Source organism: Orbicella franksi, chromosome 4, assembly GCF_964199315.1.
Source record: "Orbicella franksi chromosome 4, jaOrbFran1.1, whole genome shotgun sequence".
NCBI lineage: Eukaryota > Metazoa > Cnidaria > Anthozoa > Scleractinia > Merulinidae > Orbicella > Orbicella franksi.
The window spans coordinates 16,567,054-16,638,993 of record NC_138148.1 but is presented as its reverse complement, the minus strand read 5'-3'; the positions used below and the strand labels follow the sequence as shown (position 1 = coordinate 16,638,993).

The following is a 71,940-nucleotide window of genomic DNA, read 5'->3' as shown; positions in this document are numbered from 1 at the left end:
CCTAAGAGGCAAAAGCATTTGACGCATAATTTTTCCATTTCTGTGCCGGGCAGTCCTTGATTCGAATGGATGCGGCACTCTGCGTTTCGTTGTCAGTGACGCTGTATATTTTTCTTTTCAAAAAGGACGCCTCATGTGTGACGAGAGTTGTGCAATTAATCCTCCACTTTCGCTTGAATATTATGAAGCTAAAATACAAATGCTATCGGTGTTATCATGAAAACCAGCTCTTGAAATGCCGCGGTATGTCGAAATACAAATTTTCTTATTTTTAAAAGTGCGCTTAAAAAAGTAAAGCACCTGGAATTGTGGCGGAAAATTCGAGAAATTCAACTAAATCTGGAAAATGTCGACACCTACGATATGAAGAAAACCTCATAAAAAAGCCATATTGTGCCTATTTTGCAATATACCAACGTTAATTTTAAAAATTACGATATGATGACTTAGTTACCTTCCACAATATATCGTATCTGTAGTATCGTCCAAACGCACCAAGTGCGTGTTCTTTTCCCGTAAACAGCCACAGAAAAGAGGCGGGATAGTTTGACCAAAATGATGTCGCCGTAGTTGTGATCTTAATGACATTTAAATCAAGCACGGAAACAGATATCTTCGTTTCTCTAGAACACATCGTTTCAGTAAGACTTAGGAACATTCAAGTCGCCAATTATTTCTACCTGCATGACATTTTAATTTCCTTTTCTTTCCGTGTCACGAAATAAAATTTAGTTTCGAGAAGTTATTTTTGCTGAGCATGTTTACCTTGTGAATTACAAGCGTTTGCCCTGATAACATTCATACTAACTATGTCAATAAATCACTCTGAAACGGAAAACAGTACCATTTCTTTGTTGAACTAAACAAAACTAACTGCTTCCATCGGCTTAAAATATCGCATTGGAGGACAAATCGCGTGGTGTGGCGGTGTCTCTACTTCGAAAATATATTTCTTTTACACTATCGTTGTCAAGTTCAGTTCGCAGTTTTCTTGTGTAAGATAATACCGAGAAACGAGAGTTTCACTGAAATGTTGCAAATGACACATTTTGTTGCGACGCACCGAGCTTTTGCTGAAATTTTGTCGCCGTATTTACATTTACAATTACGAACTTTACTCTGATTGGATATTACAAATCACTATGTAAATAGTTCACCCCTGAACTGAAAACAGTACCGTTTCGTTTCTGAGGAAACGAAACAAACCAAACCGTTCTCAATTCCACCAGAAATATAATTTCGATTTCCAGACATCGTGCACAAAAATCTAATTTGATGAACTGTAATTCACTGCCATCCCATTGCCATCAAAGGTAATCTTTTGAAATATACAATGACATCATCACACTTGCGCATGCAGCAGTTTTAAAGTTTATTTAGGAGCATTAACTTTGGATTTATTCTTTAACATAATGATGATTTTTAACCGTGTATAAAGAAATGTTAAATAAATAAATTAAATAAATAAGGCAAATTAGGGAAATCACCACACAGTTAACCATCACATGGAAGTTTTATTTGTAAACCTCACGTCTTACAATTTACTTTCTAAGCATTCATGAGAAAACTTGACTACTTTCTCTCTAGTACAAAAAAAAAAAAAATTATCACGAGCCTTGAGTTCACTAGTTTGATGCTAAAAAGCTTAATAAGTGTAAGGTGATGCACGTAATGCTCCTGAATTATTAATATCCACCGAACCACCACTGAGTGGTAGAGTCCTCATTCATGCTACAGGCAAACTTCAGATTTACACGGCCGTAGAACCCAAAGTTATCTTCATATCCCACAGAACCGACAGTTGGATCAAACTGACAACCATTATGGTAACTGTCGATATGCAGAAAGTACGTGTTGGGAACCTGCCAAAACCTGGCTGTCTTGTGTATTACAATGTAACCACGGATGTTCACAAGCTCGGTCTTGAGACAAACACCATTACCTAGGAAATCGAGGATATCAGCCTCCGAAAACCGTCCACGGACGTAATCTTTGTAATGGTTGATCCCGTGTTTGTCAAAACTGCAAGTCGCCCGCCAGTGGGTCGATACGTCTTTCAAGGACTTCATTTGGTCAGAGGTCTGTTGATAAAGGAGCCAGTTAGGCGAGTTTTCGTTGACCGGATCGTTCACTGAGAGGGGGGAGGTCCTGCAGTCGCGAAACAAATATTAATACAAACTGTTTGTGCAGCAAAATAAAACCGACAGAAATAACTCAAAGTTGGAGTTATTCACCAGTCAGCTGTAACAATTGTTGTTTTCTCATGCAGAGTTCACTTTCGTACCTATCTCGCGTGTAATTAATGTAGCACATTGGTGTCTTTATTGATTATCCTAATTTAATCCAGCGATAAAGTTGTCTTACAAGAGGCATCTCTCACTGCCATCTTGTACAGTTAATTCAAATTTTATCAATAATGTTTTTCCCTCAATTTTTTTAGATTCAGTGGATTTTTTTTCAACGTATGACGCAATTTGGGAGGTATGACATCATGATTTACACGTGGCAGGCGCCTTTTGCTGGTCATGCATACAATTTTCATTACAACAGCTCTTATATTTTCTGAGAATCAAAGCGGGTCACCTTCTCTCGGATGCAGGAAGAATAATCTTGGGCTAAGCTTCCTGCCCATTGCTCATTTCGAAACTTCTGTAACGGAACGAGGGCGATAACTGTACCTAAAGTTCGAGAAACCCTTATTTTCAAGGCTCCAAGATACTACAAGAGTCCATGCTGCACCAGGCTCAGTCTCCATATCACAGTACACAGTGAATCCATTTCCAACAGCATCGTAAATCCTTAGTAGCCACTGCGTTTGGCGCCATTCCTAAGATGATCGACGCAAGATCGTGGTTTGTTCTTTAGGATGTGTCTTCTGCACACAAATTACCCTGCAATCAGCGCAAACACATTACTAGGCTTGCAGACATTTCACGCTAACACGTTCATACCGAACGTTAGACTCCCCCCCCCCCCCCACCTCCCTTCACCCGCATTATAGTACACACGTATATCTACCAATTGAGACGAAGCGGTAACATAAGTCCGCCATTTACCCAATAGCAGGAAGTTAAAGTTATTCTCGATTTCAAGGTATCAGGTGTGTTCGTGTGACAGTAGCCCACCCTTAGAACTTCTATATGCCTTGAAATAATAAAAATAAACGTCTTACTTTACAGGGAGGATCCTCGTTTAATGCCACATCCATTTGTTCCCAATCATTCTCGGGGATGTTGTTAGTCTTTCGAGACAAAAAAATCGCGAACATAAATTAGTAGAATTTGAGATGCAAAGTGAATGTCAAGGACATAGGTCAAAAAATAGTTAAGAGCAACATTACCGATTTTCCATGGCAAATAGCGGCCACAATCAGCAAAATAGCAAGGCAAAGTTGCATGATGAAGCTGTTACGGTCTATTGACAACAGTCAAATAAGATTGGTCTCTTGGTAGCACTGAAAAATAGAGACACCCCGTCAGCAGAAGAGTAGCAGACACTCAAGGATAGATAAAGCTATTCACTATTTAAATCGCTATCCAATGTAAAAAAAAAAAAAAAAAAAAAGATCGTAGGCTTTTCACTAGGTAATGATGTGTCTGGTAAAAAGCTATCGTTTTCATTCATCAGACAACCAGAGTCTGGATTGATACGCAATACACTGTTACACAGAATTTCATGATAATTTTTAATTATTATTTTTTGGGTATTTTAATAATTTTTATTGATTGTACAGTCACAACAAAGAAAACAAACTTGAGAATTATATAGTATCTCGGCATTTGTAGGTACACAAATACATACTAACTCAAGAAAAAAAAATGATGCCAATATAAGGAATACTGACAGTAGAATCATTCACGCTGCTCGTGGGATTTGGGACTATGGCTCATGCTTAATTTGTTTTCAGACTGTCTTCTTTTCTTTAGATCAGTAAGAGCCTCACTCTCCGAAACGCTAGTTATTTGTATTAAAAAAACTCAAGTCAAGCCAATCAAAAAACACTGACAAGCTATAACCTATCCGTCCTTGCGCGGTTCTAAAAATGCAACTTGGGTTTACAATGCTAAACTTAAAATTCCACTGTAAGATGGAATAATATTACACAAAGTTGTTGGAGACGAGGGCCTTGAAGAACAATATATTAAACTGAAAAAAAACAAAAAAACATTATCGTTATGGCACTTCAGAATATTTAAACGTCACGTACACAAACTACACCCCACGTCACACCCTATTGTAAGTTTTAAATCAACGCAACTCTCTTAACTAAGAAATTAAATACTCTGAACTGGACTCTGCAATAATGCCAACAAAATTTAGCACGTAGTCGAAATGTTAAAAGAACAGTGATATCCCTCTAAACGTTGTTTAGTGTATAACATGTTTTGATTCCCAAGAATTAAACTAGGTGTTAGGTTGTGGTTCAAACCTTCCTTGGCGAAGTGAATTCCGTTTTTGAGAGGTACTACCTTGCCGTACGTTATATTATGTTTTGAGTGTTATTATCAACCACTCGTTAGAAGAACAGCACAATAAATAGAATGTTTCACTCGCCCGAATGAAAGGTACAAGGGACACGCCCTCAAAGACACAACTATTTAAACACTCGGTAGGGCTAATTGCTATTCCAAGGCAGCAAAACGGAATAAAAAATATTACAAGTGTACTGAACAGGTACAAGAATAAGATTGTTTAAGTTTGACAGGTGAAACAACAAACCTGGGTGGACTATTTTGTAGATGATCTCCTCGTTTTCAGATGCACGAGATATTTTAACCACAATTCTCGATGCCTTAGATACAAGCTACTGATGTTTATTAACTAAATCGTGATATATATAAAGACAAGCAGATATTGTATACCTTGTTTTAGGAAATGAAATATTCTTTTACTGACAGATGTCAATCATTTCCATCACGACGACATCTCGTGTTCGCAAATTGTCGCCGGTCCCACTTGAACGTCGTTCAGCGTCTTAGACGAAAATTTGTCTTTCATCGAAATTGAATTGAATTCATTTTTAGTATAAATCCGATAGCTGTGTAACTTACTATTCTTTGTTCACCTTACTTTGATGACCTCATTTCCAGATATTGGTTCTTCTCAGAGGTATCAGAGAGCCTCACTAATATCAACCGTCATGTATTTTCACGTACGTGCAAATAACATTAATGTGATGGAGGAAGTCGACGATGTTGGTTACTGATACAATTTGTGTTCGGTATCATCAAAGCAAGTAAAAATAATCAAATAAAATGCGCTAAATGGTGAAGAGTTTTGGTCAATCCAAAAGACGTTCTAAATGATATGAACAACCTAGAGTAAAAACTTAAGAAACAATAATAAAAGAGGGCAATCGTCTTCTGTTGGTGTTTGTAAAGAGTTTTAGATAAAGTTGTGACAGTTTGAGAAAACTCAAGGTTCTGTCTAGATATTTCCACTCATCCTTCTGCGCATTTATTGTCTTATCAGCCGCCTAGAAACAAGAGAAATTCCTCTGAAAATTTCACGGCGTTTTTTTGATTTAAGTAAACAAAGAAAGGGAATGTCTTATAGACTGTTCGACAGTGTTTGATAAGACAGTCTTAGAACATTTCGTAAATGGCGCTTAAAAATGCTGGCTGACTCCCGTGGATTTATTAAGTTTGTTCCAAATATTACTCACTCCCATAACTGATGTGCTCAGCTCATTGAATTCATTTGAAGTTTAGCATTGTAAATCCAGTTTTGTGGTCTAGAGTCTGTCACGTCGGTTAGATCTGTGTAGATAAGCTCCCTTGTACGTGATTTCCTTAAGCATGTGCAAAATATTGTTAGGTCCCTTATATACTCAAACTTAGGTTCTCGCTGAATTCATTAAAGTATAATAGCATTGTAAACACATCCTGTGGTTTAGAGTCGGTCACGTCGGATAGGTCTGGTAACTAAGCGTGCAAGTGATTTCCTAACATTTATTCAAAACATTGCTCGGTTCCATATACTCAAACTGGGTTTCTCAGCGTTGAATTCACTTGAAGTTTTGCATTGATTTTGTGGTTTAGAGTTGGTCACGTCGGTTAGATCTTGGTAGATATATAACCGTGCACTTAATTTGTTAAAGTTTGTTCAAAATATTGCTCGATCCCATATACTCAAACTTGGGTTCTCGTTGAATTCAGTTTAGCACTCTAAAACCATCTTGTTCTTTTGGGTCAGTCACGTCGGGTAGATCTGTGCGGATGAGCTACAACTTAAAGGCAGAATGCACTCCCCCTTCAAGTAGAAGGTGGAGTGTCTTACCATGGTGTCTTACCATACATTTACTATTGCAAAGTTTATCTAAGACCTTTTGCAGGCTATAAACCTAGACATAGTGGAAATTCCATGAACGTTATTGCTTAGGCAATAAAATGATTTCGAGCGCAATTTAGATTTGATAAGTACAAGAAATTTTTCCAAAGATTAATAGTAGTTTTTGAAACATTGCGAGTGCTTAGTTATTCTAAATTGCAAGAGGAAAATCACTTGATCACTTGTTAATAATATAAAAGCCATTTAATTTCAACTTTCTGCACTCAATTTAAACTTCCTGCACTCATTTTCGACTTTCTGCATTGACCAAGATTAATTGACGAGCTCTCAGCCAATCAGCTTGCTGAGTATTTTTGCATGTATATATCTGTCTGGATTCGCAAATACATAGCCACAGAATTTGACTTGTCACTGATAATCTTTATATAATTCTGTGCAAGAGCTAGCTTTCCACAAGGCTTATCGTGACTCACATAAAAGGAAATAACTCTCCTATATGACTTTTGAGGCCAGGAAGACTAAATTTACCTTTTTTTCATTGAATCACGAATTGTACAATTTAATTAAGACAGCTTCCCACATGAAGAATTCGAGTCTAAATCAACACAAACGTACAGATATCAAAACCGCGGCGGAGAGCTTAACTATAACTTACTAAAGGCCTGCATTGTCCTAAATGGACCGAACAAGAGCTTCCTACATCGAGAATCGATTGAACTTCAAACAAACTAGGCCATAATTGTGATTAAGCGAGAACATTCAGCATGTTGTCGTTACGTCAATTATCGCCCGGAAGCCACGTACATAATTTGTTTCCGCGCTAGCGAATCACAGACAGTCTGATAGTTAGCTAGGCTGAGAACGTCTAAAATTGAAAAAAAAAAATTAACAAAATTCTACTCACGATCAGTGCTTGACCCAGTGTTCTTCACTCTATTGGTAGCCATGTTTTGCTCGCAAATAGCAATGTCCCGGAATGTACTTGAATTTCATCGGCCGGGAAATGCCATATCCAGACTTCAACAGATTTTTTTCTTTTCAGTCTTTAGCGACATCAAAGTTCAAAACAAATAACGCCAACAGCAGCTAAAAATGTCTAGTCCATTGCACGTCTAAGCCCTAAATTGATGTGGCTAAAATCCCTTTGCTGTCTAAAGCAAGCACAACATTATCGCTGCAGTGCAAACGGCCTACTATTACGGGGCTAAATGAAACCTCGTTTACATGTAACACATCTTAGGACCGCTCCATGAACGATAATGGACGACACTTGCTAGCAAATCGTTAGAGTTGCACCTTCATTGGACTTAATGATGTCCTCGGGCAGACATCCTCCAGACAGCAGTTATAGAACGCTATAGCTCCTTCTCAGAGTAACCGCGCGAACAGAAATTTAGACGAGTGTAGTCTGGGCTAAATTCAACACCAGTTGAAAAGGGGAGGGGGGGGGGGAGGGGGGGGGGAAAGCGATAAGTAATTAAAAAAAAAAAATAGATAAATAAATGAAACATGTAGCAAGAGGTTCTCTACATTTCATGCTCGGTAAGATTTACAAGCTGCTGCCGTAGCGAAAGCAAATAAATAAATAAATAAATAAATAAACGCTTGATTCAGTCTTTAACACTGTTTTCGTAAATCCAGATATATATTTCAACGGAACAAGAATGGATGACCTAGAAAGGCCAAAAAATGAGCGTGTCTAAGTACTGTCGGTCTTTCTAAAGCATCTGGCGTCTAACGAGGGCATTCCCTGATCATTTCGGACATTCTGTGCGAATATATGACTGGATTTGTGAAAACCGTGTTAAGACTTTACACCAAAATAGCGGGCACGTTTTTGGAAATCGGTCAGATATATTATTGATTGTGTAACACATTTTCCTGCCTGAAATTAAAAGAACGCTAATGAGTGTTAAATCAAAACTGTTGAGCAATTTTCTGTGAAGGAAATTAATTTTTAGCACGTGACCATTCAAATGAAAGCTATTGAGCAGTACTTTCATTTGGTAATATATATTTTGTTGTACAGTATGGTCGTATAACTCTTTCCCTTTTTTGACGTTGACGTTTTGAGGACATATAGAGCATTTTTATTCACATGGCCGCAGCCATGCAAATTTGTTGGAACAAAAGAAAGATTTTAGATAAGAAAAATGTTCAACTCCCAAGGGATTGATTTAGTACACAAACATGGCCGCCGTTTCGTTTGGAACACGAATATGCCTACAGTGAAGTCATGTGACAACGCTCTATACAGTTTGAAAGAACTTTTCACCGGGCGACGCCCACAGCAATGAACCTTTTGGCAAACAAATAAATGGCTTAACTATTTGTGACTCCACGATACGCGGTGCAGTAAGCAGAACGTTAAGTAAACCTCTATATGAAGTAGAATATATGGCACTCATGCTATTTGAAATGCAGAATTAGTGAACTTTTTGTGGTATTTTTGCCATCGTTTAGATGCTAGAAGATTTACATCTGGGCGTGATCAGAGAAAAACGTTAACAAACATGACCTGATAATTTGTTCAAATGGAATAAGATAGTTATCTACAGTATTTTACCACAGCCATAATTTGAACTTTGTCTAATGCACCGTTATAGCTGTTATTGCAATTGAGTATGCGGTCAAATATTCTTTTGTTTTAAAATGCATGTAAACGAGGTGAAAGGGTCAATACAATGCAGAATTGACTCTCTCGCCTCGTTTGTGTGTCAAGCCGCTGATAACTGCGATAACAGATATTAGAGATGTTAATCAACTACTATCTGAGAACCCTGCCTTAAGTGAAATAATAGATATCTCATAACTTTGAAAAAAGGAAACAAAACAAAACAGGATCTATCACAATATCCTCTCAAATCTTATTGCTATATTACATAAGTTGAATGTGCCTTTATTGCTGATGATTGCCATCTAACGATTTAGTTTTAAAACCGTCGTCAAAGGCCTAAAATCTAACACTGAATTAATGATGCATCCCTTTAAGAGATGATAACCCCGGCTAAAATCAAGTGGACAAACAAGACCGATCATGAATAATTATGCATCAAACGTGATGCTAATAATGCTGATTTGATTTCCTCTAGCTTCAGCAGTTAAACACTTCTTCTCTTTCGCTCTTGGTCTCATTTTATTACACGTTTTAATGTCGGAAATCATCTCGCCTTCAGGTACATCGGAGCTTCAAAAGTAAAAAAGGGGAAAACCAAAACTTGAAAAAGAAAAAAAAAACATCAATACGTCACTTAGATTTGTAGGTTAAATTTATTTAGTTAAGGTGGCTGAACACAATTTTCGCGCGCGCTCTTGCTTCTGCAATTTAGCGGGCGCAGAAAGATTGCAAAAAACAAACATGGCGACGTCGATACAGCGATCATTTTGTTTGGCCATGGTCAATGCCCGAGCTATTTATTTCATAATTCATAATTAAACACAGTGTGTTTATGGTTTTAGTCTTTTATGAGAAATGCATGTTAGAAAATGTGAAATGTAACCCCGCAAATTGAAGACTGTTCTTTGTTACCGAAAGAACCCAGCTAAATACAGCGCATACGTAGTAACTCAAAAAGTTGCGAATGAATGCGGAATAGCTTTCTCGCTACAAACGTGTTGCATGCAATGATAAAGAAAATCTAACAATCAGATTTTCTGCAAAAAAAACAAAACAGATTTTAAAGGCATGTTTCCATTTTTATTCATGTTGCCATGGCAAAGGCACATACGTTAGCTTAACTATCCAAAAGATCAAGGATTTTAAAGAAAAAGGTAAATGAAACATAGGTATCAAAGACTGAGTCAGCAGCCACCTTTAGAAACTGGAGAAACTTAATTGATCGTTCTCTGGGCTTAAAAAGAAAGTAATTACAAGAAGTTGTATTCTTGAAAGTGTGTCTTATTCATCAGAGGCCAGCTGTTCAAAGGGTGGATAGCCCCATGCACCGGATAAATCACTATCTAGTCTATCTAGTGGAAAATGTAGGGGTTTTCTAATATTCATCCACTAAATAGCCATTTACCCGGTGAATAGCGTTATCCACACTTTGAACAACTGGGGCTAGAGTACCATCATCGTCATCATCATCATCATCGTCATCATCATCATCATCATCATCATCATCAATCATCTTTTTATTTAGTAATGTAGGTTACAAAGATTGCCAGGCAGTGAGGCTGATGTGGACCTACAATTAACTAATAAAATGTGAAATAAAAAACAAAATAATAATTACTTACACTCTTCTTACTTACTCGTAATAAAAAAGCTTGAGACGAACTCCACAAGACTGATCCTAATAAATATAAAAGACATAGCCCATGATGTGGTGGAGTCTCTATTCGCAGTAGAAATATATTTAGAGCTTAATGCCCTCGTCGATGTGCAATAAGCGAGTATTGATCATCTCCATGTCAAAAAAAAAGCTGGTTGTCTTGTGTATTGCAATAAGGGGTCGTTTTATACGCCTTAACAAACCGCAATACACAAACCGTGAACTCATAAAATTTCCTGCCCCCACCACCTAACATAATCAGTCTGTCTAAGTAACCCATCGCACTCTGTCCTTGTGCTTGAACGTTTAATCGAACAGTTCCCGCTATTTATTATAGGTAGTTTAAGAAAACCACGACGGCAACGGCAACGGGAATGTCGCTAAACAAAAGATTTAATTAGGAGAACAATGGCTGTGCACGTGCGTTTTAATTCTTGGTACATTTCGCAAGAGAAGACAAAATTGTGCAAAGTCAAAAACAATTTATTTTCATCACTAAATTTTGTACATATACATATTTTCTATTTGTATCTTATTTCATCGTTTAATCACGATACTTTATATACATTATACACTAGCATCTATAATAACTCGTGGAATGCGTGATACTGATTGAATAGTAATGGAGTGGTTTCTATGCTATTCTCCTATATTACATGAACGGGCTTGTAACGTGACGTTTTAAGATACATATAGTAAATGATTAATGCAATTGCAGAAAAGCGGAGTTATACGACGTCGTAATTTGACTACAACTAACAGAACTCATCTCCTTTTTCCATTTTTTTTTTAAATTTTGCAGACAAAATCGGCATTAGATAGCATTTGTTCTAATAGACATAGGGAAAACTGAAAGATTCGTGTACTTAGTTGTAAAAAGCGTTTATTCTATCACGTAGAAAGCGTTTATTCTATCACGTCTCGGAAACAGTGAGGAACTGAATGCCAGAGTAATGGTGCAAAAGGGTATCTGGGGTAGTTTGTTAAGATAACAATGTGGGTCTGATTGTAAGCTGAATTGTTCCTCTAAAACTAGCAAAATGGTTTGTGTTCATGTCCGAGGAAGTTAGGTCGCCTGAAGAGTCAGGTTCAGAAAAGTCCTCCACAGATTGAGCCTTTCTAGATCCAAAAACAAGACGTCGACAACACCGCGAACCAGATTGGCATGAAAAGAAAACGCCGATGTGCTTTGATACTTATCTGGACCAAGGGTACATTACATTATTAGGCCATCTTCGCTCCTAAAGGGGAGCATATGGCGTCAACCATGGATCTCCACCTAACTCTATTACTGGCAGTTCGCTTTGCCTCTATCCACGTGAACTTATTCTTGGCGAGCTCAGCTATCACACTTCGCCTCCAGGATTGCTTTGGGCGACCTCTTCTTCTAGACCCCTGAGGGTTCCACTCGAGAGCGCAACGGGTGATATTATTCTCAGGCTTCCGTAGCGTATGCCCGATCCATTTCCATTTTCTTCTCATAATGCTTTCTTCTATACGTATTTGTTGTGTCCTTTCCCATAGTTCTTCATTTGAAATGACTTCTGGCCAGCGGATGTTCAGGATCTTCCTTAAACACTTGATGATAAAGGTTTGCAATTTCTTGGTCAGTAGTTTTGTCGATCTCCATGTTTCCGAACTATACAGAAGGGCAGACTTTGTTTAGACCTTGTTTATTTACCCAAAAAACTAGTCAACAACAAAAGAAGTAACTTCCTTAACTAGTGACGGGGCAGATCCAGTACTGAATAACGCACTTCAGTTTATTAGCGCCAAAGAACAGCGATGAAGTTCCTTTACAAACACAATTGTACACAATCGTGTTTGTATTCGGGTCAATTATTCCGCCTTCAAAAACGTACTCTGCGGCTCTGTATGTTGAACACGTGACACCAACAATCTTCATGCCCTGAAAAGTGCGAAATGCTATGAGAGAAGTTGTGAAACTGGAAAACTGTCCATTTTTGTGCGTCTGTTCATTATTTTTTGGTGACATTTAATCGAAGTTGAAGTTTACCTATAGGGCTTTTTTACGGACAAAATAACAAACATCCATACATCAATGTTCTATTAAATTAATTGGTTTAATTTTGTGCGAGATAGTACAAATTTAAAGAGTATTAATCAATTTCGTATGGGATACATCGATTTTGAATGTCATACATCAATTTCTATTATCTCGCACAACAATAATTAATTTAACAAAACATTGATGTATAGATGTTAGTTATTTTGTCCGTAAAAAGCCCCATATTTAACTCTCGAAGTGCAAAAACTACTTCCATTTTTCCCAGTGAACTGATGTTGAATCTCATGGATTTTACTATGAGATGATCAAACTAAACAAGTACAGTTTGTGATCACTCCTAACATGCGCAAGCGGAGCCCCCATAAATTGGTAACCCTTTTAGCTCCTTTTGAGCTAAAACACTTTGGTTGACGTGACTGTTTCTTTCATAAAACAGACGATTACCGCTTTTGGTCTTAGAATGCAAAGACGAAACCAAAGAATGTTTAGAAGGCGCCGAAGAGGGAAATCCGTGGAAAACACAGCCAATTAGAATGCAGGAAATCCGTTGTATATTTCCAGCATTCTAATTGGCTGTATTTTCTATGGATTTCCAATCACCCAATCACAAGCAATGCGACACCCATCGTGCGCCGTATTGCTTGTGCTGGCCACTGTATTTTCTATGGCATGTATAAAATAGTTATTGTTATACCTCCCAACTCAAGCACGTTTTCCGCTCGGAGGAGAACGTGACACGTGTGCTGGATCAAAACTCACTAACTCCCTAGGGCGAAAAAAACTGGCTAACTCTCTCGGGAAACAACAACTTGAACTTTCGATTCGCACGTGAGCATGTCTTGCTTCTCGAAACCGCGGCATATTCGTGAGCCAGCCGGCGTCAAGCAAACGATTTCTTCGCAGGTTTTTCCTATTTTTGAGTTGGGAAGTATAACAAAATACTTAATGACTGGTCCCGCGGGAAACAGTGAGTTTTGTTTTCCCTCGACCTCAATGTTGAGGGTCTCGGGGAAACAAAACTCACTGTTTCCCTTATGGCCAGTCTTTAAGTGCTTATTGAACACTTTCTCGTGGCATACCATGGAATATCCCAATTGTTACCTGGGACTCCTCGGTATACAGACTCGCCTAAAGGCTTGTGTGTATACCGAGCAAACACAAGTTTCGCGAGGGATATTCCTCGGTGTGCACCACTCAGAAGTGTTGCATAACCATATAGCTGGTATATATTATTTCAGTTGCACATACCGGATGGTCATCTTCTCGTAGAGTAACTCCTGACGTAGCTGCTGCTCCAGCAGTCTGTGCAGCTTCCTCTTTGTATTTGTACTCAAAAAGTGAGAGATTTCCTGGTCCAGGCCTTCCCGGGGGACCTGAAGGGCCAGCAGAGCCTTGTACCCCTGCGCCGCCTCCTCCCCGTGACGCGTTGTATCCAGGGGGGCCTCTAGGACCCTCTGGGCTGACGGGACCTGGTGGGCTCTGGGAGCCGTTAAAGCCGATAGGCCCTATGGGGCCTTGGAGACCTGCTAATCCTTGCGAGCCCCTTACGCCGGGAGGACCCATTGGACCTTGTGTTCCATTAAAGCCCTTAGGCCCTACAGGGCCAATTGGTCCTGGGGATCCAACTTCCGATGGTCCTCTGGGACCCTGTGATCCAATATCTCCTTTCGGACCCTGGAGGCCAGGCTCCCCTTGTAAGCCGTTTTGACCGGGAGTCCCCGGTGGCCCCGGCGGACCCGGAAGTCCGGGTGGCCCCATTAGTACCGTTCTGTTGTTACTTTCCTTTAAAAGAAATCAGGAGCCATAATCAGGGACGGAGACCGTAAGCGCGCGCCATTTCTAGTATTTCTAGTATTATTGTCCCCATGATATAGGACAATAATTCTATTTTTAGAACAAATTGCGCCATCGCCTGCGGCACACACGCGTACATGCTGCGAGGATTTTTGCGGATGTCGCGCGGGGGAAATGGCGTCCGAAATTCCCGAAAATTTTCATGTTTTTGACTCACAACTCAACGCGTTTACGTCTGTTGGAATTTTTCTCAAGTATTTTCGTCGTAAGCTGCTCCAGTTTGAGCGAAGTAAGACAGTGTCGAATTTAGGTACGTTCCGTTTTAAGCTTATATATATCGCTGACCAAGTTGTGTTCCGAGGGATGCTTTTTTACATGAGCTGTACATTACTCCACTTTAAATTTCACATATGTTGAAGATTAACAGCTTTTCCATTACACAGCAAAAACTAGCTGGATATATTTAGATATAGCAGAGCTTCAGGACTTCATAGTTTCCTGGCTCCTCTTACCACACACTTGCGAGGAATTTGCCAGTCTATCGCGACTGAAAAGTAAAACAAAATAATGGCTAGTTTGGTCAGTTTGAGTTTCGCCTGAATTGTAAGCAACGCTTGATGTTTCATCAAGGCCTAGTAACTTTACGTCCGTAGATACTGCTCAGTTTTATCCGTGTAAAAATCCAGTAAATTCTCTGTTGTCGATGAATTAGAGCGCCCGCCGATGCGTGTTTTGTACAGTCAGTAAACATGACAAATTGTACTTCCACCGCACTTTCGTGTGAAAGCGTACATCGAACTCAAACAATAACTCTATAGTTTTTAAATATGTTTAAGATTGATAAATGTTTGAGAACATATTAAAAGCTAAGCTGAAAATATGTGAATAAAGCAGAAATAATCAGCAAAGTTACGATGACGCTTTCTTTAATCAACTTCGAATAACGATTTCGATTTTGTTAATCGAGTTATCAAAACTCCTTGGCTATTTTCATTTTCGCAGTGTAAAACTTCGCTATGCTTATGTTGAAGAAACACACATGATGTTAGTAGCCTTTTTTGCGTTCCGTTTGTTGCAGCATCTCAGAACAAAAGATAACGAACGAAATCTCTGTCAAGGTTTGTTGACAATTGAAAACACCGACTCGGACTTGAAAGTGCACGCGCTGCACTATGCAAATGAGCTAATTGTACGCGTCAGACTTTCCTTTCAAAAACTTTTGCAAACTCACCAAACAAGCAGAAACAATAAGAAACCATCAAAACAGGTTTTGGTTATGATTAACCATTGTCTGAGAAACTCACAAATTTACTCGATACCAGAGTAGAGAGTTTTATCGCATAACTTTTCTTTACAGAACAAACGCAAAATCTTACTCGTACAACTAGGGCGAGCAGATATTATTCATTCACAGCGCGACCACACACCCTGAAAAACCCACCTTTTCCGTTAGCTCAGAACATAAAACTACATATAAGCGCCCCGGTTCGTATTCCTTGCCTTATTCCCTGCCATCGCTGTGAAAAATACGCAAGATAATCTCTCAAGGTCTCTTAACTCTCACCATTTGATCAGGCAACGTGACAACATCCACGTGAGAGCCCGCGACATGTGCGTGGATCCGCGCGGATATATGACGTCAGGATGGCGCACTTTGTTCTAAAAATAGAAAAATTGTCCCATATCATAGGTGCGCGTGGATCCCAAGGCTTACGGTCTCCGTCCCTGATTATGGCTCCTAAAGAAATAGAATACATATGACATTCGTAAAACTGCTGTTTCTTCATTTGCCTATTTTTTTCGCGGAAACTGGAAAGCAATCCTTGCAAAATGAAAGGGGAGATCAGAGGTTCTACTTATTGTTGAGTGTGAAACAACATCACTCTCAAAGAATTGCTTAGTCTGAGAATTCATTGAAGGCCATCGACTCGAGGTAATTACTTTAGCCTTATCAAACTTTAAGACCTTCGACTGATAGACAGGCCGTATTGCAGCGTGATCTTTTTGTGAAGCATATTGGCCCAACAGGCTGGCGCTTATCTCGGGTTTTCTTGGCATGAAACGACAACGATTATTTGAACTCCCCCTGGACGGGTTACCCTTTTTTGTTTGTTTGTTTATTTGTTTAGTTGTTTGTTTATTCTACTTCATTTTGGTCTTCTCTTTAACATTATCGTTACTTTAATTTTTTAGTCTTCCCTTGTCATTCACAGATCCTTGGTAAGCAAGCGCCACTTCAAGAAAACTTTCCACGAGCGCGAATATCGATTTTTACCGTTCAGAAATCACAAATATGTAAAGGTAAGTATAGTAAAGTCTGCATACGAGCCAAGTGGCCCGCCAGGCCAGAGCTTATCCCGGTTTCTGTGGCGACTAGGAGTATTTCTACTTTCCTCAGCATAAGATGCTAGTCCATCGCAGGGTTACCTCCAGCATTAATTTCGCCAGTACCCAATTAAAAACCTGGTTGGAGAGAGGCACTGTGAAAGTAAAGTATCTTGCACAAGAACACTGACAACACAATGTCCCTGGCCAGGGCTCCAATCCGGACTGCTCGATCCGGAGATGAGCGTAGTAACCATGAGGCCACCGCGCAAGGTAAGGCATATCTATTGGATTACATGTATAGCTCTTTGAGAGCTTACCTTGAGAATTGTCGTGACGTTGTTGACTTCGCTTTTGATGTATGCCAAGTTATTGATTATCTCCGGGATCTTTTCACAAGACACATTCTTCTCAGTACCTAATCATCAATAAATGAGACAAATGTTATAAAAAATTACGCATATTTTTACGCACATGGCAACAATGGCGGAGATTTTGCTTTGTTTGTGTGCAAGGAAAGAAAGACTACACTGGCTGGCCTGACAAATGGAAGGCATCTTACTATCAAGACGGCTGCAGATGGAAATTTTAACCTTTTTTTTTGGTCCGCTAACTGTACTGAACTACCCACGAGTTTAATTAAAACAAATTTTATGTTCGAAATTCAACAAGTATTGACGAAGCAAGTCGTGTTTGCTCGTTGAAACATTTGCATGTATCACTTCACAAGGTGCATCATGATGCGGGTGCCACAGCAAGACACCATTTGCAATGCAGCTCAACTTATTTAATTCCTACTTCGTGTAAGACACATACAACTAGAGAGCACATGTTCTGTCCAAATATGGTAAGACAAGCTATGCACGTAACACATCATGCTCCTTACAGCATTCAATGGAACACTCTCAGCTAGACTCTGATTTCGTTTCCATGCATATAGCGGTTACTTTCAGATGGTTAAAAAACGTTTTTCCAGTAATAGTCGTTTTAGACAAAGCGGACGCGTAACACAAGAAATTAAACATTCCATTTATGTATGTTTCCAACTACCCTCATAAACAAAGCAGACTGTATAAACAAAAAGAGGCCCTAAACCGGTTGGTACTGTAGGGTGAAAGTATATCACAATACAACAGATTACCCTACAGTATATCATTTGACACTGCTGCTAGACAAGCACAGCTCATAAATCATTCTTAGCTTTGAAGAAAAATTTAGTCAAGTTCGAAATAAAATCACAGATAACTCTTCAAGTCAATGTTCAGTCCTGCATTCAGGCTGTTCCATCCGCATGACCCGCGCTTGAGAAGAAAGACTTTCTAAAGGGCCGCTACTTTTGGGTGGGCTTGCTATTTTCGGGGGCACCTTTCCTTTCAGGGTTCAAAAGGAAGGTAAAAAATTAAACTTTCGGCGGGGGGGGGGGGGGGGGGACGTTACTTTCGGAGGCCTAGGGTATTGGAACGGACACTGTGCCGAATGATTCCGCAATATCACTATTGTAGATTTTCGGGTAGTTTCAGTCGTGTAACAAATATCTTCGGCCGAACTTACTCGGGGCCGTCTTAGGAGAATATCGACCCTTGATCTTTTTTGTATTTCGGGGCGATATTCTCCCAGTACAGCCGTGGCGCTTGGCCAATAAGATATATTTATTATATGGCTAGCTCCGTGAGCAGGCAAGATAAAGTAAATCCTGTGCTGTGATCGGCTACTCAAGCGGACAAGATGGTGATATCTTACCCGCTGTGTCCCGCCAAAAATAGTGTTCTTTTCCATATAATAAATCCTTTATTGACCAAGCTCGTTCGGTCGAGATGGCCAATGTCCAGCCATCCTGACCGAAGGAGATTGGCCAATATCCATATATATTAACTCCATTAGCCGATCGTTTCTTGTACATATTCTAACTGATGGAACTTGTCTACTTCGTAAATACGCATAATAATACTTACCATTCATCGCTGATATAGCTAGCAACAAAGCAGCAGCTGCAGTCAGAAGAGCGACAACAACAACTACGGACATAAAGAACAGCATTCGCCGCAAAACGACCATATCACGTTGACACGCGTTTTCAAGATCTGCTGATGCTTGTTTTTTCTTCACGGCTTCTCGGCTGCACGTCTCATAGCTCGTTTTTTCCACCGCAGGAGTTGAACTCTCAGCGACGACGTCATCATAAATTGTTGGCTCAATTTCTGTTTTAACTGAGTCCAGCTCCAAGTACTGGTTTTCATGTGCCTCATTCATCGCTTAGAGGTCGAGCGCTGTGACTTCCGTTGTGAAAAGGAATCAAAGCTATATCGAAAGCACATTTATTCCCAAGACTGTCAAGTGACTTTATGCTGCAGTTGTGGTTTATTTCATGTCGAGGCGTGTTTCACAAACACACAAATGTCTGTCATCCGTGACGTGGTAAATGTTTTCAACCAGATGAACTGTTCTTTCTCTTTGAGTGTGACCTATAATCAGCTAATGATGCACCTCTAGGAGACTCGTCTGACAGATTCTTTCCTTCGCGTGACATTAAAGTCATCCCCTCCGCGAGGACGACGTCTTCAAACAGACCTGACCTTGAGGAACTACAGGCAGACCACCCTATGTGTTCAGGCTTAATAATTGTTTACAGAAACGAAGAGAATCTGTGAGGGTTATGAATAACACTCTGAAAATTCCATATCTAAATTACTTCTCGGTCTGAACATCCCACTAAAGTTAAATGAAACCTTAATCGAGTAATGTGTGATGTTATTTCGCCTTCCTGGGCCGTCTGAAGGGTCTTTCAACGAAATTGCTTTTGGTCGGTTACCGGTAAAACAAGAGGGGGGAAACAAGGCTTTCAACTTGGTGGCCGCCAGCCGCGACCTCCTCCACTTCAAACTGGAATAAACGCCACAATATTGAAAATCTCACCTAAATGGCGACGGTTATTGATCGATGAGATTTTTCTCTATCTCTTTGCCGAATTCGAGCTTCATCCCTCCGAGATTTTCCGAAAAAAATCGATGCTAAAATCATAACTTATGAGAAACCTGTACACCAAAGCAGTATAGGAAATCGAGAAAAACAAAACCTACGAGGAACTATGCTGTCTTCAGGAGCGAGGCGAAGGAATAAGCATACGGAGTGCTGCTTCAGTAGAGATAAGATACTATTAAAAGCTGGATCATTGGATATTGCAATTCAAGAGTTTCCATTGCCTTGGCCATCGTGCTCTGCAAATATGGTAAGTGCGCGCGTAATACCTTTTTCTTTTATCATTTTATTACAGTTTTCTATATTTCGGGGCCGTTTTCAATAAAACAATTATTCCACTCGCGCTTGTTGGATACAAAATGATTATAGCCAACTTGGCGCTACGCGCCTCGTTGGCTACTTTTCATCTCATATCTAACGCACGCTCGTAGAATAATTGTATTCTGCTTTTCAAGCCAAAATACTACGACCCACCCCCCCCCCCCCCCTACGCGCCCAAGATTTTGTGAAACTCAAGAGGAGTTCCATAATTTATAAAAAGAGATTAGTGAGGGAAATCGTAAGAGGGAAGGCTTAAATGACAATGAACCATTCCCTAGATGAGCGCAGACGACTTAAATAATGAAAGATGTGGCTATTGGCTACAAACATTAGACTGGATAACTGGTAAAATTCGTGCGCTCAAGGCACGATGATTGAAGTTGATCTATTGACTTCCCTTCTTCTAGTTTTAAGGACAATCATTTAGCATCTATGTTGTCTACAGGGTTTTCAATTAATTATAAAATACCACAAGTCTTCTTTTTTCAAACAACTGCCCTGGCCAGTCTATCATAATCTAATTTCAAACGTTCTTATTTACAAACATATTACAATATGAAAATTAACAAAAAGTAAATAAAATAGAAAGGTGGGAAACAATGAGAGAACTTTCAACTTTGTATGTAGAATTGTGTGTGGAAAAGTGAGTGAAAACATTAATGAATGGGCGTGATTCAAAGGGAGATAAACGTCGGGATCGTAAACCCTTTAAGGGTCTCATACCTGTGCTTTTTAGAAATACCAAAAAGTATAAAACCCGGTAGAGATTTTGAATACCTTAGTCCAAATGAACATCAGTCAAGGGCGCAATACAATAAAGCTCGAAACATCCAAGAGACTTAGATTTGTTACCATGGAAAATTGCGTTTACGTATCGTAGTTTGAAATTATAATGTTTTTCAGACCAGACCTGATCACAAGATCATACCACTATTAACAACAACTAGCTTTATTTGCATGACCATAAGCACAAACAGAATAGAAACTATTTTCATCAACGTGACGAAGATCTTCAAACATGAGAAAGATTTGTTTAGCAATAAAGCTATTGTCCTTATGCATTGAAGATATAAGGAGTAATTGATTATTTTCTGATCGATAGCTATAATAAGAGGAAACCTACCAAGTTCAGCTGTACATGCTACATTGGATGCTTTACTGATTACTTACACAATGAAACGTGTATAACATGCCTATATTATACTAGATTACAACCTAAAAAGAAAGCACAATTTTTATCGTTTAGTAATGGATATTGCCTTAAAGGTTGTTATTTTCCCTGAAACTATGTACATAAAATGAAAATGTAATTTGCTTATGTGAAAAAGAATATCGGAGACTAAACTGTGAAAGATGCAATGTCTAATACCATACTCCTTACTGGTCCGAATGAATTTATATTATAAACAAAATATATTTTTAAGTATACTTATAAACTATTTATATATATTATTACATAAAAGATATATTACAAGTTCACAATTAACGGATCACTCTGTGTGAATAGGTATTTGGTTATATTACGTACGACCACGTTTGAAATCAATAAAATATAAATTATATTGTGAATCAGTTGGGAGAGAATCACACCGTTTTGTTTGTCAATGTGATAAACTTAATTGTAAAATCTTAAGTCTTTATTCCCCTTTATTTGATACTTGAACCTCAAATATTTTTTTTTCTTCTCCTAGACAATAACTGTAGTGAACCTCATTTGAACTACAGGATTGTTTTGGTACACCAACATGGCCGCCGTTTCATTGTTTCGGAACGCCAATATGGCTGCCATGACGTCAAGTGAAAACCCTGTATACAATAGACCAATTTCGATATCTAAGAAATAGAAAAATGTACCGTGTTTCTATCGAGTTATAGAAACTCGAGTGGAAGTTTTGGAGAAAGAGAAATGCTATGGGAACACGAGCCGCAGGTGAGTGTTTCCACAGCTTTTTCGAGTTCTCCTAAACTTTCACGAGTGTTTCTATTAAGCAATTAGATCATGAGCTCCAGATTTCTATCGCGTGATAGTTGACGAGGGAGTAGCCCGAGTCAACTATTAAGCATAGAAATCGAGAGCGAAAAATCGAATTGTTTTAGTATAAATCTATAACTCGTTCAAAACTTTATCTAAGTCCTTTTCACAGATACTTCAATCATTTTATCAACAAGGACACACTGCTACACTACTCATTATCTATATCACAGAATAGATAGTGAGTAGCGTAGCCAATCAGAGAACGGCATTCGTGATAGAACGCTAGTAGATTTATACTAAAACTCGATAGAAACACGAAGAACATGTTTTCTATTTGTTTTAGAAAACACCGCGACGAAAAAAAGGAAAACAACATGTTAACTTTGATTATCAAAGTGTAAATTCTTTTGGCTTGCGCCATAATTACGTCAACAGCTCGTGCTAGTTCTGTGTTTCTATCGAGTTTTAGAACGAATCTACTAGCGTTCTATCACGAATGCCGTTCTCTGATTGGCTACGCTACTCACTATCTATTCTGTGATAGATAGTGAGTAGCGTAACAGTGTGTCCTTGTTAACAAAATGACGGCCGCTTCTCAGCGTTTTCGAGTTGTCTGTGAAGAGGATTCAGATGAAGTTTTGAACGACTACTAGATTTATACTAAAACAATCAGATTACGAGCTCTCAATTTCTATGCGTGATAGCTGACGAGGGCGCAGCACGAGGCTCTGGGGAATAAATCCCACAAACTCTGTAGTTATTCCCCAGAGCCTCGTACTGAGGTCTACTGCTTTAGGCCAGGAGTCATAATCGGGGACGGATACCGTAAGTCTTGGGATCTGCGCGCACCTATGATATGGGACAATTTTTCTATTTTTAGAACAAATTGCGCCATCCTGACGTCATATATCCGCGAGGATCCACGCACATGTCGAGGGCTCTCGCGTGGATGTTGTCACGTTGTGTGATCAAATGGTGAGAGTTGCGAGATTCTCCTGCAGATTTTTCACAGCTATGGTAGGGAATAAGGCAGGGAATAAGAACCAGGCCTCTTATATGTAGTTTTATACTCTGAGCTAATGGAAAAGGTGAGTTTTTCGGGGTCGAAAGCATGACTTCAATTTCGCGCTGTGAATGAATTATATCTGTTCGCGCTAGTTGTTCGAGTAAGATTTTGCGTTTGTTCTGTAAAGAAAAGTTATGCAAGAAAACTCTTTACTCTGGTATCGAGTTAATTTGTGAGTTTCCCAAACAATGCTTAATCATAACCAAACCCTGTTTTTGATAGTTTCTTATTGTTCTGTTTGTTTGGCGAGTTTGCAAAAGTTTTTGAAAGGAAAGTCTGACGCGTACCTCATTTGCATAGTGCAGCTCGTGTACTTCCAAATCCGAGTCGGTGTTTTCAATTGTCAACAAATCTTGACAAAGATTTCTTTCGTTTTCTTTTGTGCTGATATGCTGCAACAATTTTCACCAACGCCAAAAGGCTCCTAACATCATGTGCATTTCTTTAACATAGTGAAATTTTGCACTGCGAAAATAAAATAGACATGCAGTTTTGATAACTCAACCAACGAAATCGAAATCGTTATTCAAGTTGATTAAAGAAAGCGTCATCGTAACTTTGCTGATTATTCTGCTGTATTCACATATTTTGAGCTAAGCTTTTAATATGTTCTCAAAAATTTAGCAACCTTAAATATATTTAAAAACTAGAGATATTATATGAGTTCGATGTACGTTTTCACACGAAAGTGCGGAAGTCCAATTTGTCATGTTTTACTGACTGTACCAGGAGGGAGAGGTGAACACGTCAGATTTGGCTGACCCTATGATCATGGCCATTATGACGTCACGGCGAAAGATGCGCGCAAATGCAGAAAATTTTCGAAAATGGCGGCGTTACCTCTAGCTGATACAACTTTTTGAGGCGGATTTCTCCAATCATTCCAGCTTTAAATGGTGTTGTATTTGGATCTCAAGGAGTAATTATCATTTTTCTTTCTTGAGAGGTAAGTAGATTTTAATTATAACTGAAAAATCTTGCATAAAGTGTATTTAAAGTGGTACAGTCATCGCTCTCCGGTGGAAATCTGTGGGGCAAAATTTTGACCATTCGCCCCGTAAAATTGCCTTTTTTACGTGATCGGTAACTTAAAGAAACGTGTAACGTGGTCACAGAAGAGCTTATATGTGTAGGAAAACATTGTAATTGAAGATGATTTTGAAGAATCGGTAGTAAAAATGATCAGTTCATTTGAGTATGAAATATCTGCGATGTCGTGTTCGGCACATGTTCTGCAACAGGCCTAGCAAACAGAAATATCCACAATGATGGAAATGAGAACTTTCACAGACAAGAACTTAGGCTTCATTATTTAAATAAGACCTAAAGCCTGTCTACTGCACAACGGTGGTTAAAATACAGACAGAGGATAAAATGAATATGCAGACTGCAGACTTTTTAAAAAATATCCTATTTCCTTTTATAGAGAGCTAAGTGTTCCGGTTGGCCTGAAATATACAGCTCATGTTAGCCGGTGTAAAGTTAGCTCATTCTCTCTATAAATGAAAATGGGAATATGATATTTTTAAAAAGCCTGCAGTCTACATTTTATCCATGGTTTGCAGTCTAGCCGGCCTTGTAAGACTTTTCTTTAAATATATGGACATACAAGGCCCTCTCTCCTCTGCATAGGCCTCTTTCATGCTGCTTAGACCGTACACTGGTAGTTTCGAGTATATTCAATTTCCATGGGGAGCTTCTGCAGAGGAGAGTATAAGGCCCCATTTATATGGTCTTGGGTACTGGAGACAACCCTATCAGACCCAACTTTATCATAGTTACCAGGGTTACCCTGGTTATGTTGCCAAGGGTGACTTGTGTTTCACTTTCTCAACAGGTGAGGGTGCTGAAAAAATTTCTTTATGTGAATCTGAAGACCTCAATTCAATACATTGAAATGAGCTATTTTATGTTTTATAAATTATGATATTAGCTGCATGTACATTACCGCATTGTATCTGCTTGGACGGGACTTAAAGGTGGATGGGGTTGGATTGTTTAATTGTGAGAGTTACTTTTGTTAATCGTAAATACATATTGAGTTCCTGGTGTTAGATCTCATTAGGAAATTTATCTTTTAGTTGACATTTGCTGTTGAAAAGAGTTGTGGGCGATGTAAAAATCAAAGAGGGAAGGGAGGTGATATAAACATTTACTCCAATTTTCAGCTGGTGATTATTAACAGGAGTCTTATTTGATCTTTTTAAACCTTAGGTTGACATCCTCCGCCACCTTTGCAAGACCATTTGAGCAGGCCCCATTTCTGGCAATACACGCAACCACCATGGAAAGCTATCTATTTGTTGTCATTGTACTGTCAATTAAACATATTTTAAAACCCAATCTTGTAGGGTTTTTTTGTTATTTGCTGAAAATGTACGCTTATCATTCTCTTGAAGCCAATAATAAACTCATCAATGCAAAAAGCAACAGGGAACCTGGGATGGATGGCGCTGGGGAGAAATCAGACTTTGGGTTCATGTTTACAAGTACAACCTCTGTGACACTTTTCTCTAGAATATTTCTTTGTAGGTCAGTTTAAACTTAATGTAAAACAATAGCTATCAAAAAGCTATCTTTATTTACATAAGATTTATGATAAAATTTAAAAGCATAAAGTATAAAGAAAATAACTGATTATCATTTCAAACTTAGAGGCAGTAAAGCTATTACAGTTTCTCGAGACAGATGCTATTAGAAAACAACGGGTTTGGTTATAATAAGAGATCACCAGATATTGATCTTTCCAGCTTTGTCTTAACCTTCCTTACTGAACTCTTTGTTTTGGCAATAAGTCATTTTGGCGTTACAAGTTTCGCCTGGATAAGGTAACTCTTATTGCCATTATTCTTTCTTCTTTAACTCACTTGATGCTGGGAACTATATTCTGTATTTTTTAGTTCTTTCCATGTAACATCCTATGAGTTTTATTTTATAGCCTATACAAGTTTAATTGAACTCACTGTGATATTAAAAAAAAATTAGAACCCAAAGCACTAGTTTAGGATACCTTTCTTGTCAGAGGTGCGAGACAAGAAATAGCTTTGCATTGCATGCGGACGCCCGAGGAAACAGATCCTACTCCGATCTCATATTTGACAAACATTTTGACATGAAATAAAGCACCTTTCTCACAAGAGGTCTCATCCATGTTATTCTGAATATCATTCGTTTCATCTAGGTCTCCCGTACAGTGATGTTATATCATTTTACCACCTAAAATATCCACACGTGTGCTCGGCTTGCGTCAGTTGGTTGGCCTCGCTGAAGAAAATGTTATCGTTGACAGTTTTGCGGATAATTTAGCGCAGAAAAATAATTCCTTGGTACATTATTTACTATAATTTCCAACCCAGCATATGACTTGATAGTTCAAATGTCTTTGTAAGGGAGCATTTTCCAACAAATACTTTCTCATATTTCGAGGGTTTCGAGTATTGATCAGCAGGTCCTCCACGCTATCGTCTACAAAATAATGGGTTTAAACCCACTGATCATTTTTATACATATCATCACCATTCAAACGTTTTAAACCATATCAAGATCACATTTTTGTGTTCGTGCTGTTCATCGTTGGGTTCTCCAGATATCGCCCAGGAAACGGGCTCGAAGCTTCACTTTTCAATCGCGTTTTCAATTGAGCGATCTCCAAATTTTGCGTGTTTTTGAGCCTTCCGACATCTAATTTTTAAAAACCAAGGTATTTTTGGACACAATATTAATAGGTTATCTTATTCCTGCTGTCTGTTGATCAATTGAGTAATCATCATAATGGCCAAGATCATCGGGCGCGAAATCGCGTGGCAACCCAAGCAAAGTTGACCTCTCCCTCCTGGACTGTACAAAACACGCATCGGCGGGCGCTCTTATTGATCGACAACAGACGATTTATTGGATTTTTACACAAACAAAACTGAGCAGCCTCTATAGACATAAACATTATTGTCAATTATTGTGCCTTGATAAAACATCAAGCGTTGCTTCCAATTAATTCACGCGAAACTCAAACTTGACATTATTTTTTTTTACTTTCCGGTCGCGATAGACTTTGGCGAGATCCTCGCAAGCGTATGGCAAGACGAGAGACACTGAAGTTCTCAAACGGTGCTATATCCAAACATATCCAACTGGTTTTTTGCTGTGTTATGGAAAAGCTGTTAATCTTCAACATATGTGAAACTTAGAGTGGAGTAATGTGGAGCTCTTTGTAAAAGAAGCAGCGGAACACAACTTGGTCAGTGATATAAAGTGGGACATAACTAAATTCGACACTGTTTTACTTCACTCAGAGTGGAGCAGCTTACGACGATAATACTGAAGCAAAAATCCAATAGACATGAACGTAATGATTTGTGGGCCAAAAGCATCAAAAATTTCGGGAATTTTGGACGCCATTTTCCCGCGCTACATCTGCAAAAATCCTCGCAGCATTGTACACGCGTGTGTCGCACATGATGGCGCAATTTGTTCTAAAAATAGAAAAATTGTCCCATATCATGGGGACAGCTTCGGCCTTCTATTACATATAAAGAAAAGAAAAAAAAAGAGGAAGCAAAAAAAAAAAAAAAAAAAAAAAAAAACAGACAGCAAAACAAAACAAAATGGCCAGGGAAGCCGCTACAGCTTAGCCAATTACAGCGGCCCCCTTAGATATAATTAAGTGACAAAATTGCGGTCTCCGTCCCCGATTATGGCTCCTGTTTAGGCTGGATTTTAATATATCGAAATTAGTCTATTTGAAAGAACTTTTCACCGGGCAACACCCACACGAATGAACCTTTTCAAACAAATAACTGGCTAAACTATTTGCGACTCTATGATGCGTGGTCCAGTAAGCCGAACGTTAAGTAAACCTCTATATGAAGTGGAAAATATGGCACTCATATTTGAAATTTTTAAAACAGCCATTTACCCCGTGGATAGCATTATCCACACTTTGAACAACTGGAGCTAGAGTTTTAGGAAAACAGGAGGTAGTGTGATCGGCATCAAATGGCAGTTGAAGAACCCCACAGGACTGATCCTAATAAATATAAAGGACATGACCGGTGGTGTGGTGAAGTCCCTATTCGCAGTAGAAATGAACTTAGGACTTACGCCCTCGTCGGTGTGCAATAAGCGAGTATTGATAATCTCCATGACAACAAACTGGTTTTCTTGTGTTTTGCAATAAGGGGTCGATATATATGCCTTAACAAACCGTAATACAGAAACCGTCAACTTACTAAGATTTCCTACCCCCCACCCACCTAACAAAATCATTCCGTCTTAAACACAGGTGGCAATCTAAGTAACCCATCGCACTCTGGCCTTATGCTTAAGCGTTTACGTGAACAGTTTCCGCTTTTTATTATGTTTCCAGAGGTGTATGAAACGGTCAGTTCCTCACCGAAGTATTAACGTGTTTTAATACATTACAACTTACTCTTTTATTTTTTAACCATATTTAAACAATTTGATGTTTTTGCTGTTGACGGACAATAGGACATAACGGAAAGGGCATAAGTCTTTTAGCGACTTTTTCTTGCATTTACAACTTTCTTATCTCACGAACGAAGACAAGATTTTGCAAAGTTAAAAATAATTTATTTTCATCAATAAATTATGTACATACACATGTCTTCTATTTATATCTTCTTTCATCGTTTGATCACGATACTTTAAATACATTGTACACTAGGGTCTATAATAACTCGTGGAATACGTAATACTGATTGGATAGTAATGGAAGTGGTTTCTATTCTATTCTCCTATATTACATGACGTTTGTAACGTAACGATTTAAAATACATAGGGTAAATGATCAATGCAATTGCAGAAAAGCAGATTTGTACGATGTCGTAATTTGAATACAACTAACAGAATTCATCTCTTTTTTCCATTTTTTTTTTTTTAATTTTGAAGACCTGATCGGCATTAGATAGCATTTGGTCTGATAGACATAGGGAAAAGTGAAAGATTCATGTAGTTGCAGTCAATTGACTCTATCGCAAAAAGCGCCTATTCTGTCACGTCTCGGAAACAGCGAGGAACTGAATGCTAGAGTAATAGTGCAAAAGGGTATCTGGGATAGCTTTCTAAGATAACAAAGCGAGTCTGATTGTAAGCTGAAGTGTTCCTCTAAAATTAGCAAAATAGTTTGTGTTCATGTCCTAGGAAGTAACGTCGCCCTAAGAGTCAGGTTCAGAAAAGCCCTCCACAGATTGAGCCTTTCTTGATCCAAACACACAACGTCGACAACACGGCGTGCCAGACTGGCATGAAAAGAAAACGCCGATGTGCTTTGTTACTTATCTGGACCAAGGGTACACCTTATTTATTTACCCAAAAAACTAGTCAAGAAAAAATAGTAACTTCCTTAACTAGTGATGGGGCAGATCCAGTAATGAATAACGCACTGCATTTTATTAGCGCCATGGAAGAGCGATGAAGTTCCTTTACAAACGCAATTGTACACAATCGTGTTTGTACTCGGGTCAATCAATCCGTCTTCAAAAACGTACTCTGCAGCTCTGTCTGTTGAACACGTGGCACCAACAATCTTCATGCCCTGAAAAGTGCGAAATGCTATGAGAAAAGTTGTGAAACTGGAAAACTGTTCATTTGTGCGTCTGTTCATTAGTTTTTAGCGCCATTTAATCGAAGTTGAAGTTTACCTATCTAAGTGCTAAAACGACTTCCATTTTCCCCACTAAACTAGTGTTGAATCTCATGGCTTTTACTATGAGATGATCAAACTAAACAAGTATAGTTTGCGATCACTCCTAACACGCGCATGCAGAGTCCTCCATATCTTAAAAAATTGGTAACCCTTTTAGCTCCTGAAACATTTTGGTTGACGTGTGTTTCTTTTATAAAACATAAAATTACCGCTTTTGGTCTTAAAGTGGAAAGACGAAACCAAAGAATGTTTAAAAGGCACCGAAGAGGGAAATCCATAGAAAATACAGCCAATTAGAATGCAGGAAATCCGTTCTATATTCGACGCTACACCCAGTGAGTCAGCTGGAGTCAAGCAAACGATTTCTTGGCAGGTTTTTTTCTATTTTTGAGTTGGGAAGAATAACAAAACAATTAATGACTGGTCCCATGGGAAACACTGAGTTTTGTTTCCCTTCGACCTCAATGTTCCACTTTGCTTCGCCTCGGGGAACATCCACGGTCTCGGGGAAACAAAACTCCCTGCTTCCCTTGGGGTCAGTCATTAAGTGCTTATTGAACACTTTCTCGTGGTGTACCGTGGAATATCCAATTGTTACCTGGGACTCCTTGGTATACACACTCGCCTAAAGATCCGGTAATACGCGCAACATTTTCCTTCAACTTGTCTCGCAACATTGTTGCATTGCAAGTTGAAACAGATTGTTGCGCGTATTACCACGTTTGTGTCTAACTTGTCTCGCAGCAAAATACAGTGTTGCAAGTCTGCAGAATTCTACAGGTATAATTGCATAATCGTGTGTAAATAAAGATGGCGCCTTCTTTAATATAATTAAGCATTTCGACGAAGTTCCACTTCGACTTCTGGCCGTTATTTTCTTCGTAATTCTCCGTGTCAGCGAAGTTCTCTCAGCATGAAGCTCAGTTTCGTTTCAGGTAGCTCGGCGAAAAGTTGTATTTTTGCGACAGTTCTTCCAATCCTTTTGCCTTTTTTCCTGCCTGTTTCGAAGGGACAAACGAGGTGTCCCAAAGACTATGATAGCCCTCGAGGTCCTTGTATAGGACGAAGTTATGACTCTCCGAGATTCACTGGTCTACTTCGAATTCAGGCTCGCCTTCACCTTCCGCCCTGTACGCATGTTTTTTTTTTTATTTGCCGCGCTTCGCGACAGCCAATCACAAGCGTTGAATTCAAATTTGTTGCGATACAAATTGTAGCTTCAGTGGTAATACAAGCAGCAAAACTAAAATTTGTTGCAGAAATTAGAACTCGAGTCTACTTTGCGCAACATGTTGCCTCAACTTGCAACACTGTATTTTGCTGCGTTTTTGTTTTTGTACTCACAGAGTGAGAGATTTCCGGGTCCAGGCTTTCCCGGGGGACCTGGAGGCCCAGCAGGGTCTTGCACCCCTACCCCGCCTTTAGGCGAGTGTGTATGCCGAGCAAATACACGTTTCGCGTGGAATATTCCTTGGTATACCAATCAGAAGTGTTGCATAAGTATATAGGTAATATATGTTATTTCAGTTGCACGTACCGGATGGTCATCTTCTCGTAGAGTAATTCTTGACGAGGCTGCTGATCCACCAGTCTGTGCAGCTTCCTTTTTGTTTTTGTACTCACAAAGTGAGAGATTTCCGGGTCCCGGCCTTCCCGGGGAACCTGGAGGGCCAACAGGGCCTTGTACCCCCACGCCGCCTCCTCCCTGTGATGCGTTGTATCCAGGGGGGCCTCTAGGGCCCCCTGGGCCGGCGGGACCTGGTGGGCCCTGGGAGCCGTTAAAGCCAATAGGCCCCGGTGGCCCCGGCGGACCCGGAAGTCCGGGTGGCCCCGTTAGAACCGTTCCGTTGTTACTTCCCTTTAAAAGAAACAGAATATATATGACATTCGTAAGACTGCTGTTTCAAAGTTTTCTATATATTTTTTTTCTCGGGAACTGGAAAGCAATCCTTGCAAAGTAAAAGGTGAGATCAGAAGTTTTACTTGTTGTTGAGTGTGAAACAACATCACTTTCAAAGATTTACTTAGTCTGAGAATTCATTAAAGGCCATCTACTCCGGGTATCTACTTTAGCCTTTTCAAGCTTTCACACCGCCGACTAAAAGACAGGCCGTATTGCAGCGTGATCTTTTTGGGAGGCATATTGGCCTAACAAGCTATCGCTTATGTCCGATTTTCTTAGCATGAAACGACAACGATTATTTGTACTCTCCATGCGTGCACGGGGTGTTTTTCTTTGTTTGCTTGTTTGTTTGTTTATTCTACTTCATTTTGGTCTTCTCTTTACCATTATCGTTGCTTTACTTTTTTTAGTCTTTCCTCGTCATTCACGGGTCCATGGTAAGCAAGCTCCACTTTAAGAAGGCATTCCATGAGCGCGAATATCGATTTTTACCGTGCAGAGGTCACAAACATGTACAGGTCGGTCGGTCGGTCGGTCGGTCGGTCGGTCGGTCGGTCGGTCGGTCGGTAGGTAGGTAGGTAGGTAGGTAGGTAGGTAAGTTAAGTCTGGATACGAGCTAAGTGTCCAATCCGGCCAGAGCTTATCCCGGTTTCTGTATCGACTAGAAGTGTTTCTACTTCCCCTTAGAGGGGATGCTAGTCTATCGCAGGGCTACCTTCAGCATTAATTCCGCAGGTACCCATTTATATACCTGAGTGGAGAGAGGCACTGTGAAAGTAAAGTGTCTTGCCCAAGAACCATAACAACACAATGTCCCTGGCTATGGCTCGAACCCGGCCTGCTCGATCCGGAGACAAGCGTACTAACCATGACGCCACCGCGCGATTACAACTCTTTAAGAAAGTTAATAATGCTTACCTTGAGAATTGTCGTGACGTTGTTGACTTCGCTTTTGATGTATGCCAAGTTATTGATTATCTCCGGGATCTTTTCACAAGACACATTCTTCTCAGTACCTGATCATCAATAAATGAGATAAATGTTATAAGAAATAACGCATAATTTTACGCACGTGGCAACAATGACCGAGATTTTGCTTTGATTGACATAAAGGTACGTATGCTGAGTTTGTGTGCAAGGAAAGAAAGACTACACTGGTTGGCTTGACAAATGGAATGCACCTTACTATCAAGATGGCTGCAGATGGAAGTTTTAACTTTCTTTTTTGGTCCGCTAAATGAACTGAACCACCGACAAGTTTAATTTAAAACAAATTTTATGTTTCAAATTCAACAAGTATTGACGAAGCAAGTCGAGTTTGCTAGTTAAAAAATTTGCATGTACCACTTCACAAGATGCATCATGATGCGGATGGCACAGCAACACATCATTTTGCAATGCAACTCAACTCATTTAATGCCTACCTTTGTAGTTGTATGTGTCTTGTAAGGCACATACAACAGTATATCATTTGACACTGCTGCTAGACAAACACAGCTTTTAAATCATACTTAGCTTTGAAGAAAAATTTAGTCAAGTTCGAAATAAAATCACAGATAACTCTTCAAGTCAATGTTCAGTCCTGCATTCAGGCTACTCCATCCGCATGACCCGCGCTTGAGAAGAAAGACTTTCTAAAGGGCCGCTACTTTCGGGTGGGCTTGCTATTTTCGGGGGCACCTTTCCTTTCAGTGCTCAAAAGGAAGGTAAAAAATTAAACTTTCGGGGGGGGGGGGAACGTTACTTTCGGAGGTCTAGGGTATTGGGACGGACACTGTGCCGAATGATCCCGCAATGTCACTATTGAAGATTTTCGGGTAGTTTCAGTCGTGTAACAAATATCTTCGGCCGAGCTTACTCGGGGCCGTCTTAGAGAATATCGACCCTTGATCTTTTTTGTATTTTCGGGGCGATATTCTCCCAGTACAGGCGTGGCGCTTGGCCGATAAGATATATTTATTATATGGCTAGCTCCGTGAGCAGGCAAGATAAAGCAAATCCTGTGCTGTGATCGGCTACTCGAGCGGGCAACATGGTGATATCTTACCCGCTGTGTCCCGCCAAAAATAGTGTTCTTTTCAATATAATAAATCCTTTATTGACCAAGCTCGTTCGGTCGAGATGGCCAACGTCCAGCCATCCTGACCGAAGGAGATTGGCCAATATCCATATATATTAACGCCATTAGCCGATCGTTTCTTGTACATATTCTAACTGATGGAACTTGTCTACTTCGTAAATACGCATAATAATGCTTACCCTTCATCGCTGATATAGTTAGCAACAAAGCAGCAGCTGCAGTCAGAAGAGCGACAACAACAACTGCGGACATAAAGAACAGCATTCGCCGCAAAACGACCACATCACGTTGACACGCGTTTTCAAGATCTGCTGATGCTTGTTTTTTCTTCACGGCTTCTCGGCTGCACATCTCATAGCTCGTTTTTTCCAACGCAGGAGTTGAACTCTCAGCGACGACGTCATCATAAATTGTTGGCTCAATTTCTGTTTTAACTGAGTCCAGCTCCAAGTATTGGTTTTCATGTGCCTCATTCATCGCTTAGAGATCGAGCGCTGTGACTTCCGTTGCGAAAAGGAATCAAAGCTATATCGAAAGCAAATTTATCCCCAAGACTGTCAAGTGACTTTATGCTGCAATTGTGGTTTATTTCATGTCGAGGCGTGTTTCACAAACACACAAATGTCTGTCATCCGTGACGTGGTAAATGTTTTCAACCAGATGAACTGTTCTTTCCCTTTGAGTTTGACCTATAATCAGCTAATGATACACCTCTAGGAGACTTGTCTGACAGATTCTTTCCTTCGCGTGACATTAAAGTCATCCCCCCGGCGAGGACGACGTCTTCAAACAGACCTGACCTTGAGGAACTACAGGCAGACCACCCTATGTGTTCAGGCTTAATAATTGTTTACAGAAACGAAGAGAATCTGCGAGGGTTATGAATAACGCTCTGAAAATTCCATATCTAAATTACTTCTCGGTCTGAACATCCCACTAAAGTTAAATGAAACGTTAATCGATTAATGTGTGGCGTTATTTCGCCTTCCTGGGCAGTCTGAAGGGTCTTTCAACGAAATTGCTTTTGGTCGGTTACCGGTAAAACAAGAGGGGGGAAACAAGGCTTTCAACTTGGTGGCCACCACCCGCGACCTCCTCCACTTCAAACTGGAATAAACGCCACAATATTGAAAATCTCACCTAAATGGCGACGGTTGTTGATCGATGAGATTTTTCTCTATCTCTTTGCCGAATTCGAGCTTCATCCCTCCGACATTTTCCGAAAAAAATCGATGCTAAAATCATAACTTATGAGAAACCTGTACATTAAAGCAGTATAGGAAATTGAAAAAAACAAAACCTACGAGGAATTATGCTGTCTTCAGGAGCGAGGCGAAGGAATAAGCATACGGAGTGCTGCTTCAGTAGAGATAAGATATTATTAAAAGCTGGATCATTGGATATTGCAATTCAAGAGTTTCCATTGCCTTAGCCATCGTGCTCTGCAAATATGGTAAGCGCGCGCGTAATATCTTTTTTTTTTATCATTTATTACAGTTTTCTATATTTCGGGGGCGTTTTCAATAAAACAATTATTCCACTCGCGCTTGTTGGATACAAAATGATTGTAGCCAACTTGGCGCTACGCGCCTCGTTGGCTACTTTTCATCTAATATCCAACGCACGCTCGTAGACTAATTGTATTCTGCTTTTCAAGCCAAAATACTACGACCCAACCCCCCCCCCTCCCCCCACGCGCCCAAGATTTTGTGAAACTCAAGAGGAGTTCCATAATTTATAAAAAGAGATTAGTGAGGGAAATCGTAAGAGGGAAGGCTTAAATGACAACGAACCATTCCCTAGATGAGCGCAGACGACTTAAATAATGAAAGATGTGGCTATTGGCTACAAACATTAGACTGGATAACTGGTAAAATTCGTGCGCTCAAGGCACGATGATTGAAGTTGATCTATTGACTTCCCTTCTTCTAGTCTTAAGGACAATCATTTAGCATCTATGTTGTCTACAGGGTTTTCAATTAATTATAAAATACCACAATTCTTCTCTTTTCAAACAGCTGCCCTGGCCAGTCTATCATAATCTAATTCCAAACGTTCTTATTTACAAACATATTACAATATGAAAATTAACAAAAAGTAAATAAAATAGAAAGGTGGGAAGGAATGAGAGAACTCTCAACTTTGTAAGTAGAATTTTGTGTGGAAAAGTGAGTGAAAACATTAATGAATGGGCGTGGTTCAAAGGGAGATAAACGTCGGGATCGTAAACCCATTAAGGGTCTCATACCTGCGCTTTTTAGAAATATCAAAAAGTATAAAACCCGGTAGAGATTTTGAATACCTTAGTCCAAATGAACATCAGTCAAGGGCGCAATACAGTAAGGCTCGAAACATCCAAGAGACTTAGATTTGTTACCATGGAAAATTGCGTTTACGTATCGTAGTTTGAAATTATAATGTTTTTCAGACCAGACCTGATCACAAAATCATACCACTATTAACAACAACTAGCTTTATTTGCATGACCATAAGGACATACAGAATAGAAACTATTTTCACCAGCGTGACGAAGATCTTCAGACATGAGAAAGATTTGTTTAACAATAAAGCTATTGTCCTTATGCTTTGAAGATATAAGGAATAATTGATTATTTTCTGATCGATAGCTATAATAAGAGGAAACCTACCAAGTTCAGCTGTACATGCTACATTGGATGCTTTATTGATTACTTACACAATGAAACGTGTATAACATGCCTATATCATACTAGATTACAACCTAAAAAGAAAGCACAATTCTTATCGTTTAGTAATGGATGCTGCCTTAAAGGTTGTTATTTTCCCTGAAACTATGTACATAAAATAAAACTGTAATTTGCTTATGTGAAAAAGAATATCGGAGAGTAAACTATGAAAGATACAATGTATAATACCATACTCCTTACTGGTCCGAATGAATTTATATTATAACGAAATGTATTTTTAAGTATATTTATAAACTATTTATATATATATTATTACATAAAAGATATATTACAATTTCACACGGATCACTCTGTGTGACTAGGTATTTGGGTACATTACGTACGACCACGTTTGAAATCAATAAATTATAAATTATATTGTGAATCAGTTGGGAGAGAATCACACCGTTTTGTTTGTCAATGTGATAAACTAAATTGTAAAATCTAAAGTCTTTATTCCCCTTTATTTGATACTTAAATCTCAAATATTTTTTTTTTCTTCTCCTAGACAATAGCTGCGGTGAACCTCAATTGAAGCTCAACTTATGTCCAGTGGCGTATCGTCTCATTTCCAAGATACTAAAGGGAAACCGTCTCGGCGTCGAATAATTTAGCCAGGCTTTACATTGTACATCGTAATAATCGCTCTTTGTCTTGCATGGATTTCTGCAATTTACTCTGTTAAACGATGAGTACACTCCATTTGAATAATCGAGGTATTCTGCATTCAATCAGTTCAAAGTTTAAAGAGGTGAATGGTTTTAAATCCCGAAAAACTTCAAAGTAGCAAACACTTAAATTTGCCGGCTGGCTCCCGTGGTGTTCTTAAGTTTGTTTAAAACATTACTCATTCCCATATGTACTCAAACTGATGTTCCCAGATCATTGAATTCATTTAAAGTTTAGCATTGTAAATCCATTTTGTGGTTTAGAGTCAGTCACGTCAGTTAGATCCGTGTATATAAGCTCCCTTATACGTGATTCCCTTAAGCTTGTGCAAAATATTGCTCTGTCCCATATACTCAAACTTGGGTTCTCGTTGAATTGTAAACCCATCTTGTGGTTTAGAGTCGGTCACGCCGAATAGGTCTGTGTAAATAACTGTGCAAGTGATTTTCTAAAGTTTATTCAAAATATTGCTCGGTTCCATATACTCAAACTGGGGTTCACAGTGTTAAATTCACTTGAAGTTTTGCATCGATTTTGTGGTTTAGAATTGGTTACGTCGGTTAGATCTACGTAGATAAGGTTAACCGTGCACGGGATTTCCTTAAGTTTGTTCAAAATATTGCTCGGTCCCGTACACTCAAACTTGGGTTCTCGTTGAATTCATTTAAAGTTTAGCATTGTAAACCCATCCTATGATTTAGAGTCGGTCACGTTGAATAGGTCTGTGTAGGTTTAAACTCTTTGCACTCAATTTCGACTTTCTGTACTGGTCGGGATTAATTAACGAGCTCTCATCCAATCAACATGTTGAATAATTTTGCATGTATATATGCTATTAATTGTCTAACACACTTTCCTGCCTGAAATTAAAAGAACGCTACTGAGTGTTAACTCCAAACCGTTGAGCGATTTTCTGTGAAGGAAATTAATTTCTAGTATGTAGCCATTTAAATGAAAACCATTAAGGAATACTTTCATGTGGTAATATCTACTTTGTTGTACAGGATGGTCGTAACTCTTTCCCTTTTCCAATGTCGACGTTGTGAGAACATATAGAGCGTTTTTATTCACGTGGCCGCAGCCCTGCAAGTTTGTTGGAACAAAAGAAAGATTTTACATAAGTAAAGTATTTACCACCAAGGGATTGCTTTGGTACACCAACATGGCCGCCGTTTCATTGTTTTGGAACACCAATATGGCTACCATGACGTCAAGTGAAAACGCTCTATACAATAGACCAATTTCGATATTTAAGAAATAAAAAAAATGTACCGTGTTTCTATCGAGTTATAGAAACACCAGGGGAAGTTTTGGAGAAAGAGAAATGCTGTGGGAACACGAGCCGCAGGTGAGTGTTTCCACAGCTTTTTCGAGTTCTCCCAAACTTTCACGAGTGTTTCTATTGAGCAATTAGATTATGAGCTCCAGATTTCTATTTAAACAATAGAGTGTTTCTGTCGAGGAACTATCGGCTGATGATTGCCCCGCGGAAATTTGATGTTCTTGAAACAAATATGTGCCCGAGAAGCGAAGCTTCCAGTTCAAATATGCTAGTTTTAAGCACATCAAATTTCCAAGGGGCAACTATCAGGCCCATAGTTTTTCAACTTTTTTAGATGAAAGCCGTGAAAGCCAAATGTAAAAGATGGAAAAGAAAACAAACAAAAACCCTTTCAATGCAATTTCAATTGTTAACTTTCTATAAGCCCGCTTCTTTACAGAAATATTTTCACGGACGAGTACTATCCATCCGGGTATTTTCCGCGGACGGGCACTATGGGCTGACAGTGTCTCTCCGCGGATGAACACTATCGCATCACGTGATCAATTTAAACCAATAAGAATCGGAGAAAATTTAGAGGTGAACTAGAACACGTGATAGTTGGCGAGGGAGCAGCCCGAGTCAACTATTTAGTATAGAAATCGAGAGCGAAAAATCGAATTGTTTTAGTATAAATCTATAACTCGTTCAAAACTTTACCTAAGTCCTCTTCACAGATACTTCAATCATTTTGTCAACAAGGACACACTGCTACGTTGCTCACTAACTATCGCAGATTAATTAGTGAGTAGCGTAGCGAATCAGAGAACGGCATACGTAATAGAACGCTAGTAGATTTGTACTAAAACTCGATTGAAACACGGAGAACATGTTTTTCTTTTAGAAAACACCGCGACGAAAAAAAGGAAAACAACATGTTAACTTTGATTATCAAAGTGTAAATTCTTTTTGCTGGCGCCATAATTACGTCAACAGCTCGTGTTATTTCTGCGTTTCTATCGAGTTTTAGTACAAATCTACTAGCGTTCTATCACGAATGCCGTTCTCTGATTGGTTACGCTACTCACTATCTATTCTGTGATAGATAGTGAGTAGGGTAGCAGTGTGTCCTTGGTAACGAAATGACGGCCGCTTCTCAGCGTTTTCGAAGTGTCTGTGAAGAGGATTTAGATAAAGTTTTAAACGACTACTAGATTTATACTAAAACAATCACATTATGAGCTCGAGATTTCTAACGCATGATAGTTGACTCGGGCTGCGCCCTCGTCAGCTATCACGCATAGAAATGAAGCGCGAATAATCTAATTGTTTTAGTATAAATCTACTAGTCGTTCAAAACTATACGTATATTAAAATTTAGCCTAACACAATAGACCTCAGTACGAGGCTCTGGGGGAATAAACCCCACAAACTCTGTAGTTATTCCCCAGAGCCTCGTACTGAGGTCTATTTTTTTAGGCTGAATTTTAATATATCGAAATTGGTCTATTTGAAAGAACTTTTCACCGTGCGACACCCACACGAATGAACCTTTTCAAACAAATAACTGGCTAAACTGACTTTACGATACGTGGTCCAGTAAGCCGAACGTTAAGTAAACCTCTATATGAAGTGGAATATATGGCACTCATATTTGAAATTTTTAAAACAGCCATTTACCCGGTGGATAGCGTTATCCACACTTTGAACAACTGGGGCAAGAGTTTTAGGAAAACAGGAGGTAGTGTGGTCGGCATTAAATGGTAGTTGGCAATTTTATATGAGAAGAACCCCACAGAACGGATCCTAATAAATATAAAGGACATGGCCGATGGTGTGGTGGAGTTCCTGTTCGCAGTAGAAATGAATTTAGGACTCACGACCTCGTCGATGTGCAATAAGCGAGTATTGATAATCTCCATGACAACAAACTGGTTTTCTTGTGTTTTGCAATAAGGGGTCGATATATATGCCTTAACGAACCGCAATACACAAACCGTCAACTTATAAGGTCTCCTGCCCCCTACCCATCCAGCAAAATCCTTCCGTCTTACACACGAGTGGCAATCTAAGTAGCCCATCGCACTCTGGCCTTGTGCTTAAGCGTTTAATTGTAGTGAACAGTTCCCGCTTTTTATTATGTTTCAAGAGGTGTATGAAATGGCCAGCTCCTCACCCAAGTATTAACCTGTTTTAATACATTACAACTTACTCTTTTATTTTTTAACCATATTTAAACAATTTGATGTTTTTGCTGCTGACGGACTATAGGGCATTATGGAAAGGGCATATGTCTTGTAGCGACTTTTTTTTAAAATTTACAGCTTTCTTCTCTCACGAACGAAGAGAAGACTTTTTCATCAATAAATTATGTACATATACATGTCTTCTAGTTATATCTTCTTTCATCGTTTGATCTCGATACTTTAAATACATTGCACACTAGGGTCTATAATAACTCGTTTAATACGTAATACTGATTGGATAGTAATGGAGTGGTTTCTATTCTATTCTCCTATATTGCATGACGATTGTAATGTAACGATTTAAAATGCATATGGTAAAGGATGAATGCAATCACAGAAAAGCAGATTTGTACGATGTCGTATTTTAAATACAACTAACAGAATTCATTTTTTTTCCATTTTTTTTTTTTTAATCGAAGACGTGATCGGCATTAAATAGCATTCGGTCCGTTAGACATAGGGAAAAGTGAAAGATTCATGTAGTTGTAGTCAATTGACTCTATCGCAAAAAGCGCCTATTCTGTCACGTCTCGGAAACAGCGAGGAACTGAATGCTAGAGTAATAGTGCAAAAGGGTATCTGGGATAGCTTTTTACGATAACAAAGTGGGTCTGATTGTAAGCTGAAGTGTTCCTCTAAAATTAGCAAAATAGTTTGTGTTCATGTCCTAGGAAGTAACGTCGCCCTAATAGTCAGGTTCAGAAAAGCCCTCCACAGATTGAGCCTTTCTTGATCCAAACACAAGACGTCGACAACACGGCGTGCCAGAAAAGAAAAGAAAACGCCGATGTGCTTTGTTACTTATCTGGACCAAGGGTACACCTTATTTATTTACCCAAAAAACTAGTCAAGAAAAAATAGTAACTTCCTTAACTAGTGATGGGGCAGATCCAGTAATGAATAACGCACTGCATTTTATTAGCGCCATGGAAGAGCGATGAAGTTCCTTTACAAACGCAATTGTACACAATCGTGTTTGTACTCGGGTCAATCAATCCGTCTTCAAAAACGTACTCTGCAGCTCTGTCTGTTGAACACGTGGCACCAACAATCTTCATGCCCTGAAAAGTGCGAAATGCTATGAGAAAAGTTGTGAAACTGGAAAACTGTTCATTTGTGCGTCTGTTCATTAATTTTTGGCGCCATTTAATCGAAGTTGAAGTTTACCTTTCTAAGTGGTAAAATGACTTCCATTTTCCCCACTAAACTAGTGATGAATCTCATGGCTTTTACTATGAGATGATCAAACTAAACAAGTATAGTTTGCGATCACTCCTAACACGCGCATGCAGAGTCCTCCATATCTTAAAAAATTGGTAACCTTTTTAGCTCCTGAAACATTTTTGGTTGACGTGTGTTTCTTTTATAAAACATAAAATTACCGCTTTTGGTCTTAAAGTGGAAAGACGAAACCAAAGAATGTTTAAAAGGCATCGAAGAGGGAAATCCATAGAAAATACAGCCATTTAGAATGCAGGAAATCCGTTGCATATTCGACGCTACACCCAGTGAGTCAGCTGGAGTCAAGCAAACGATTTCTTGGCAGATTTTTTTCTATTTTTGAGTTGGGTAGAATAACAAAACAATTAATGACTGGTCCCATGGGAAACACTGAGTTTTGTTTCCCTTCGACCTCAATGTTCCACTTTGCTTCGCCTCGGGGAACATCGAGGGTCTCGGGGAAACAAAACTCCCTGTTTCCCTTGGGGTCAGTCATTAAGTGCTTATTGAACACTTTCTCGTGATGTACTGTGGAATATCCCAATTGTTACCTGGGACTCCTTGGTATACACACTCGCCTAAAGATCCGGTAATACGCGCAACATTTTCCTTCAACTTGTCTCGCAACATTGTTGCATCGCAAGTTGAAACACATTTTTGCGCGTATTACCACGTTTGTGTCCAACTTGTCTCGCAGCAAAATACAGTGTTGCAAGTCTGCAGAATTCTACAGGTATAATTGCATAACCGTGTGTAAATAAAGATGACGCCTTCTTTAATATAATTAAGCATTTCGACGAAGTTCCACTTCGACTTCTGGCCGTCATTTTCTTCGTAATTTTCCGTGCCAGCGAAGTTCTCTCAGTATGAAGCTCAGTTTCGTTTCAGGTAGCTAGGCGAAAAGTTGTATTTTTGCGACAGTTCTTCCAAGACTTTCGCCTTTTTTCCTGCTTGTTTCGATGGGACAAACGAGGTGTCCCAAAGACTATGATAGCCCTCGAGGTCCTTGTATAGGACAAAGTTATGACTCTCCGAGATTTACTGGTCTACTTCGAGTTCAAGCTCGCCTTCACCGTCCGCCTTGTACGTATGTTTTTTTATTTGCCGCGCTTCGCGACAGCCAATCACAAGCGTTGAATTCAAATTTGTTGCGAGACAAGTTGTAGCTTCAGTGGTAATACGAGCAGCAAAACTAAAATTTGTTGTAGAAATTAGAACTCGAGTCTACTTTGCGCAACATGTTGCCTCAACTTGCAACACTGTATTTTGCGGCGAGACAAGTTGCTCACAAACGTGGTACTACGCGCAACAATGTGTTTCAACTTGCAGTGCAACAATGTTGCGAGACAAGTTGAAGAAAAATGTTGCCGGTATTACCGGACCTGAAAGGCTCGTGTGTATACCGCGCAAATACAAGTTTCGCGAGGGATATTTCTCGGTATGCGCGACCCAGAAGTGTTGCCTAACCATATAGCTATTATATATTATTTCAGTTGCACGTACCGGATGGTCATTTTCTCGTAGAGTAATTATTGATAAAGCTGCTGATCCAGGATGTGCGTATGCGTTTTTGTTTTTGTACTCACAGAGTGAGAGATTTCCGGGTCCAGGCCTTCCCGGGGGACCTGGAGGCCCAGCAGGGCCTTGTACCCCTACCCCGCCTTTAGGCGAGTGTGTATACTGAGCAAATACAAGTTTCGCGTGGAATATTCCTTGGTATACCAATCAGAAGTGTTGCATAACTACATAGCTAGTATATGTTATTTCAGTTACACGTACCGGATGGTCATCTTCTCGTAGAGTAATTCTTGACGAGGCTGCTGATCCACCAGTCTGTGCAGCTTCCTTTTTGTTTTTGTACTCACAAAGTGAGAGATTTCCGGGTCCAGGCCTTCCCGGGGGACCTGGAGGGCCAACAGGGCCTTGCACCCCCACGCCGCCTCCTCCCTGTGATGCATTGTATCCAGGGAGGCCTCTAGGGCCCCCTGGGCCGGCGGGACCTGGTGGGCCCTGGGAGCCGTTAAAGCCAATAGGCCCCATGGGGCCTTGGAGACCTGCTAATCCTTGCAAGCCCCTTGCGCCAGGAGGGCCCATTGAACCTTGTGTTCCATTAAAGCCCCTAGGCCCTACAGGGCCAACTGGTCCTGGTGATCCAACTCCTGATGGTCCTCTGGGGCCCTGTGATCCAGTATCTCCTTTCGGACCCTGGTGGCCAGGCTCCCCTTGTAAGCCGTTTCGACCGGGACTCCCCGGTGGCCCCGGCGGACCCGGAAGTCCGGGTGGCCCCGTTAGAACCGTTCCGTTGTTACTTCCCTTTAAAAGAAACAGAATACATATGACATTCGTAAGACTGCTGTTTCAAAGTTTTCTATATATTTTTTTTCTCGGGAACTGGAAAGCAATCCTTGCAAAGTAAAAGGTGAGATCAGAAGTTTTACTTGTTGTTGAGTGTGAAACAACATCACTTTCAAAGAATTGCTTAGTCTGAGAATTCATTAAAGGTCATCTACTCCGGGTATCTACTTTAGCCTTTTCAAGCTTTCACACCGCCGACTAAAAGACAGGCCGTATTGCAGCGTGATCTTTTCGGGAGGGATATTGGCCCAACAAGCTATCGCTTATGTCCGATTTTCTTAGCATGAAACGACAACGATTATTTGTACTCTCCATGCGTGCACGGGGTGTTTTTCTTTGTTTGCTTGTTTGTTTGTTTATTCTACTTCATTTTGGTCTTCTCTTTACCATTATCGTTGCTTTACTTTTTTTAGTCTTTCCTCGTCATTCACGGGTCCATGGTAAGCAAGCTCCACTTTAAGAAGGCATTCCATGAGCGCGAATGTCGATTTTTACCGTGCAGAGGTCACAAACATGTACAGGTCGGTCGGTCGGTCGGTCGGTCGGTCGGTAGGTAGGTAGGTAGATAGGTAGGTAGGTAAGTTAAGTCTGGATACGAGCTAAGTGCCCAATCCGGCCAGAGCTTATCCCGGTTTCTGTAGCAACTAGAAGTGTTTCTACTTCCCCTCAGAGGGGATGCTAGTCTATCACAGGGCTACCTCCAGCATTAATTTCGCAGGTACCCATTTATATACCTGAGTGGAGAGAGGCACTGTGAAAGTAAAGTGCCTTGCCCAAGAACAATAACAACACAATGTCCCTGGCTATGGCTCGAACCCGGCCTGCTCGATCCGGAGACAAGCGCACTAACCATGAGGCCACCGCGCGATTACAACTCTATAAGAAAGTTAATAATGCTTACCTTGAGAATTGTCGTGACGTTGTTGACTTCGCTTTTGATGTATGCCAAGTTATTGATTATCTCCGGGATCTTTTCACAAGACACATTCTTCTCAGTACCTGATCATCAGTAAATGAGATAAATGTTATAAGAAATGACGCATAATTTTACGCACGTGGCAACAATAACCGAGATTTTGCTTTGATTGACATAAAGGTACGTATGCTGAGTTTGTGTGCAAGGAAAGAAAGACTACACTGGTTGGCTTGACAAATGGAATGCACCTTACTATCAAGATGGCTGCAGATGAAAGGTTTAACTTTCTTTTTTGGTCCGCTAAATGAACTGAACTACCGACAAGTTTAATTTAAAACAAATTTTATGTTTCAAATTCAACCTGTATTGAAGAAGCAAGTCGAGTTTGCTAGTTAAAAAATTGGCATGTACCACTTCACAAGATGCATCGTGATGCGGATGGCACAGCAACACATCATTTTGCAATGCAACTCAACTCATTTAATGCCTACCTTTGTAATTGTATGTGTCTTGTAAGGCACATACAGCTACAAAGCACATTGCTCCTTACAGCAATCAATAGAACATTCTCAACTAGACTCTCATTTCGTTTTTAATCGACATCGTTTTTGAGAAAGGCCTTCGTTTTTAATCTTCCGCGCACTTGTTGACAAATAACCTGATTTAACAAATATCTCCACTATGTTTTCGGTTTGGTGACAATAATCATCATTTCATATAAAAGGAGATGCAGGCTTAATTATTCCTCTGCACATGCAGTGCAACAATCACACTACTAAAATTATTAGCGCGTATTGGTTTTGAAGCTACCAACCTAGGATAATTGAACAATTCAAAATAAACATACTCTGCATTGTTACTTTGGTGACTGACCTATGTGATCCCCAAATAGAAACAAATCGTGTGAGAATTTTAAGTTTATTCCACCCACAGCATTCCAATAATTATTTTATTAGGTACAGAGTAATATTCATAACCCTGCTGTAAACCTGATGGGTGGAGTTTAAGGGGGCTATCCATGGCAAGTAAACAGTCAAATCTGCTGCAATTCCAATTAAACAGCAAAAGGACTTTTCACAGTTCAGTTTCAAAAACCGAGTCTGCAAAGTGTACAAAAAATCTAGGTCACATAGAAACGCTTTCAGTTTGTGCTTGGATCAAAGACGCTCGCACTTGAAGTTATTATCAATACGTATACGTTTCGATATTAAAAACTAACAAAAACTAACAGAGACAAATTAAGTTTACCCTTTGTTGACGTAAAGGTTTACGTGGGGTCCTCGGTGTGCAATTTGCTCACGTTCTTTTGAGCGTCCAGAAGAAAACAGAGGAGCTCAAAGCAGGAAATTCAACACACGCGGGACAAACATTTAATCAAGCCATTATCACTAAGCTGCTAATTACCGGCGAAATCAAGAGAGAATTCAATGACTGAGTTGAGAACATATATTCAAAATTTCACTGTGCTGCGAACACGGAGTAAATGCCACGAAAAGGTCCTCCGAATGATGAGCCCGAAGGAGAACGAAAGTCCTTTGAACCATCGGTCGAAATTGAGTGTTTAATGCAAACGCAAGGAACTTGTTTGCTTAAGCCAGTACTTCTGCGGTTTGGTTTTTACGACATAGTTAAAAAGCTGGGCTCCGGTATTTGACGAAAAATGTTACGTGAATGAATTAATCCTTCATGAGAAGTCATCAACGAATATAGGTACATTGAAAATATCGATGTGAAACCGCAAAACAAAACGTTGCAGAACATACTGTAGTAACGGCATCCCCATAGAAGGGTTATCCAGTCTTTTCACGAGCCGAAACTAATGTAAGCTTCCCTTTTGTTAATTACAACATTCCTTACTATAAAAGCCTCTATGCCACCTTAGATGTTTTATACATTTAACCACACCTTTACACAGTTACTATCCAAAGGCGGTAACGCGAGCAGAGATTCAGAGCAGAAACGATAATCCTTCATTTGTTTTCAAGAAGGTTTGTCTGGTTCTTATCTATATCTGATTCAAAATAGGTCCGCTTTTCTATTTAGCCTTCTCCGTCTCTTCAAAAACTCTTCAAGATGGATCTTCCTCCGGGTGATAAATAACAGTAAAGCAAGTTTTAATCTCAGCGAGTTGAACAGGTTGAGCCTGTATCTCTTGAGTGTTGTGAACTTCTGGTGTGATAGAGAATTCCTTTAACAGCTTGAAACCTAATAACACCTTTGTGTTTCGTGGAGCAGTAGTCAAGGTACTTAAATTGATGAGTGAAATACAATAGAATTCGGTCTGAAATAGCACAAAGGGTCCCAGAATAATTTCACTGGTCCAAAAGGAAGGAGTGATTCAATTTATCTGGAAAAAACTAGACATTTCAACGCTAGAAGGCACCCATTTAACTAGAATTTTACGATTACGAATTGTGAGTAAATTCTGAACACGGAAGAGCAAGACTGAATCATTTCTTTTCGTACAAACAATTTCTTAGAAAAAGATTTTTGAGCTATATATAACTTGCCAAATCTGAGTAAATAAGTTACCCTGCGTACTTCAAGTGGGTCCGGGATTGCGTGCCTTCCTGAGTGTATTTGTACAGAAAACAGCATTGTCTTCACTGAGTTCTGTCCCACGATCACGTACAACGTCTAAGCAGGCCAAGGCTTTGGACCATGATTGAGTACAAAAACTTAGTGCATACATTTATTAAGGTACCTTACCTTTCAATTCACTTTTTTCTTGGCAGGCACAATTTCTGTTCTGTCCTTGTGTGAGAATTATAGTCAAAAAGAGGTTTGCTATTGAGAAAGTAAATGCCACTGCAATTAGAAAGCGCATCATGTATACTTCGTTACAGCAGCTGCATCGGCGTCGATGCGGATGTGTCCACGAGGAGAGCTGATGGTCGTGTTTTCCATTGTCAGCTTTTGACCACATTGTGTTAGTGTCGTCCACTTCAAACGTTATACTCTCGTGCGCGCTTGGAGTACACGCTCGGCTCTGATCTTCTTTGGACTCCACAAATAAGGGTCCGTTACTGTTCCATTTCTCGGCGCTAACGACATTCTTACGGCTTAGTTGAGGTGACGGAGAGACTTGAATTCTCTGTAATTTGCTTGTCCTGGTTTTGAATACATTGCGTGAGAGTGGTTCCTTAGTTACTTGTTCTTTTAGGCTTTGAGTCGACATGTTCTTGTCACGCAGTTTTTTAAACAATCAATTCCCGTTTTGGTCTCTGAGCAACAGTACAGACAACTTTCAGCCCCTTGACTTTTCTGAACTCGATTTAGGGCAGTCAAGTCCTACTTTTTATTTCATGTTTCAAACAATGTTGCGTATGATCCACAAAACGTCTTGTAGAAGGGAACAACACGATGTGATCAAGAAGGAAGGGTCATGAACTTGGTTACCTTTCTTTCCTATTGTTGCCAACTTGGAAGAATGTCTTTAAGCCAAGCAACTGTAAATCCTTGGTGCTTGCTTTCTCTTACAGAAATCAAGATTAACACGGCAAACAAACCTCCCGAGCTGTTGCTTCTGTTAATTTTGGTGGTGACCCTTGAACGTGAACTTTTTGATTGTCTTATTACAATATCATGTACGCGTCAATTTACCCACTTGTCGAGGTAATGACAGACTTTATTAGCCTCGACACGAGAAAATTTAAAACGTGTCACGAAAGATTGATTCCGCGATTATCTTGCAAGGTAACAATGGTTATGTAATGTTTGTATAATAACCGGCGAGTCCATGCCTGAACAAATTAAGATGCGTTTGTGTGTTTTTGCATTAAAGAATCAAAACCATTTCACACGGGAAGTTAATTACTGTGCAGGAAGGTTCGAAAACAACAGAATTGGGGCATTTGAAGAGGATAAACCCGGATTAAATCCTTTTTTCCGGCTACGGTGAGACTGTCTTCTTTTTGTTAACGTGCTACAGAGCAGTACAGGAGCCAAAGGAAAAGTTTCGTGCACGTTTAAAACCAAGAAAAACGGTTGAACGACCGCTTCTGATCACTGCAGCGTGATTACTGACAATCCTAAGCCTGTAAATATTGATTATCCTAAAAGATTGATATAAAGGTAGACGGCCGTCATGAGAAAAGCGAACTTGATCACGACGGATATATTTTCTAGTATTTCCTCGTTCAGAAGACTGCACTGTAACATTACAAGCTCTTAGTCAGTTTAAATGTAATCAGTGGCACATTGGCGCTTTCGCACTCGAATCCTTTGCCGTTTCGAAAAGCCCAAAAACAACTAATAATTTTTACAATAACTAAGTTTCACAAGCTCTATAGATGTCTATAGTCTTTTCCTATCTAGCGTGATCCTACTCGACGCAAAGTTGAATGCTAATAATTGGGCAAAATGTAAACAATAAATGACGTTTGAAGGGCTTCCACAGCTTTCCCCTGAATTGTTTCCTAGCCTGAGAGAGCAGACGCCTTTTTCCAAAAAACCGACAAAATCGTCTGCTCTCGTAGGCTAATTAGTTTTTACATCGTCATAGCGATTGTACGCGTTCCTACTCTCTGCTAGAGTTAGCGGGGAGGAATAATGCGCTGGATTGGCTTCACATTTCCTCATGCTTTATACTTTTCTTTCCCAATTTGTTGCGGTCGGCCCCAATACGTGCAACTCACAGCACGACTTCATTTGTACAGCAAGCTTTACGTACGACTGTGCAATGTAATAGCGCCCTTCGTGACAGGTGACTAATCAGGATTACAGCTTAAACACATTCCCATAATAGCCATACCCGACTGACACGTTAAACGTGTCCAAGCGAGCACGGCTCAGTGGGAAAGTTGGAACTGTTCCCGAAGCTGAAAGGTAATATCAAGAGACTGACATTTATCATGTTTGTACAACTGCGAGAGACCTGTAAAGCCAGCTTAACTTGTCTATTGTGCGGATTCAACATGCAATCATGTTGCAAATTGGTTTAGTGTGGATAATAAGCTTTCTGTAATACACCATCAAGTTTCGTCAGTAACATTCCTGTTTCTTCTGGAATAACTTTTGATAGCCTTTTTTAATAACCATAATTCTGAAGGTTTACTACTTTCCGTCACTGGGAGGTGGAGGAAGGGAGTGGCTGCTTCTGTGTGGGTCCTTACAACTTAATATTGCAAAATGTTTTTGTTTGAATTAAATTGTCAAGGGCTAAATCTTTGTGCTTTGTCCAGCTTTTAGTTGTAGCTGCATACAGGTGCAGTGTGTGTGTACCACATCATCTAAAACTCAGTTATAATAAACTGAGTTCGTTAGTAGAAATTAACTTTGTGCGTTCTCGCCTTTCTTCGCGATCACGTCATCATGTCATCACGTCAAGACTTGTTATACCGTAGTCTACAGGGGGCGATAGAGAAGAACAGCGACGCCGGAAACAAGACCTCGTCACGTTGAGTTCGCTACTTCCGCCGGAGGCTGGCTACGTTCGGTTGGTCGCCACTTTCTGATTTACAATTCAAGCCGACCTTTCGAAAGAAACTGCATTCTGGAGTAAATTCATGGCATTTTAAACGATTAGATCATGTGTTATCGGTTGAAAATGGCTTGCTTGATTCTGTTTACTTGACCTAGAATTACGAAATGAGTCCAAAGAAAAATAACAAATAAAAAATAAATATCCGATCACGCTCACAGAAAACGTGACTCTGATCACTCTTTGTAGCCTTAAGTGTCAGTCATCTCCTGCCTGTCGACATTCCACGATCACCCTTTTGTCTGACTAACTTTAAAGGACTTTGAAGGCCACACGCACGTTTATCAGTTTTATTACTGTAACAAGTCGCTCTTGCTAAATAAAGCTCGTACTTATCGACTCCGTTTACGTGTACACGGCGCCGGCGACAATCGTCAAATGACTAAACCCTTATTTTTTTACGTTCACCGAAAAAAAATGCGATGCTTGACCTCTATTTTGTAAAATCCAGACGGCCCTTGGTCGAGACTCACTAAAAAGAGCTTTACCAACGAAAAAAATGTATGCAGATTAGGTTAATCATAAGCCTTGGGTGGATTCAACACACCATGTTCTATTATTAACAACTGTAACAGAAGATCGAAGTTCGCAATTTTTTTACGATAAATGTGTTATTTGTAACATTTGCGGTCACACACAATTTATTATTTATTTATTTATTTATTATTTATTCATTTAACTTTATTTATGCACAAAATAAAACATCAGGACTTAAAGTAAATACTAAAATTGCATTAATTACATTGTTAAGATACTAATCTACTACTAGTTAAATCTAATAGCAACAAAAATAAAAACAATAACGAAGTGCCTGCTTTCCTTGAATGCCGTGTGATTAATTAACTTATTTATTATGAAAAAGGATACCCTGCAGCAGGATTTAAAAGTAGCAAGAGTTTGTACTTGCCGCAGATTGGTAGGTAAGCTGTTCCACAGCACCGCACCACTATAGCTGAAACTGTTTTTTTAGAAAATTGGTGCGGGAAGTGGAACGGCTAGTTTGCCCTCACAATTCCTAAGAGAATAGGTAGATATTGCACTCCGATCAGTAAACATTGATTTCAGATAATCAGGGGCGAGACCATTAAGAGATTTATAGACCATAATGGTTGTTTTTAATTCTCGTTGAAGATTAAGTTTTTGCCAGCCAAGTCTAACAAAGAGATCATCCGCATTGGCATCATGTGAAGGAGATGTCAAAATACGCGCAGCGTACAATGACACTAACTTAGTTACAAAGCCATTGCAACCGGCGGAATTATTTTCTCACGCGGGACGCGGCTTTGTGTTTATTGTGACGCTTCCATAAAATGGTCGTACGCATAATATTCATCTGTCCTATAATCTCAGGCTATGCCAACTTAACGTTTTGCGGAACAAATACCGCTAACAGACCAGATCTCTAAAGAAAAAGAAAAAAAGAGGCAGATATTATGTCCCGTTGGGTGGGGGGGGGGGGGGGGAGGTACTCCCTTTTGTAGGCTACATAGGTATGTACCGCCCTAACTGAAAGGGTATATAGTTTTTCAGCCGTTTTGGTCATAGATAGGGTATCGATTTGGCAATTTTGGTCTTAAATATGGTATAGTTTTTGTACTCTAGTCTCGAACTAGGTGTGTTTTTTAGAAGAAGCTACTTTTTCAGCCCTTCATATATCATGTTTAGGGGAACTTTTTGGTCTGGTCATAAATAGGGTTGGGAAATTCGGAGATTTTGGCCATAAGATAAGGCTTTTGGGAAGCGAGCCGCACACCCCCACGAAATTTTTCTGGGAGTAACCCCACCCCCCTCCTCGGGTATTATGCTAAACACGAAAATGAGTTCCTTTCTCAAAATATAGAAACAATGGAAAACACGTTCTTCTCAAAGAAAGCAAGAAATTAAACCCTAGGGTGCAAGCAGGTGAAATGAATAAGGCAGAAAAGGGTAGTGATAAGTTAATAAAGATGGTAAATTTTAAGCTCGGTAATGAAATGTGAAGGTGAATTAATCAACATGACACGAGCGTGCCCGAATACCGGGCGGGCGCTCTATCCACTGAGCTACGAGAACTCATGGAGAGCAATTTCACATTTCATTACCGAGCTTAAAATTTACCATCTTTATTAACTTATCACTACTCGCGATGAATTCGATAGCGTTGATCCTAGCAGTATGCAGGACACCTATCATATATGAACTCAGTTAAATGACCTTGCTCTCCATGAGTTCTCGTAGCTCAGTGGATAGAGCGCCCGCCCGGTGTTCGGGAGGTCATGGGCTCGATTCCTGTCGGGGACTCAGAATTTTTCTTTGTCCCACGCTCGTGTCATGTTGATTAATTCACCTTCGAAAAGGGTAGTGTTGATATTCTGCTCGACAGATAACAACAGTTTAAAAAAGAATTGACTACCCAAGTAAAACAGAATAACTGCTAGCGCGCGAGGTTGATATTTTGCTCGGCAGATAACAACAGTTTAATAAAGAATTGACTACCCAAGTAATACAGAATAACTCGTAGCGTCCAAGGTTAATATTCTGCTCGACAGATAACAACAGCTCAATAAAGAACTGACTACCCAAGTAAAACAGAATAACTCAGTGCTAGCGTACGAGTTTAATATTCTGCTCGACAGATAACAACAGCTCAATAAAGAATTGACTACCCAAGGAAAACAGAATAACTGCTAGCGCGCAAAGTTTATATTCTGCTCGACAGATAACAACAGTTCAATAAAGAATTGACTACCCAAGTAAAGCAGAGTGAGCTAGCGCGTGCGATTAATATTCTTCCAGACAGATAACAACAGTTCAATAGAGAACCGACTACCCAAGTAAAGCAGAATAAGTTAAGCCGAGTTAAACACATACTTAGCGCAAAGTGAATCAGATGATTCTCTTGATTGCGACACATGACAACAGTTCTCTACAGAACTCTCTTCCTTCGTTTAGGCTTGATAAGTACGCAAATATCAAAGGTCTCCGGTAAGGTCCTGATAACGGTTATTAACAAAATCTTAATGTGTTCGAGTGCATTCCTTATTCTTAGGCTTGTGCGCTAGTGAAAACCAGCCTTTACAAATCTGATTAGCCCATTAGGACAGTTTTCACCAACTTCAGTGAATTGACGTGTCCTGTAAGTATGACGCCGAAGTGTATGGGTGGAGCAGGCAGTTTTTTCCAAAATCGCCCAAAGAAAACAGAAGTTCATTAAACATGTCAACTGCGTGTTTATTTAAGGAAATTGATGCACAGATATGGCGGGACCGAAAAGCAAAACATTTCATCACTGTTTACAAAAGCGTTTTATAAGTGTAACGTACAAGAACACCACCCAAGATGGAAATGCAGACGGATTATCACGTCTGCCTTTAAAAAAGGAATGTAAGAAGGAAGTAGCTGATCCAGTGGACGTTTTTTAATTGTCACAGCTAGAAGGGCTGCCAGTCAGTGCAGACATTTGTCGAGCAACCCAGAGAGATCCAGTTTCATCACGCGTGGTCGAATACACGAAGCATGGGTGGCCACCGAGCACTAATGAGAAAGAGCCGCAACCATTCCACAGAAGAAACGACGAGCTCACCTTGAAGGATAACTGCCTTATGTGGGGCTTGCGAGTGATAATTCCACCTAAGTACCAGGCACGGCTGTTAGGAGAGCTCCAGGCAGGCCACCTTGGCATCGTGAAAATGAGGGCCTTAACCAGGAGTTACATGTAGTGGCCGGGAATGGACAAGGTAATTGAGGAAGTAGCCAGAGGGTGCACAGGATGTCAACTCAGCCAGAACAATCTTAAGACCGCCGCACTTCATGCATGGGAGTGGTCAACACGCCCATGGCAAACGTATTCACCCAGATTTTGCGGGACCATTAATGATCTTAGGAACGATGTTTCTGTTCGTTGTAGCTACGTATTTCAAATGGCCCAAAGTGATACGATGACCACGACAAGTGCTGCCAGAACAATCGAGGAACTGAGGAAGCTGCAAACGACACATGGCCTACCCAAACAGCTGGTCAGTGTTAATGGACCTCAGCTCACAGCAGAAGAGTTCCGGGCATTCGTAGGAAGTAATAGTATCAAGCAAAGTATGATCACCAGTCCAGCAACATCGCCACCTAGGCGCTATCACTTTCGGCTACGGAAGCCAACTGAGAAAGTGAACTTATGACGTCTGAACTGAACTCGAGTGCATTGATAAGTTATGATTTTTTTTTTCTGGGAGGGGGGGTGGGTGGACGGATGCTATGCCGCAAAAAGTATTTCACGGATTTTGGTATCAGTATATGCGCACACACGCCATGTACGAGCTGTTGTGTTGAACCGCCATCTTGAGTGATGAGTTTGCAATGCACTAAAAGCCAGATTATTCCTTGAGACCGAGAGAAAATGAGGGGAGACACAACACTTTTTAAAACATAATTCCTATTTTTCTTCTCCTAGAATATGGAAATATCTAATAATTCTTCCAGAGAGGAGGAAGATTATTCCTGTGAGCTACCAAATTTCGATCTCAAGTTTTTTGCCGGGCCTCCACCTAAGAGATTTGCTAATTTAAGTGAGCAGGAGATGAATCAGCTGGTTGAACAAGGGCACTCGGCACTCGGAGAAGGGCAAAAAAAAAGTAACAAACTGGTCTTATCAACCTTTCGAGGTTAGTAATGCATAGCAAGACCTTTAGAGAGAATTTTTCAGCGATTTGGCGACAATAAAATTCAGCACAACCTTTCATTGTAAAACTTTTCTGGCGTAGAAAGCCATTTAAATGCTTTCGGCAAGCAAGAATTGTACATGAGAGTTTTCACAAATTTCTTTTTTAAGTGAAGCCTTGCATACGAAATTCTTCTGTTCCAAAAACGTCAAAGATAATACTTTTACTGAGCTTTAATAAAGGAAGTTTTATCAAATATTGGTAGCCTCTGATGAATTATTTCAGTCGGGCCCGGATTTCAGTTTTGCTCGATCGTAAATTGAACTCTTGAAGGAACAGCCGCTTGAAGGAACGACTGCATCGTGCACAAGTATAAGCTTACATTTCTAACATTTTCCTTAAAGCCCCAGTTTTCTGTTCAGTTAAGCTTATTTCACCGAATAACGAAAGTAACGGAGATCATATTTTTAAAGTCATTCATGAGTTCGATTTCAACCTTAGACGCGCAACTAAAATGAAGTGGAAAGGAAAACGTAACCCACAAACCTGCTAATTGAAGGAAAGCATCTCAAATTAAACAGCTCAAAGCCAGGGTCGTTTGCTCGCTTTCTTCCCCGCTCTCACTTATACAGCTGTATAAATGTCCGGTTCCATAACTTTCTTTTCTTTTGCCGAGGAGGCCGTGAAGGACAGAGAGCTCAACCACCAAAAGAATGTCTTCAATTCTTCGGAAAACCGATCCAAATTTTACTAACTTTTGAGAAACGCTTTTACTGACAGCACTTTTCGCTTGTTGTTAGCTTGATATTTAGGTTAACTGAGCAGTTTGAAGTTGTTTGTTAATCCGGGATCGGGAAAACGTAAATTATTAGCTTAACTCACCGCAGTCCAAGACAGATGTTGTTGTGTCGCTTTGCCTGATTTTTGAATGAACGTTTTCGCGCGGTTTATCGTGCTTTTGACTTCATGTAAGCAGGGCGAGATTCAATAAAAAATGTTTGTCAAAAGCCTCAATAGTTCCTATAGTGTAGTAAGCCTCAATGTTATAAAAGAAATGTTATGCGTGCAGCACTGCAACTATCGAGTTATGGATGCACTTGGGAGGTTTGCTAAGCACTCAAGAAGCTAGAGTCGCACTCGGCTATCGCCTCGAGCAACTCTTACGTTTTTTTCGTGCTTAGCAGCCTCCCGCGTGCATCCATAACTCGATCGTTGCACTTTGCACGCTTACCATTTCTTAAACAGATGAGGGATTGAACAAATTACTGAACGTCAGTGTTTGATTCCAGAATGCAATCGGGCTGCACTCATGCACTCATTATAGTTCCATGCACTCCTCAGTTGAACTAATGATTCCACGTACACGAAGTTCAAGCTTTTCAATAAACTCGCTGAACAGCGTCAGGCGAAATATTTGCTTAAGAAGTACATGCGCGTTGTACAGAGAACAGAGGATGCCGTAATCTTTGGCTGTTGCATTAGGAGCAGGAGAAAGTATTTATTCGCTTCGTTGGTGATTGCGGATTGTTTTCCGCAGTTCTCGCAACCTTGTTACAACAATCACTGGAAACCACGAGCCTCAACAGATGACTGGTGGTTCTGTGTAATTAAACGAGTAGCCTGCGCCATCGATAAAAACACGAAGAAAGATTCTGTAACGTAGGATGTTTGTTGACCACGAAGAAAAGAAACCCATCGAGGTAGCAGTGCCCAATTCAAGCATCTATACTGTCGACTACAGCTGGTTCTTTGATCAAATAGCGCAGGGAATACACAAGAACTTAGTTGAAAGTACCTGAGTGCGTGGATAGAATGACGGCAGATTTCAGCACCACAACTGCAGAAAAGAAGATGGTTTCGCAGATTACGTTGATGAACCTGAGTTCAAGATTATTTCCTCTACGAGGTGCCGGGTCCTGGGATGTGGAATTGTTGCGGTGGAAATGTTGGGTACTGAGGACGACTGGAGCAAGTTGAACACCAAACTGAGACTCTAGGAACACTGCTTGAACCCGTTGAGGAAGATCTTGATTTACCATCTGAATGGTGGGATCTGGTAGAAAGAGTTTTCTCAAACCTGCTCGATACTTACCAAGGAAAACCAGATAGGAAATGGTGGAGTCATGTTATGACTTACGAGAAAGCGTATGGGTCTGGTCAAGTCATACATGGCCAGCACGATTACAGAGGATGGATTACAGAGTTTTTGGAGGGGACTGAGAACACCTGCAGTATAAGTGCAATGAGTACCGGCTTGGTGAGTGTTACACTCACCCTAAACGACCCCAGACGTGGTGTAAAGGAAACTGCCACACCCATGGCAGGAATGCTGGGTTTTACTTTACACGAAGCTTCTGTACAGCCGTCCCGAGGCTGCGGGCTTCTTTTGTCCGAAGACTCGTCAATTCTCAAGAAAGCAGAGCGATAAATTCGTGCATGTCATTATTCTTGAAATCTTAACTGATGGAGCGGTTTTCACATGAGAGTGTCGAAAGTTAGATTCTCATTTGGGTCTTGGTTTTGCATTACGCAAGGCGATTAGCTTAACAAACCCGCCCCACATTGTCATTCCATCAGAAGTAAAACCAAACTTAACAGGCACAAGTTTTGCCGAGCTATGAGCCCAGCCTTATGTCGGCCATGTTTCCACGTACTGTTTTCGGGTTTCAGATTGGTTTCACTGGATTGTCTGTGTTCTTCCAAGTTGTGATTGTCTAGAGTATTTACTTTGGTTTTGGTTTTACGACACTCAACTAAAAACCGCTCTATACCATAGTTTTGCAGTCCTTACATTAGCTATAAACTGAGTACCATTAAGGGGACAGAGCTGGTGGTAATAGCGTAATCATGATGACGATGATGATACAATTGTTGGCATGATTATTAGTAAAAACTTATCGAATACTACTAGTATTAGTCAGCGATTGTATAGGGCGGAGAGACACTTTTGATTGAATTCGAATTCCTCATACGAAGACCGCGCGTACATAGGACGTGAGCCGGGCCATGGCGGACTTGCAGAAAGAACCCGTCAGTGTACTTCGTGTGGCGCGGCTACAGTCTGTTTGCGTCTTGCATCATAAAGGTGTCGCTAATTTCATTACCTATGCATTATCGGCCGATATATGCCCTCCGCTCCACCTTGTTATACCCTAGAATGCATCAATGTTACGCAATCACAGTGAAGCAACGTTACAGTGAAATGAATCTAGCTTCGTGATTACGCTTAAGTTGAGTGAATGGATTGTTATCTCCATTATGGCTTTCAGAAGTTACGTGCTTGACGGAAAAAAAAACTGAAAGATAACCAAAGTTCTTTGCATTCTGTCTTGATTTTCTCTGGTGGGTTCTGGTGTGGTCTTCTTTTACCTTTGGCCATGTTATGGGTGATTAAATGGTGACGAAAATCTATCGTGCGTTTTGTCAAAGCCCTAACAAATATCTCTGTTTGTCCGGTTATGCTACATATGCAATATGCTTTTGGGTGTGAGCGAACGTTTTGTTTATTTGGGTTGAGGCAAAATTGCTTTTGCGTCGACGGACTTTGCAGCCAAACCTCCCCCACTCCTCCCCGCTTTTCTAAGAGTTTCCCATTATCTTTTCGTTCTGTTGTCGCAGTTCAAACGTATCTATACCTTGATATTGTCTAGGAGGAGTCGGGTGCAGCAGGTTTATCGCCATTTACTAGAAACCAACGAGTCAAGACTGCCGACAAAGAACTTCCTGAAACTTTTCGTGGGTTTCCAAAATTCAATCGATATCCAAAGTGGCGGAAGAAGTACCCAGTAGGTTCTGCGCCAAACACAAGCAGCATTTAGACAAGACCTGGGAATCCCTGACACGTTCAATTAACTGTGTCAGCCACTAACAGGTGTTTAATGCTCATATTTGGCAGTCAACACGTACCAATTTCTCGCTTGATCCTTGCCAGACGAAATTTTTGCAGCGTGTCACATTTCTGTGGTCTTTTAGAATGCAATTTAGAGCCAGTATGAGACCTCATCCTGGTTTCTGCGACAAGGACGTGATAATTTTTTTTAACCCACTTTTTTGACCAATTAAAAGGAGAACGTTATACTTTATTTTAGACCACAAATTATATATATAATTAAAAGCTGAAAAACTTTTCTTCGCACATTTTTAGGCCGTTACTACATGAGGGTACCTGGGGGAGAAAGGTTCCTAAGTGACATATGTCCAATTTTCTTAGTCGACGGACGTGTTAAGTCTAAAAGGAAAAGATAAAAATAGAAGAAAAAGTAATAGTAACAGGAGATTAGGTCACTTAATTCCTTCATATCCCATGCTTAGACCTCACGATCCACGAAGAACGCAATTAACTCAACTTAGCTGCAGAGACGGTCAGAATTAAAATAAATTGCTTTACAAATCGCCCTGTTGTGGTTTCGAATTCGCATAAAGTCATATTGCAACTCATGATCAAAAGTGATAAAAAAACTCTCATGTTTAATCTATCCACTAGACGTACAGGTATTTCCACTGAAGTCACGACCTCGGCTTAAAACTGCTTAGAGGTTTATCTTTTTAAAAAGTGCGATTGCTAAGTGACATACAAATTCCTTTTTTGGAACCTCCCTTTTGGTTTTAATCTTTAAGAGATGTTAACGGGATTGAAATATGGTCTCATGTTATGTGTTACTTCAGTGAACATGCTCAACTTTGAGCTTGTCATTGACTGAGCAGAAGATGCTTTTGTCCGAGGCGAACGTAACCCACGCGTCTTGATCGTCAAAGATCAACTTTTAACAATTTATGTAAAATAGACCGAAACATTTTTGTAACAAAAAAATACAATATTTTGGGCCCCTTATTGCTGGAGAAACAAATTAATCTCTTTTTTATCTTACCAAAGTAATACAATGGTGTTAACGTGGGTTGATGAATTTCGTCATTCGTGGAAACCATATATCTACAGTCAGAAAAACGTTCGCGCTACAATAGTTAGTGAGTGCACGGATTTCGCGTGACTCGACTGCGAAGAGCTTTGTAATTATCAAGTTATTTTTACTGGTTTACAGGGCTGTTTTGCAATGCTGGCATTCTCTCCGGTTCATATACTCTTTTGTTACGCCCTGCACGCTGGAATGAGGCACAGTCAAAAAGGAACAATCCCTTAACATCGAAATAGCCAATCCAACGTCACGTTTTAGCAATTACGTAAATGTTTGAATAGCTTTTCCGGATTTGCATACGCACTTGTTCACTCATTCGTGCAGCAAACATCGATCTGCGAAAAACACTTGTTGATACGAAATTAATATCTTCAGATTTGCCGATAGCCTAGTCGTGTTTGCTTCAGAGCAGTTGTCGGTAATTTTAAAACTCATGGCGCAAGTCAAACGGCCACAAGACCGCGCATACACTCCGTATGCAGTCGACAGCTTGGGTGACGGTTCAAGAAATGAACAAACCACGTTCAAGGGAAGCTATCAGAATCCGGCGTACGAAAATTCAGAACTTGCGCACCAATACGAAGACCCTTCTCGCCTTGCAGAGAAGGGTTTAAGCAGCACAGGAGCTCGGAGGAAACGAAATGAGCTATACGAACCGACTGAACTTAGAAAGTCTGACGAGCAAGAGAATTACAGCGATGCGGACCTAGTCGGTGACTCCTGGTTAAGCCGATTGATCTTATTTTTGATTCTCGTCGTTTCCCTGACTTCGCTTCTCCTGGTCGTGTTAATCATCCTGGGTAAAGTTGGACCGACTTGCTCTTGCAATGGGGACACCGAACAAGGTAAAGCCGTTTTTCAGTTAAATCTTCTTAAAGTTTATTCATTATGTTTTAGTTGTTTGGTTATCAGGGAAAAGTTTGAAACTTTTTTTAGAACCTCTGTATGGCTGATTGTTGACAGCATATTGGGGCAGGTTATCGCTCTGTGTCATTGAGAGATTGTACGTGCCTTTAAGATAACCTTTTTCGTTTTGTCATCCATACTAAGCCACTTGTTGTTTTTCAAAAGCAGGATTTAAAAGCGGCAAATTGAAAAAAGGTGCTAATCCCGCGCTCGTCATGTGCCATAGCGAGTGCCAAATTTAGATGGTGTTAATTTTCCCTGTTGAATAATTTTCAGTTTTCAAGCAATGATCGTGATTAGCTGACTGCGGAATTTTTCTTGGGGCGGCTCTCAGCAAAGACATTTTGTTTTTGTTTGCTTAACCCCAGCTCCTTTGAGCTTTTCGCTTCTTTTATTAATCAAGCTAAACGGGCCGGGTATTAAACTCGATTTCTTTGTTGGTCCTCATGCATTACCAGCCGGCTTTATGAGTTCATTTGCTTAACTTGTTTTGAGAAACAATGCATCAGTCTGACAAATTCATAATCCTCTGATGATCTGGCGGGTTGTTCATTTGTTTTAAATCCCGAAATCTCTATTCAGTGTTGTAGAATACTCTTTTTTTTCATGCATGTCAGCAAGGGAACAGAAAGAATTTCGTTCGCTAGCTACAAGACCCTACAACTTCACTGAGTTCGTAATAAACATAAGGGAAACATAACTGTCTTTTAATATGCATTTTGCATATTCATTGACAATATAAGGAGTTCATTAGCGCTTATAAAATGGTTGTTTTCACTTTCTGTTCCATGTATATGGAAAGTTAATTTATGTTACGAAAACGAAAAGGATTAAACTCCTTGATCAGGGCCTAAAAATTGCAACAAGTTTGTCGAAAAATTGCGACGAGTTTAAGAACCTTGTAGAGTCGTCACAGGCCATGACTGGTACTGAGATGAAAGAAATTCTGAATTAACCTTTCCTGTCATCAATCTGTTTTTCACAGCTTTCTGATTCTTTTTAAGGTTACCAACTGACCTAGTTTTTACTTCATGCTTTACTCTGGATTTAACAATGATCTTCGCGTGTATTTGTTCTAATTTCCCTCGATTTGGAAACCTATGAAAGTTATGAACGCTTTACTCCTCACTGAGTCAGCTTAAAACTTGAAAAGCTCTCCATAGCAGAGTGCTTTCAGATGAGAAACGAGAAAGAGAGTCTTAAAATTTCAGACGCCATAAGTCATCATCTTGGCGGATAATACAGGGTAGGGAAGTTTTACTGGAAGGAACTTAAGAATTCTAGCCTGTTATCTGTAAGTAAAAAAGGTCAGTTACCTTAAAAAGCCGTTACAATTGGCTTGAAAGGGAAGTTATAACAAGGTGAAACGTCTGCTACCCTAAACATCTCCTGGTTTCATGTGGTTACATTTATTAAGGTCTAAGTTTGCAGACACGGGAGCTGATAGAAATCGGGAAAATTTGCAGCTATAACAATAAAGAAATCGATTTTCTTGATTTAATCAGTGACAACACCGGAATTACAAAGTGATCTAACTTTCAAGGCGGAAATCTGATTGAATACCGAGCACGTTACGGTTTCTAAAATCGTTGTCGCTTTGAAAGTGAAACAGGATAAGGAAGGACAGAATAGTTTGGTCACGCACATTGTCTTCTACTTTTAATCTTTTTTTTTAGCAAAATACTGCGTTTGCTGGAAAGTGAAAGACAACAGTAGAATGATATTAGCTACCAGCCTTCCTACCAGGCGTGTTTTGTAGCTAATTCTATGCCTAGCAAAAAATATCACAATTTCAGATTCTTTTGCCGTTGGAAGGCATGCGCTTACCACGTCACTTAATTTGGGAAATTATTGAATAGTTGCTTGAATAATATTTTACATTAGCAATATATCTAGTCAGTTTACATGTACATGTATTTCCTTGTTTTCTGTTTGCTTTACTCATCACACTGAGCTGCTTTGAACTCTTAGTGTACTGATCGAAAAAAGCGTTAAAATTGAATTATTGCCGGGACAATAGACAAAGTATCTTCATAAGCACAGATCTCAGTTTTCATTTTCCTGTGTCTTTCACTTATGATCAAAAATCTCGATTTAAATATTGAAATTATCAAAAAACAGCGTATTTTAAGATAAACCCTATTAACTTAATTATTTTACCTGCTCGAATCGATAAATTACTCGACATTTCATAATTTCTCTGTAAAGCTGATGCAAAATAGGATATTTTAAGTACATTGACCGTTATATAACGGGCTTATTGCATGGCGGTGTATATTAGCAGACCATAAATGACGATACGTGCTCGATAAACTGATCTGCCTTTGGATCAAACAGAACACCTGTTTTAAAAAACCCACTCGTTACACAGAGCAGTATGATTTTCAATCAACATCTGTTTTTATATGCTAATTCTAGATGATGTATTTCATCACCACCCATTTTCTCTTGATTTCATCAGTAACCCGTGTAGCTTTTTTCTCGTAGTTTCTTTCTAATCCTTTTATTCATTGTTTTTTTTATTGTTCTGTGTTTTTTCTTCAGTTTTACCAAAAACTTTTTGAGTTGAACATACTTTTCATAACAACTTGTTTTAGAACGAGAACTCGGAGCATAATACGTGTGAATGAACATGTGTTTTAGAAAAAAGTTCTATTCGGCGTGTTCCGTTTGTTTCCAATCAGTTTATGAATTATTTTGTTCAGAATTTTGGCGAGATGATGGAAAAGAAAAGTTCAAAGAGTGATGTTATCGTGTTTTGGCTACGAAAGCGGTAAATGGAATCAAGTACATTGTACTTTCTTAGCCATGCACGACTGATGACGCAATAGGATCAAATTCCACTCAAGTCCTATGCGTGGCTTCCACGCATTCAACGAACCAATCAGCGATCAGTGTTTTGGCGCGTATTATTGCCGGCAATGTACTTTCAATGATAGTTTCACTCATTGATATTCGTGGTGGGTGTTGTATTATTGTAGTATTAAGCAAAGTGACAGAAAGTTTGGGATATTTTTCACTGCCAAAAAGTACGCTAAATTTGACCGGGAATGTCAACGGCTATCCCTCTTTATCCTAATAGGGATTTTAGTCCTTACGCCGTCGATGAGTGCGACGTGCGATTCGAGTCACCTCGCTCTTCGCACTCGAACGCTAGTTTACTGACTAAACAGCCTCGGGACTTTGACGAGGAAAAAGGACATCAATATGAAGACCCTACGATCCTCAGCGATCAGGTTCGTGTGCTTCAAGAAGAGGGGAAGAGACCGAGAAAGCGATTCAATGACATGTATGAACCTCACATACCGCTCAAGAATTTAAAAGATTTACGGGTGCGGAGAACGACAGACGAGTCAATCTCTTCCGATCTGTCAGACACATATACGCGAGAATCATGTTTAAATCGCTGTATTTTATTTTTTGTCCTTCTAACGTCGGTTACGGCGTTAATTTTGGTGGTGCTTTTGATGTTGGGTAAAGTCGGCCCCTCCGTGGATCGATGTGCGTGTAATACGGAACAAGGAAACACGAAAGGTAAGCGAGTAAGACCATGCGGTCGGTCTGTAATATGGAAAGGCTTACCGCCGAGAAAAAATTATTTCTATCTTCACTGTTCATTTGATACACTTTATTTTCAAAAACAAAATAAGGGAAGTTATTTTTTTTGTAGGCGATCACACCACGGTGACTCCACGGTGGCCCGACAGCTTTTAAATTATTCATGACCGTGTGCGATGTAAATCTCTTTAGGTAACCATAGGAATAATTAAATCAGATGATCGTGTCTTCTAGAAGAACGTCAAACGTTCAGTGGCTTGTTCTCTCTGATATATGGCTTGTTTGTAACTATCTGTTAATAAGTAAGAACCGGTCATTGAATTTTCAGATCACAGACCTAGTATACAAATGTAAACAAAAAGCTGAAGTGATATTAGCAAGGTTTTCTCTCTTTTAAGTACTGTCCGATTGAAAACGCTCGTAAACAGAGAAATTATGCACCAAAGAAAGTAACTTTTAGTCAAGAATGAATTGTAAAACACAAATCGTGCATTTATTTTCGGAGATGCTAATATCATTTCCGCAATGAACTATTATTGACTGCATTCACAGCGAGGGATGAATCACACTCCACTTAGCTCTTATTGTACTATTGTAACACAATAAAACCACTCAATGATGAGTTTTAACGTACTGACAGTCCGAGCATACTTATGTTAATTTATATTGGTTATCATAGATGAATAACTCACGATCAATTCACATGCCAACCTTCCACATATGTATAGTTTGGTGTAAATATGTTTCATCGTCCTTTGTTTACTTCTATTTCATTCGAAACTTGACGCTCCAAGAGCGTTCACACAGGCTTCGTGTATCGCAATATTGAATGGTACTTTATTGGACACAATAAAAAACAAAAGAATCAGGATATTTAACCCAAGAGTAAAGGCTAGATATTTACTTTATTCAAGTTTCTCTGTCGAGTATCCTCGTCCAACTGCTTGTTTGTCGTACCTGCGAAATTCTGTTGGGGTGCGAGTACTCCCTTATATGGGCTATATAAGTATGTGTGGCCCCAAAGGGTATGGTTTTTCAGCTGTTTTTGTCATAAATAGGGTATCAATTTGGCCATTTTGGTCTTAAATAGGGTATGGTTTTTGTACTCTAGTCTTGAATTGGCTATGTTTTTAGAAGATGCCACATATTTATCATTATCAATAACACCATAAACAAAAACCTTTCAAAAATTGTGCTTAGGGCAACTGTGTCAGCCACAACAGTCATAAATAGGGTATCGAATTTTTGGTCTGGTCATAAATACGGTAGGAAAATCGCAGATTTTGGTCATAAATAGGGTGAGGGTTTTGGGAAGTGGGATGTAATCACACTGTTGGATTACTGATCTAATATTAGTTATTGTGGTGGACTGACATCAATTAATTTTCAATGGTATTAGGACATGGAAGAGTGTTTTCTCTTCACAATGAATAACTGATCTATATACTTGTCAACTAGATTGCACACTCGCTGATTCTTTTTATTTTCTTTTTCACATGCAAGATTATCTATGTGGATTTAGATAGGGTGTTGATGAGTCCTAAACAGTTGTGTTTTTATAGCAAGTTCCTTTATGTCCCCCCCCCCCCCCCGCCAGGAATCCAGGGGAGCTTTTGTTATGCTTAAGTTATAATATGTGGTAATTACTTTATATAATTTTGTATTTTTAGTTTTTTGCTTCTTTATTCTTCTTGTCAAATCTAATCACTTCTGTCTATCAACAGCCATTGCTCCAAATGGACAACAACTTAGTGATTCTGGTCAGTCTCAGTCAGAATCTGTTGTACCTCCCCTTGATGTGCCATCAATTGAGGACAAGATCAAGGGACTGCAATTAAATATCTCACTGATTAAAACATTCATGGTATGATTTAGTCAGTTAGTAATCTGCATATGAACTTATCTTAAATTATGCTAATTTTTCTTTTGTTTTAATTTGCTTTGTAATGTACACAGTACGTGTATATGACTTCGAAAAGTTTGTATGTGAGCCCGTGATTGGCACACCAGACCAGTGCTTATCTCCGGTTTATGTAGCATGAAGCAACTAGGAGTATTTCTACTCCCGCCTGGACGGCATGCTAGTCCATCACAGGGCTACCCCTAATATCAAATATACATTACTCAAATATACACCTGGTTGGAGACTGAGGCACTGTGAGAGTAAAGTGTCATACCCAAGAAAACAACAGGGCTCGAACCCGGACTAACCATGAAACCAACGTGCCTCCCAATACCTCACTTTTTTTTTCTCTGATGATGTTCAGGTGGAAGAGGATGTGGTACTATTTAATGGGAGGGTCACCTTTCAATTATAAGTACTTTGGTAGAGGCAGTCTTAAAAACTAAATTCTTCTTGCATTGGACAAATATGTAAATGAATTATGCATCTGTCATATTATTGTATTCTGTTGGTTGGAGGAGTTTGATTCATTACACCTCGCACTTAAGGATAAAATGAAACAGTTCAGCTTGAGCAGAATGTTTGGATTGGGTAAACTCAGAGTGGTTGCAGTTAAGCATTGCTTATAAATGCTGGTGGTTTTACCTTTTCACAGGTCAGGCTTGAGCGAGACATTCATAGTACAAAGGGTGACTTGAATGATACTAATAGCAACATCATTGGAACAAAGGATCAACTCTCCCGACTAGAAACTGGAACAAGTGATTCTATTAGTAAGGTACATAAAGATATATTGTTTTTACATGTACAATGTACCTTTAGACTGAGGTACTGTATCCATTTAAGAGTTTCCAGAAAATGATAACATTAGCGAATAGTGGCTGTGCATGTATATACAACAGGCTGATATAGGCTTTTTACAGAATCTGATCAATACTTTTTCAACACTTATTTTAATAGATTGAGAACATCAGCCAGCAGCTTGATGCATCTGTTAGTGCTGTTAATTCAAGTTTCCACATGGAGTTGGCTTCTTTGAAATCCTCCTTCAATGCAAAGGTAAGTCCCTACACAAGAAGCTCTAGCTTAAGGGTTATGATAAGAATAGAGTCTGAATTATCATGTAGTTTATTGACTGACTGACTGACCAACCAACCAACTAACCATGGGATTGATTGATTGATTGATTGATTGATTGATGAAGGATTTCTGAATGTGCAAAAAAAACAACAATAAAGAAGTATGTGACTGTACATTAGTACTAGTTTGACAATTACACTGTTGACAATTTTGAAATATATGCCAGAGACTGTGTTAATTGTTCCAGAAAATATCCAAACATGTCCTCCCCACGAAAAGTCTTTTTGTTTTGATTCCCCCCCCCCCCCACCCCACCCCACTGCTGATACTTTCTTTTTGGCTTTTGAGACCCTTGATCTTTTGGAATTCCTAATAACCTTCTACCTGGAGTTGGGTATTGATATTTCCTGTACTAACTGCACATTACACATCTGTTGATCCAAAGCTCAAAGGCTATAGATTAGCTTGGAACTTTTGTGGAATACTTTCATTATACTAAATTAAGTTGAAATTTGGTAATGCCACAGACAAGATCCAAAACACATACATGTACTTTATTTGCTTCAGTGAGGCAACTGTTTTATTCACACACACATACGTACCTGCAGTATATAATAATATATTCAGTACATGTATATAACTTTCAGTTGTTTTGCTTGTTTTCTTTTAAGTTAAACAATACAGCTCAAAACTTGTTAGATGCTGATAGCTCCTTGCAAAATCGTTTGAGCATCATAAACAGTGCACTGAGCTCACAGGTAAGATCACAAGAATATAGTTAATTAATGGAATAATTGGTTTATACACGTAGTAGGCACGTAATGCAAGCAAGTAGCTTAATGTATGTATCTATTTGGATGCATTGCAGGCCTATGACAAAAATGTAGTTTCTTTAAACTATTTCATCTCCAAATACTCTCTCACTTGCCTGATGAGCATTTTGCCCAGCCAAACCAAAAACAGTACATTTAGGTCTGCATTTAACTCTCTGGGCAAACAGGATTTGAAGGGTGCCAGTTTCTCAAGGCAAGAGGAAAGGTAGTTACCCTTACATCAATAAAACTGCAGTTTTAGTTATTCTCTAGTACAGTAGGAAATGTATGAGGCTCATTTCCCTTTATTCTTCTCCTGTAGATCCAAAGTATCAGCAAGTTGCAAGGTGCCACAGGCCTCCCAGGTTTCAATGGCTCAAAAGGCGACCAAGGACCTCAGGGACCGCAGGGACCCATTGGTCCTAATGGAATGCAAGGTGATGCAGGAGGCCAAGGTGACAAGGGCGAACCAGGGAAGAATGGCACTGATGGCATCAATGGACAGAAGGGAGATTTGGGCCCCCAGGGAGATAAGGGAAATCCTGGCAGTGCAGGGTCACAGGGGCCCCAGGGGCCCGTTGGACCTCCAGGACCTCAGGGAGCTGGGAACTTCAGTCAGTGTGTATATGTCAAGAAGGTTCAAACTCATTCAGTCGCTGGCTTTGTATCAACAGACGTTTTTGTTGCTGAACAAGATGTAAGTAAGCTAAGGGGACACTTTGATCAAGTCTAAATTCACATGTGTGCGCATCAACATGAGTTTACCATCAATTAGCAACCCAGCAGACGTTCTCACAAATTCGTCTTATTGTGTGGTTTGAGTCAGCCATGACAATACCGACAAAAACATTCAGGTACATTGCATCTGCAAACTGGTTTAAGAGTCCATTCGACATTGCAAGTGTATGTAAGTTTGTCTTTTTTTTCTTGGTACCAAAAGGCTCATGTGTATACCAAGAAAATACAAGTTTTAAGTGGAATACTCCATGAGAAAGTGTCGCATAACTATTTTATACCATGCCATAGAAAATAAAGTGGCCAACGCAGTCAGTGTAGTTCACGACAGAAACGTTGGGACTGTAATACCTTCCCCCATCTCGTGGGAGGAAGATTGTGTGACGACCCTAAAGAGCGTTTACGTAAGAGGTTAGTTTACAGGCAACATTTAAAGGTTTGACTAATTCAAGCTTTGTTGTGTGCAACTTCCAGGGAAAGAAAATACTTGGTGCCACGTGTTCCACTAACCGTGCAGCGGAGTACAACTTGGAGACAGGGCAAATTCCGCCCGGGGACCCAGATGCAGGGAAAGATTTCTACCGTTGCACTTGCAAAGGACGTTCTACACTGTTCACGGTTGGTGACCCTCTGGAATGCATTGTTCATTACTGGGAGTGTCCACTGACAACGTAAACTTTCACAGAAATTTCGTCATCTTGACGGAACCGTTCAGATAATTTGAAGTTGAAATTTACAGTGATGCAGTACTGTTGCTTTTAGTGGAGTTGAATCAATGTACAGTATTATAATGGTCCTATGATCTCCGCAGGTATTTAGTCTGTCACCTAATGCCTGTAAGGTACGGTGTAGGCCTCGTCGCCAGCGTTCTGCCTGTCGACAAAGACGCATGGATGACAGATCAGTTGCGTTTTGAATAACGAAGCGCGCGAAGTCTAAAACAAGAATGCAAATTATTGAAACGCCGCGAGAGTCAGACAACATTAGCGTGTTCTGGGAGAAATAGGAGGAAAATCAACGCCAAATTTTCGTTTTAAAAATTGTTTTAGCAACACTTGCTTACGCGCTTGAAAAAGCGTCAAATTATCCACCATTCCGTTTCGTTTGTCTCAGTTTACCTGAGGTATTACGTCACTCGCGCGCTTCGCTATTGTAAATCTTCTCGCGAGGGAAGTTTCTAAATAAAGCTGTACCGCTTAGGAATTAAAGAAAGTCTGCTCAAGGACTGTAGAGAATGGCATGTAAGAAAATGCCTTGTTCTGCAGAGCAGAACTGCTTCTAATATTTAATACACATGTAGGAGCCATTTCACAGGACTCATTACAAATAAGTAATAAGCTTTAAGATTGGAAGTTCATTGTTTGCATTCTGCCCTGATTCATCTGTCTCAATCTTACCCATATTGTTGTCGTTGTCGTTGTCGTTGTCGTTAACTACATGTATACTCATAGTAAACTATTGCAAAATGTCCTTCATTTTGAAGGTGAGGTTGAAAATCTCAAAGAGAATTCTTTGATATATCTTGGCATGGCTCTTTTAAAGAAAAGTATGCTTAAGTCAAGAAAGATTACACGATATACGTTGTTGTTTTTCATGGAGGTGAAAGGCATTACTCGTCGCATAAAACAGCGTTATTTCAATTTCACTAGTGGAAATACTGTTTTTAAGTTGTATGCAGGCATACATCTTTGTACAAACAATTTAAAACAAGTTTTAGGTTTTACCGAATTTTTCTATTTTACGCTGTGTATCAGTGATAGGTACTATTCTTTAGTGGTATTGTTTTCAGTGTTGTTCATAGCATGCTGTGGTGGTATTAACCTTCTTTTAGCGAAACCTCGATAGATATGAGCTTTTCCGCCTTTCGCCGCCTGAGTGCTGAGAATGAAATTGAGAAATGTGGTTCATGACATTCATAGAAAACTATATGCGTTCACAAAAAAGCTCAAAACTAGTCTCAAATGAGACGATATATTCTACGTTAAACTCAGCAATTTGAAATAATCCGAACACTGATGTAAGCTTGTTTTACAATTGCTATCCAGTTACATGTAAACCAATTCTTATGTATAAAAAAATACATGCATGTTCATTAAGATGTACTGAGACACCTTGCTTTCCATGGGTACGGACTGGCTTTCAACAAAGTCTGCTTGGCGACTATTAATTGTCCACAGAATTTAACGTATGGTAATCTCGTGGAAAAGATTTGTTACAACGAGAAAGTTTCAATGGTGTCTTAGCCACACGATTCAGGAAAGCAAGACTGTTTTAATTGTATCTAAGAAGTACATGCTTTGACCTGGACTATATCAATATTTCTTATCTAAAAAAGTTGTATTTTATCAGGTTTTCTTTCGTTATACATAGTTTTTAACTTTAATTTAGCTGCAGTGACAAAGCCAATGCCAGCTTCATATCTGATTGGAGCTTGCGGATAAAGTCACCGCTATTAATATTAATTGAAAAATGTAAATAAATTAGAATTTATCAGCATCAGTGGCTTAACTACTGTTTGCAATGTAGCATTATGTTTTGAAATTATAGAAAACAATTCAAAGAAATAAAGAAACGATACCAACTTACAACAAGGTGAGTGTCCTTATTAGTTGCAGCCTTCTCTTTCTTCCTCGAGATTAAAATGTCGTCCGTTTTCATCTTCACTCAATAATACAATTTTAACCCCCGTTTCAAATACTACACAATTTACAAAGACAAAATAAATGATGAAGAGACTGCTAAACGTGTTGAGGAACTATTTTCTGCGACTGCTTAGCTAAACGAAGTCTCTCGTATGAAATATTTATGTAATGGAGGTCCGCAGTGCTCAGGAATTCTTGGAAAACTCGTGG

General features: G+C 39.7%; 3 protein-coding genes and 2 pseudogenes across 6 annotated transcripts; 2 read left to right on the top strand and 3 right to left on the bottom strand.

The window, feature by feature from the left end:
* Positions 1-1,596: 1,596 nt before the first annotated feature.
* LOC145484883 (uncharacterized) lies at positions 1,597-4,290 on the bottom strand (annotated as a pseudogene). Its single transcript, XR_014049089.1, has 4 exons — positions 3,341-4,290; positions 3,173-3,241; positions 2,679-2,891; positions 1,597-2,148 (listed from the first exon to the last, which is right to left on the bottom strand). The product of XR_014049089.1 is annotated as an uncharacterized LOC145484883 (transcript).
* A 6,304-nt stretch (positions 4,291-10,594) lies between these two features.
* On the bottom strand, positions 10,595-20,163 carry LOC145484769 (uncharacterized). Of its 2 annotated transcripts, none has more exons than XM_081463404.1 (4): positions 18,666-20,163; positions 17,034-17,131; positions 13,843-14,376; positions 10,595-12,474 (listed from the first exon to the last, which is right to left on the bottom strand). In XM_081463404.1, the coding sequence occupies exons 1-4, from the start codon at positions 18,961-18,963 to the stop codon at positions 12,283-12,285; spliced, it is 1,122 nt and encodes a 373-aa protein (XP_081319530.1). In that variant the 5' UTR covers positions 18,964-20,163; the 3' UTR covers positions 10,595-12,282. The 2 variants fall into 2 exon arrangements, 1 of the variants encoding a protein (XP_081319530.1); XR_014049069.1 differs by lacking the exon at positions 10,595-12,474 and adding an exon at positions 12,759-13,535 and having other exon boundaries at positions 13,610-14,376.
* Positions 20,164-28,569: 8,406 nt separating this feature from the next.
* LOC145485558 (uncharacterized) lies at positions 28,570-48,627 on the bottom strand. The gene is made up of 8 exons (XM_081464210.1): positions 47,778-48,627; positions 45,054-45,151; positions 43,577-44,110; positions 41,451-41,637; positions 33,875-34,174; positions 32,534-32,631; positions 31,250-31,570; positions 28,570-29,601 (listed from the first exon to the last, which is right to left on the bottom strand). The coding sequence occupies exons 1-8, from the start codon at positions 48,244-48,246 to the stop codon at positions 29,410-29,412; spliced, it is 2,199 nt and encodes a 732-aa protein (XP_081320336.1). The 5' UTR covers positions 48,247-48,627; the 3' UTR covers positions 28,570-29,409.
* Positions 48,628-51,403: 2,776 nt separating this feature from the next.
* LOC145485557 (uncharacterized) lies at positions 51,404-57,893 on the top strand (annotated as a pseudogene).
* A 2,142-nt stretch (positions 57,894-60,035) lies between these two features.
* LOC145484739 (uncharacterized) lies at positions 60,036-71,694 on the top strand. Of its 2 annotated transcripts, none has more exons than XM_081463373.1 (7): positions 60,036-60,939; positions 66,283-66,422; positions 67,117-67,239; positions 67,422-67,520; positions 68,213-68,299; positions 68,676-69,050; positions 69,563-71,692. In XM_081463373.1, the coding sequence occupies exons 1-7, from the start codon at positions 60,528-60,530 to the stop codon at positions 69,761-69,763; spliced, it is 1,437 nt and encodes a 478-aa protein (XP_081319499.1). In that variant the 5' UTR covers positions 60,036-60,527; the 3' UTR covers positions 69,764-71,692. The 2 variants fall into 2 exon arrangements, with proteins under 2 accessions (XP_081319499.1, XP_081319498.1); XM_081463372.1 differs by lacking the exon at positions 60,036-60,939 and adding an exon at positions 63,692-64,534 and having other exon boundaries at positions 69,563-71,694.
* The last annotated feature ends 246 nt before the right edge of the window (positions 71,695-71,940 follow it).

Excerpts from the sequence above, each read along its gene's own strand:
- LOC145485558 (XM_081464210.1), bottom strand. The coding sequence starts at position 48,246 with ATGTCGACTCAAAGCCTAAAAGAACAAGTAACTAAGGAACCACTCTCA. Across the intron at positions 41,638-43,576 it reads TACGAGAAGATGACCATCCG|GGCATGAAGATTGTTGGTGC; the intron begins GTACGTGTAACT and ends CGCACTTTTCAG. Across the intron at positions 32,632-33,874 it reads AACTATATCAGCGATGAAGG|GTACTGAGAAGAATGTGTCT; the intron begins GTAAGCATTATT and ends ATTGATGATCAG.
- LOC145484739 (XM_081463372.1), top strand. The coding sequence starts at position 64,051 with ATGTCAACGGCTATCCCTCTTTATCCTAATAGGGATTTTAGTCCTTAC. Across the intron at positions 66,423-67,116 it reads CACTGATTAAAACATTCATG|GTCAGGCTTGAGCGAGACAT; the intron begins GTATGATTTAGT and ends ACCTTTTCACAG. Across the intron at positions 67,240-67,421 it reads CAAGTGATTCTATTAGTAAG|ATTGAGAACATCAGCCAGCA; the intron begins GTACATAAAGAT and ends TTATTTTAATAG.
- LOC145484769 (XM_081463404.1), bottom strand. The coding sequence starts at position 18,963 with ATGAATGAGGCACATGAAAACCAGTACTTGGAGCTGGACTCAGTTAAA. Across the intron at positions 17,132-18,665 it reads AGCTATATCAGCGATGAATG|GTACTGAGAAGAATGTGTCT; the intron begins GTAAGTATTATT and ends ATTGATGATTAG. Across the intron at positions 14,377-17,033 it reads ACGTCACGACAATTCTCAAG|GAAAGTAACAACAGAACGGT; the intron begins GTAAGCTCTCAA and ends TTTCTTTTAAAG.